General features: G+C 39.9%; 2 protein-coding genes across 5 annotated transcripts in view; one reads left to right on the top strand and one right to left on the bottom strand.

Annotated features, from left to right (window-relative positions):
* Nucleotides 1-22,136: 22,136 nt before the first annotated feature.
* On the bottom strand, nucleotides 22,137-43,774 carry PBLD (phenazine biosynthesis like protein domain containing). The gene is made up of 9 exons (XM_049645129.1): nucleotides 43,552-43,774; nucleotides 33,292-33,391; nucleotides 32,838-32,936; nucleotides 29,983-30,092; nucleotides 29,870-29,899; nucleotides 27,304-27,392; nucleotides 26,861-27,039; nucleotides 24,139-24,201; nucleotides 22,137-23,030 (listed from the first exon to the last, which is right to left on the bottom strand). Exons 1-9 carry the CDS (start codon nucleotides 43,633-43,635, stop codon nucleotides 22,918-22,920), a joined length of 867 nt encoding a protein of 288 aa, XP_049501086.1. The 5' UTR covers nucleotides 43,636-43,774; the 3' UTR covers nucleotides 22,137-22,917.
* A 24,689-nt stretch (nucleotides 43,775-68,463) lies between these two features.
* HNRNPH3 (heterogeneous nuclear ribonucleoprotein H3) overlaps nucleotides 68,464-72,089 on the top strand; it is an 11,274-nt gene continuing 7,648 nt past the window's right edge. For 2 of the 4 annotated variants that reach the window (XM_049645133.1, XM_049645135.1), the window contains exon 1: nucleotides 69,381-69,542. The gene's annotated coding sequence lies outside the window, so the exon portion shown is untranslated. Of the gene's footprint in view, nucleotides 68,671-69,380; nucleotides 69,543-72,089 lie in introns of those variants that run through there. The other 2 variants (XM_049645136.1, XM_049645138.1) reach the window with 2 other exon arrangements.

Consider the following 72,089-nt stretch of genomic DNA (forward strand, 5'->3'; position numbering starts at 1 on the left):
TCTTTGTCGAAAAACAATAAAGGCTCATGAGTCCAAACAAGGGAGGAATGAGTAACTTAAAGAATTCCCATACAACTTTAAGACTATGGACATCAATGGTAAAAATGTTATGTTCGAGATTTTAAAACCAGCACGACTCATTTGTTTCCTCCCTATTTAATGTGTCTATCTTATTCATATGTAGCTGGAATTTTCATTAGTATCTTTATTGTCATTTTTAATACCTGAGATTTATTAAAAGTGCATTATTGTACCAGGTACTATATATACTAAACCCTTTCAATATGTTATTTCCTCCTCTCAGCAGCCCCCTTTTACAGATGAGGAAAATGAGGCCCAGAGTGGTTAGAAATTTGTCCCAAGGTCCTTCTGCCGGTGAGTGGTGGAACCTCTGGCTGCAGAACATAACCTCTTAACCACTATAAAATCTGTGTCAGTCCAAAGAATACTGGCCTGCTTAACGTGGACTCAGAACATTGAACATAATGATTCAGTATTGCCACATGCAGAGGAACCCACATGTCTCCCTCAAATTGGAGACAGTGTGGTAGGCTTTGGGGGCTTACATGTATTACATGTGTGGTCAAACCTCCAGCCTTTGGATAAATAAACTTACTGAAGTCTAGCTTAGCCTGACAGCCAGGCTCCAACCCCAGCCTCTAGTAAACAAACTCTTTAATTCAATTTATCGATGGGCTGCGAAGACATCAGACTCCACTAGAACAATCCTGGGAGGCTGCTCTAAGCCCTGCCCTTCCCATTAGGGGCTGTAAGTTTGTGCAAACAACCATAAAATTAAACCCACCCAGGGAGGGACATTGATTTCCAATTGGCATAGTTCGCCAGATGCTGTTTGGTCTAAGAACTGCTTGACCTCAACTAGTGACGCCACCTGCCCTTGGCTTTACAGGGTGTGTTCCCAGCAGGGAAGGCCTCTCCACTAATGCTTGCTACTGGAACTTGGGCTGAAGGCGTGGTGGGTTCCCCATATGTTGCAGGGGAGAGGCCAGCCACACCCGGGTTTGGATTCACCCTCTTATCCAACCCTGAAACTAAAGCTGCCCCCAGGAGATTACAGATGCTCCCACCCCCAACTAATTAAATAGGTGGCCTCCTGCTGCTAAAAGGGAATGAGGGCGGAAAGACAGAGGATGCCTGATTTAACTAGGACCTGGGTAAGTAGCTCAGCGGCGGGACCCAGAAATCACTGATGCGTGCCTAAACAGTCTCTAATGGGTGAGGGTGGTTCTATGCCTGAGACCTGGAGTTCTGTTTATTCTCAGCCCACTTTGTAGTTTTCAAATCTTATAGTCCAAAACATTTATTATAGAAGCTTTGCAAATTGTTAAAAACAATATTATCTATTAATGAGTATATTTTACAATTGTTATTACACACCAATCCTTGTGTTAAAGCACTGGAATAAAAGTAACCATTCGAAGAAAAAAAAAGAAGCCTGAGGGCCCGTGTATCGTGTCAACTGCTAAGAACAAAATGTTATCTTAGATTTTTTTTTAAAAAGGGGACTATTTGAAGACACTATTTTTTCTCATGGGACAATCTGAAGATGATTCTATCAATTCATACACATGTACACACACACATACACACGCTCGTACACACATACACAAAGAGCAGGCTTCTGGATTCAAAGCTAAGTGTCTACCTAAATCACCAGTGCTGCATCTAAATGTCCTTGCAATTATAAGTTTATGTAGAAACTAAAATCATGGTTTGCGTTAAGGAAAGAAACCTTTTAGAGTTTTTCAGGAGTTCAGCCTTCAAGTGAGTTATTAGTTGCTCCATCTTCCATTCTGTTTTTGCTACAAATCACTTAAAAGGAAAGAGGACCTGAGAGGCAAAGGGGAAGACAGTTGTAATAATAGGAAATTGGACTAAATTAAAATGATACTAAGTCACATCACAACTTGGCCTCTTTGCCACCAACTTTTGACATTCTAATTAGGGTAAATGGTTATGCAAATCTAGTCTGTCACTCAGGTCCCCCCTCGCCAGAGTGCCTGTGATTGTTTAAGTGAGGACTGTTGATGGCATAATTAAAGCTCTCCTAAAAATTAATTGGGACTTGGAGGACAACCTCCAAAGATGCCCTAATTTGTGGGCAGCCCGGCACAGCTGTCCTTTTGTCCTGCGCGCCACCAGGACGCCTCGAGTTTCCCCATCAAGTGTAATAGAATGTGACACTCGAGGTGTTCTCATGCCTTGGTCCACAAGATAGAGTGGAAGACAGACCAATGGGAGTCTGCAGCACCCAGGGTCACCTCCTGGGCATATTCAGCTGAGGAAATGGGGTTTTAGGTGAATCCAAAGATGGAGCACAAAATATCTGGTTTTGGGGGCCTACATGAAACAAAACTGGTCATGAGTTGATAAATGTTGAAGCGCATGATGAGTACAGGGGTGGGGAGAGGGTGGGCTGGAAGGAGTAATTAATAATACTTATTTTGCTTTTGTGCACGTTTGAAATTTTCCATTATACAAAAAATTTAATGCATACACTACTGTTAAATTAATTAAACAAGGAGGCCACAAGGCTGAAGTGGTTCTAATGCCTTAGCCACTTATATAAGCAAACCAAGACCTAAGCCTCTAAATGCCTTAAGGTTAAGAATCAAAACCTGGGGCATTGGGTGGCTCAGGCAGTGAGCATCCGACTCTTGATTTCGTCTCAGGTCATGATCTTGCAGTTCGTGGGATGGAGCCCCACTTCGGGCTCTGTGGACCCTGCTTGGTATTCTCTCTCTCCCTTTTTCTCTGCCCCTCCCCTGCTCTTGCTCTCTCTCTTTCTCAAAATAAACTTAACAAAAAAAAAATTTTAAAGAAATCAGAACCTAAAGACAACCAATCATAAACGAATAGTTTTTCCCGAATGATGCAACTGCTTAAGCTATAGCCAATCAAATAATTTCCTTGCTCATCTTCCAAGTCTGTTCTATAAAGTTTTCTATAAAACTTTGGCCCATAACTCCTGTCGGTGGAGCATTTCTACCACTTCTAGTTTGGCACTGCCAGATTGGAATCAATTTTTGCTCCAGCTCTTAAAACATTTATATGCCTGAGTTTATCTTTTAACATTACCAAAAAATAACTACCATTACGAGGAAGTTCTTAGTAGCAAAAATCAACTTATGGTTATATTCTTAAAGGAGAAAAGACAGAGTAATCCTAAAAATGAGTATACTGTTCTAGTACTTTTTATCATACCCAACACATCTCCACATTCAGCCATGACTCTTCCTAGTTTTGCCCTAGCTGGGAATGGAGAGCAGGGACTGAGGAAAGCCTAGAATAGCAATGGGACCAGGTGACAGACGAGGGGAAACTGGCTGAGTAGGTGTCAAGAGTGAGATTCCCCCATAATCTATCCTGAGGAGAATTGAGAGTTGATTATGAGTTAACTCTATGCTATAAAAACCAATACAATCCCATTAGACTTAAGAAAGATAACATATACATTTAAAAAATAAAAAGTGCCTGATAGTCAAGGGCAAATTGCCTCAGGATTAACAAGCCTGCTTTGGCATCCATGAGTTAAGATGCAATGAGAGAAGCAGTTGGTAGTTTCAGTTCTATAGGTGGAGATTTTTGAAAGACAAGGAGCCCCTTGGCTATAGGAATTTTAGTGCAGGATAGCTGCAGGCCTTGGAGATCACCCATCTTCCCCCATGCAGAATGATGCTTTTTTCTTTATCTTTTAGAATTATCCATGTCTGGGGCGACAGTAATTAATGAGCTAGTAAAAAGCTGCCCCAGCCAGTGTTTCCTAGCTTTTTTAGAAAAACTGGAGAGAACCAGTATGGGCTAATTAATTGGTCTTCAGGTAGTAACTGAATCAAAGGTGTCTTGGGTACCCTGGGAAGCCGGAGTTTCCTCTTTCCTGAGAATCAATCAGCGCAAGATTGATGAAGGGCTACTAAGGTCAGGCTTAGAAACACAAAACCATCTGCCAACTCTCTAGGGCTGGTACCTGCAGTAGAGCAATTTTAGGAGAACAGGTGTTCATTTTTAACTTACCTCTTCTTTTCTTTTATGCTGAAATCATGATTTTAGCTAGAAAGAGCCTCCAGTTGGTTGATGAAATTCACATACTGTCTATTGTAACTTAAAATAACCTGGCCCAAAGGTATTGTGATAACCTCAGCCAGCTCTTGCACAAAGTCATAAACCACTCAGCTCTGACAGTGGCTGGTCTGGTCTCTCTAGAAGCATTTGTGAGCATCAGGAAATAGTGACTTCAAGGTATTGCCTTAAAAGGGCTGCTATAGCCTGAATATTTGTGTCTCCCCAAAATTTATATGTTGGAACTTAATCTCCAATGTGATAGTATTTGGAGGTGAGGCCTTTGGAAGGTGATTGGGCCATAAGGATAGAGCCCTCATGGATGGGATTAGTGCCCTTGTAAAAGAGACCCTAAAGATCTCCCTTGCCCCTTCCACCATGTGAGGACACACCGAGAAGACACAATGAGAAGATTGTCATCTAAAAATCAGGAAGCAGGCTCTTACCAGACATGAAATCTGCCAGCACCTTCATCTTGGACTCCAGAGCTATGAGAAATAAATGTTTATTGTTGATATGCCACCTAGTCTATGGCATTTTTGGTACAGCAGCCCAAACAAATGAAGACAAAGGGCTAAGCCAAGGAACACTGCTTCACTCTGTAAGTGCAGCACACATCCAGTCTGGACCATCCACTTTGCAGAGTATGCTTGAAAGCCCAAATGTCCTTAAAAGCAGACACGTAAATGTTTGTTTCTGGTTCCTTGAAAGTATCTTCTGGTTCTGTAGGCTAAGAACATTTTCAAAAGTCTTTGATGATGATCTATAAGTACATCCATATGTTAATTGATGATAGTCCATTGACTAGAACTGCCTTTCCTATCTATAAAAACAAATTTGTTTTTTAAGATTCAGCATATATGCCAAGTTTCCTTCTTTTAAATGAAGGTATTCCTTGTTTCTGCTAGTCATTTTTGTCCCAGTTTCCCAAGAATATGGGAAATTTTCCAAAACACCCATGTGGTAGAATGTATTTTTTCAAAGTTGGCTGCAGCCAAATATATTCCATCTCATAGGATCTTATTATAATGTGACATTAACAATCCTCCATCAAGGGGTGGAATTTGTGTTCCTGCCCCATGAACCTGAACAGACCCTTGTAAATGCCTCAACCAGTAGAATATAGTAGAAGTAAAACCATGTGACTTCCTAATATGGTCGTAAAAGGTAATACAGCTTCCATTTGGCTCTCTTGGGGGCCTTGGGGATCAACCTGACATGGAGGAAGTCCAGCTTTCCTAAACCTGCCATGCTAGAAACATCATATAGAAAGACTATATACAAAAAGATAAAGATGTCCAAGGAGCCCTAACTGTTCCAGCTCCCAGCTGTTTGTTCCCAATACAGATTCCAAATGTATGTGAATAAGTTTTTGATGGTCACAACCCTGCCTTTGACACCAAGTAGAATAGAAACAAGCCTTCCCCAACTGTGTTCTGTGCAAATTCCTGCTTCACAGAATCTGTGAGCACAACTGGTTGTTCTGTATCTCTAAATTTGAGGGTAAAATGTGATCAGGGATAGTAACCAGAACTTTCTAAGGAAATTCCTTGAAGTATAGAGAGGGCATTAGATTTGTCATCACTAGCCTGATTTTGAATCCAAATCTAACCATCCTACTAGCTGAGTAAACTTAGCCTAGTCAGAGTCCTTTCTGAGCATTGCTTTCCTCACCCATAAAATGAGCATAATAATGATTGCCCTAATATACATCAAATTTTATTTTATTTTTTTAACGTTTATTTATTTTGAGAGAGAGAGCATGAGCAAATGGGGGATGGGCAGAGAGAGAAGGAGAGAGAATCCCAAGCAGGGTCCACACTGTCAGCACATAGCACCACTCGGGGCTTGATCCTGTGAACCATGAGATCATGACCTGAGCCAAAATCAAGAGTCAGTTGCTTAACCAACTGAGCCACCAGTCGCACCTATACATCAAATTGTAAAAAGCAAGATACAGAATAGTGTGGTAAACTACCATTAGTGTGAGACATATGTATATAAACAAAGATGTGTACATACACAAAACCATATTAATATATTTGTGCTGCATAAAATAACTGGAAGAATACAAATTGGTTAACAGTGATTGTCCCTGAGGAGAGGAAAGGTAGTCTAGAGAGACTTAGTATACAGACTTAGTATATAGACTCAATATACTTTTGTATTACTTGTATCTTTTGCAAGCGTTTGTATTAACTATTTCAGAAAAAATATAAAATGAGAATAAATGAATTTGGGGAAATTATATGGCAAAATTTATATAATAAAAATTTTAATGTTTGATAAAAATAATTAAGACAGTGCAGTGTTATATTAGTTATATTAGTTTTAGGTGTACAATCTAATAATTCTCCAGTTCTATACATTACTAAGTGGTAATCATGATAAGTGTACTCCTAATCCTTCACCTAATTCACCCATCCTCCCACCCACCTCCCCTCTGGTAATCACCAGTTTGTTCTCTGTAGTTGAGTCTGGTTTCATTTTTTGTTTTTGTTTTTGTTTTTTTTGGTTTGTCTTTTTTTTCACGTGTTTTGTTTCTTAAATTCCACATATGAGTGAAATCTTATGGTATTCATATTGTTGCAAATGGCAGGATTTCATTCTTTTATGACTAATATCTGGGGTGTGTGTGTATATACATCTCTTTATCCATTCATCTGTTAATGAACACTTGGATTGCTAATAATGTGAAAAAATTTTAAAGCCCAGAAATAGAACACAGAATCTACAGAAAATTTCAATATATTACAGAAGGGGAATTTCAATTCAGTGGGAAAAGGATGGATTATTTAGTAAGTGTTACTGGCACAAGTGGCAATCTACCAAAATAAAATAAAATATCTCTATGTACAAAAATAAATGTCAGATGGAATTTTAAAAACTGAATGTAAAAATTAAAATATTAAAAATCTTGGAAGAAAATTTAGGAGACAATATATACCACCTATGATGTAGGGAAGATTTTTCTAACCAAAAGTGGAAACTCAGAAGCTATAAAAGAAGTAATACATATTTGACTACATAAATACTTCAAAATTTGTTTGATGAAAGTCACTCAGACAAAACGGGGAAAATATTTCCATACCTATGACAGGTAAAAGTCATAATATATAAAGTGTTTTTGCAAATTGATAACAAAATGCAATTGAAAATAGGGAAACTATATGAATAGCGAGTTCAGAGAAGAGAAATGGCAAGTAAATATACCAGATGTTTAATGTTCCTAATCAGGTATAGGAAAATGAAATCACAACAAGCTATCACTTGTCAGATTGGCAAAATTCTGCCAACGGGGTTGTGGTAAAAAGGATGCGGTGTTAGTGGTAACGTGAACAGCTACAGCCTTTTTTTGGAAAGCTATCTAACAATATCTACTAAAATGAAAAATACACTCTTCAAACCAGAAATCCCTCTCTCAAATCTACCCTCAAGAAATAAAAGGACCAGGACATTAAAAAATAAAATAAATTTACTCTCTATAGTACAGCTTATAATGGTAAAAATCTGGAAATAAATAAAAGGCATTCAGTAGGAGATTGAAAGGACTGATCAAATAAATTGTGAAACAGCTATTATGTGGGAAAATGTTCAACCATTAGAAAGAATAAGCTGGAGAATGAGCTAAAAGATCTAAAGCAGTTGACTGTTGCATGGAAAAAAAAGAAAGATGCAGAGGGGTATATAACATGACACTACTATATTTTAATTTTATTTTATTTTTGATAGACAGACAGAGACAGAGCACAAGTGGGGGAGGGGCAGAGAGAAAAGGAGACACAGAATCCGAAGCAGGCTCCGGGCTCCGAGCTGTCAGCACAGAGCCCGATGCGGGGCTCGAATTCACAAACTGCGAGATCACGACCTGAGCCGAAGTCGGACGCTTAACTGACTGAGCCACCCAGGCGCCCCACATGACACTACTATATTAAAACAAACATACAAAACCAAATTATATATGTGTATATAAACTGATGGCTTATATGATCATGGAAGAAAGTATGGAAGAATATAACCAGGTTATCGATAACAATTTCCTGTGGTGGGGAATAAGGTGTACTGGTTAGGGAAGGAAGGGGTGACAGTTGGAGAGAAAAGGAAGAAGACTCAGTTAGGAATGCTCACAACACTGACTCCATCTTTGGCCCTCCATCTTGGTCTCCCCTCTGGTGCACAGATGGCACCACTTTAGATAACTAGTAGAGATCCCCTCTGGATCACCATTTCAGATAACTACCCTGTGAACTTACCACCATGCCTCTCACTCCATAAAAGCTGTGGGTTAAGGTCCAGATAGCAGCAGAGAATGGGGACAGCGAATAGCTGTGGAATGCCCTCGATCTTCCATGTGCCCCCTCTATTGCCTCTTGATTTTGGCTCGGATCATGATCTCACAGTTGTAGGACCAAGTCCCCGCGTTAGGCTCTGTACTGGGCATGGAGCACAGGATTCTCTCTCTCCCTCTCCCTTTGTCCTTCCTCACACCCTCTCTCAAAATAAGTAAACAAACTCTGTCACCATTAAATAATAATTCTCCATTCTCCCCTTCCCCCAGCTCCTGGTAACCTAATCTACTTTCCGTCATTTTCCTATAGATATTTCCTATAAGAATAATACAATATTTGTCCTTTTGTGTCTGGCTTATTTCACTTAATGTAATGTTTTCAAGGTCCACCCATGTTGTATCAGACCTTAATTCCTTTTCTGTGGCTGAATGATCTTGCGTTTTCTGTACATGCCAATTTGGTTTGTCCGTTCATCTGATGCACAATTGGGTTGTTTCCACCTTTTGGTTAGGATGAACAATGCTGCTGTGAGCTCTGCTGTACAGGTATGTGTCTGAATTACTATTTTCAGTTCTTCGGGGTACATACCTAGGAATCAAATTACTGAGTCATATTGGAAAGATACTTTTTAAAAGGCATAGTTCACAAGGATCAAGAGAATAGTGAAGAGTAATAATACAATTTTGGAAGCTAAAGTGAACAAGTGGTAATCAACTAACATTTACTGAGGATCAGATTCTACACTGGTGAAAGGAAAGAACCAATTTAATTCATGTGACTGGATTCTCAAAAGGCTCAAGAATCAGCAGCTTTAAGTACCCCTGGAAGTCAGGGGTGGGAGCAGTGTGAAGAAGATAAGGTGAGAGTGCTGAAAGCACAGGACTGGTTGAAAGGAGTTTAAGAAGTGGTTATCGAGGGGCGCCCGAGTGATTCAGTCGGTTGTTGCTCTCCCTGTCTTTCTGCCCTGCCCACTCTTACATGCACACTCTCTCTTTCTCTCAAAATAAATAAACTTTAAAAAAATTGGCTATAGAATACTCAATTGGGGTCACCACAGAGCAACTGGTATCAGACTTAAACTACTGTGGTAAAAAATTAAACTCACACACACACACTTAAAACCTGGACAAAATATATGAAACAAGTATTGTAGACATTAAGCAGTGACCAATACAGGACTGTGATCATTGAGGGGAAGAAGGGCAGCACATAAGGTGAGCTCCACAGTTCACCCAAGCTTTCTCCCAGAGGATATATTCTAGGCCAGAACGTGGGACCATGGAGTAGAGAAGCAGAACAGTATCTCACTGGTTAGAGGAAGGAGACTTCAGAATTAAAGGCTCAGAGTTCAGTTCAGATTAAAGGTGCAGGGTGCTGGGAAAGTGAGGATGCTATAAAAAAGGAATCGAAGGGGCACGTGGGTAGCTCAGTCAGTTGAACATCCGACTTCTGCTCAGGTCACAATCTCACAGTTGGTGAGTTAGAGCCCCGCGTCGGGCTCAGTGCTGACAGCTCAGAACCTGGAACCTGCTTCAGATTCTGTGTCTCTCTCATGCTGCCCCTCCCCCACTCGTGCTCTGTCTCTCTCAAGTAAGAAATAAATGTTAAAAATTTTTAAAAAGGAACCTAAGAATTCTGTGTGAAAACTCTCCTCAGGTCTTGGACAATTCTTGGTCATGTCAGAGCAGTAGCTAGGAAATTGGGTACAGAAAGAGTGTGCTTGAGAGATGTACCTGAAAGGAACTGAGGAAGGCAGGATTAGGCAGAAGGAAAAACTGACTCATAATGCAGTTGCAACCTTGGCCTCAGCCATACTTTAGATCTACTAGGACCATTGAAAATTGAACCAATCTGAGGAAAGGGGAGAGGCCTTAGTGCTCCCAGCTTAGCCCCCAGGTGGGGGCTTATCTTGGGTAGGACAGTTCCCTGAGGCACTTCCCAAAGAGGGACACAGCTATGAGCTGTCAGTCAGATACTTAAGCAGCTGGAGAATGGGTGCATTAACCCTAAGAGGAGATTTAGGTTGACATTAAAGTATCCACTGGAAGTTGCACTGATGATTTCTTCCAAACATTTAAGTAATAAATAATATCAATCTTACACAAACTCTTCCAGAAAATAAGAAAGGAGGGATTACTTCTCAACTCATTTTAGAAAGTCAACATAACCTTGACACCAAAACTAATAAGGACATTATAAGAAAGGAAACGTATAGACCAATAGCTTTTATGAACAGACTCAAAATTCTAAATAAAATATAACCAAGTAGAATCCAGCAATATATAAAAATAAAACATCAGGGGGTGCCTGGGTGGTTCAATTGGTTAAGTGTCTGACTTCAGCTCACGTCATGATCTCACAGCTCATAAGTGTGAGCCCTGCATCAGGTGCACTGTGCTGACAGCTCAGATCTTGGAGCCTACTTCAGATTCTGTGTTTCTGTCTCTCTCTGCCCCACCCCCACTCATTCTTGTTTTCTCTCTCTCTCTGTCTCTCAAAAAATGATTAACATTAAAAAAATAATTTAAAAAAACATCATTACCAGTTAGGATGTATTCTAGGAATACAAGTTTGGTTTAACATTCTAAAATCAGGGTGATTATTAACAAAATAAAGGAGAAAATCCATAGATTCTGTTTCAAAAAATGGAGAAAAAGCATTTTACAAAATGCAACATTCACGCTTTAATGTTTATTTATTTTTGAGAGAGAGAGAGATCACGAGTAGGGGAGGGACAGAGAGAGAGGGAGACACAGAATCTGAAACAGGCTCCAGGCTCTGAGCTGCCAGCACAGAGCCTGACGCAGGGCTCGAACTCATGAACCATGAGATCATGACAGGCCAAAGTCAGATGCTTAACTGACTGAGCCACCTAGGTGCCCCATTCATTCAAGCTTTCAAAAAATTTTCAGCAAATAAGCATAAAAGGAAGACTTCTTAATCTGATATGAAGTATCTATCATATTCAGTGGTAGAAACATTGAACATTTTCTCCCAAGGTCAGGAACAACAGAAGGATGTTCCCTCTCACCGTTTCTATTCAATATTGTACTGGAGGTCCAAGCCAATGCAAAAAGGCATGGCAAAGAAGTAGAAGATAAAAGATTAGAAAGAAATAAAGTATCTTTATAACAAATGATATGATTGTATATGTAGAAAATCCAAAATAATTTACAAGCTATTGGAATTACTACATCTTAGTAAGATCACTGGCAAGAAGATCAATATATAAAATTCAATTTTGTGTATATATTATATACATATATGTGTATATAGATGTATAACTTACATATATAATATACGATTATATATTATGTAATATATATAATATTATACATAATTAAAGATGAACTTCTTAAATACCATTTACAAAAGCATTAAAAAAATCACAAACCCAGGAATAAATGTAATGAAAAATGTGTAAGACCTCTACGCTGAAAATTATAAAATATTGCTAAGAGGAATTGAAGAAGACTTAAATATATGGAAAAATAATCTATGTTCATTGGTTGAAAGACTCAATATTGTTAAGATATCAGCTCTCCTCAAATTGATCTATAGATTCAATGCAATCCCAATCAAGTTCTCAGCAGATTTTGAAGACATCGTCCTCAAGAGTTGGTCAACTTACATTCCAGATATTAAGGTTGACTATAAAGCTACAGTAATTGAGAGAGTATGTTGGTGCCGAGATAGGGAAATAGGCCAGTGGAACAGAATAAGAAGTCCAAAGATCCATACAGTCAGTTGATTTTAAGATAAGGGTATTATTGCAATTTAGTGGGGAAAGTGGTTCTTTTCAGTACATAGTACTAGAGCAGTTGGTTACCTGTATGGAAAAAGAATGAGCCATGGCCTCCACGTCACACCATATATAAAAATTAATTTTAGTGGATCATAGATCTATATATGAAAAGTAAAATAATAAACTGTCTAAAAGAAAACATAGGGGAAAAATCTTCATGTTCTTGAGGTTGGCAAAGATTTCTTAAACTGGACATAAAAAACACTAATCATGAAAGATAAAATTAATAAATCTGGCTTTATAAAAATTAATTTCTGTCAATAAATGACACCAAGAAAGTGAATAAGCATGCCATACACTGGGAGAAGATATTCCCAGTGCATACATCTGACAAAGGATTCATGTCAAAATATATAAAGAACTCCCCACCCTCCCCATCCCCGCCAAATCAATAAAAAAGACAACCCAGTTACAAACTGGACAAAAACTTAAACTTTTGCAAAAGTTCTCCAAATGTCCAATAAATCTATGAAGAGGTTTTCAACAACAGTTTTCACTGGGATTTGCAATTTAAATCCACAATGAGATATCACTACACACTCCTCCAGAATGGCTAAACTTTAGGGCTGACGCTATCAAGGACAGTGATGATGTAGAGCAAGTAGAACTTTCACACATTACCAGTGGAAGTGTAAATTCATCCACCTAGAATTAGAAAACCATTTAGGGGTATCTGTTAAAGTTAACCATATTACTCAGCAATTATACTTCTAGATATCCTATCCAAGGCCTATGAGTGTCTGTGTTACCAAAAGACACGTGCAAGAATGTTCACAATAGTTTTCATAATGGCCAAAAATTGATCAATAGGAGGTTTATAAACAAATTGTAGTATAATTATACAATGGAATATTATATAACAATTAAAAAGAATAAATTCGGGGTGCCTGGGTGGCTCAGTCGGTTAAGCGTCCGACTTCAGCTCAGGTCACGATCTCACTGTCCGTGAGTTCGAGCCCCGTGTCGGGCTCATGCTTACTGCTCAGAACCTGGAGCCTGTTTCAGATTCTGTGTCTCCCTCTCTCTCTGACCCTCCCCCGTTCATGTTCTGTCTCTCCCTGTCTCAAAAATAAATAAAACATTAAAAAAAATTTTTTAAAAAGAATAAATTCAACAGCAAATATAAATCTCAAAAACATCATGTTGAATGAAGCCAAAACCAAACAGTATATACTGGATGAACTGTATGATTCTGTTTATAGAAGCCCAAGAATAGGCAACTAATTTATCATGATAGGAGTAGTAATTCTATTCAAAACAGTGTTTTTATTAAGGAATGAGAGAGAATTTTTTTTTTTTTTTTTTTTTTTTTTTTTACTGAGAAGGGGAATGAGGAAATCTGGTGTAATGAAAATATTGTTTGGATTGAGACGGTAGATACACATTGCATAAATATGGTAAAATACAAGTAATATGTATGTGCCCAATTTCACATGTTGGGCAGTTTCCTCTCCTTACTCAGGGAGAAATTGGAGACTTTTTCTTTGGAGAATACAAAACAGAAGATCTCTGTATTCAGGGGCACCAACTACAGATGAGGGAGGGACGCCATACCAAAAATTGGGGGATTAAGTAATCCTATGCATGCCAAATGCTGGCTCACCCCACTCTAGGTTCTTGTCCTCACTATGTTTCCTGAACTGAAAATTTACCTTCATGTCTCATTAGCCAGAGTTGTATCATACACTCAATCATAAGCTAATAAACAAGCTAGGGAATGTGCAGGATTGTTGTGGGAAGGACTCCCAAGAAGTCAGGACAACCTTGATGGTGTCATCACCATCATCATTATCATCTTACCATACAGACTTGTCTGAATTGCCTATTGGACCAAAATTACACGAGTATTCCTACAGCCATTATCCTGAGTACCTTCTCCAAACTGACAGAATTCTAGGTTAGCTCATGGAACAGCCACTGCAGGGACCAGGGCCTCCAGCCACCTCCAACATACTGCTTCCTTTGTTCAGGATCCAAATTCCCAGAAGATTGCTTCTGATTTGGCTGAGCCTGAGTAGCATGCCAATACCCTGTTTTACAGGAGGAGGTAGCATCTGGCCACTTTGGCTTCCTTGGTGAAAATTGGGCACTACTTCCTTGACTCCTCACAATGACAATTTCCCATCCAAGGAGGATGGTGTTCAGATGCTATATAACTCCAAACAAATATTCATAACAGCAAAAAGTCATGAAATGGCTTTAACAAATCTTGAGCTAAAAATCTTATACAATTTCCCATTATTTATCCTTGAATTTCCCTGATGCCTCTTTGACTGGACAGTCTCATGTCTTTCTCTGCTCCAGTAGCACAGAGCCGTGAATCTCCTTGTGGTGATTCAATACACAGGCTGTTCCCAGTTTCTAAGAGTTCACAACCTCCCCCCACTCACCTGTCTTCTCTGGTACAAAGGACTGGTGTGTGATTTTGACTGTCTCTGCTGTAAGTTCTATCCCTTCAATCAATGGTCTCTGTTTAGCAAAGACTCAGTATAGCGGTTTGCATGTGTGTATAACAGAAAACAGGTTTGAACAGTTTTCCCCTTTAACAAAATCTCACTAGAGTACTATATGCTTTTGGATGTGGGGACCAATTCCTGCTGGAAAATATTGCAATATTAATTTGCAGTGAATGATTAACATTGCCAAGCCAACTCCTTAATATTTCATAAAACAAAGTTTGTTTTGGATCCCCCTAAAAATCGGTGTTTCTTATTCTTGCAGGTCTCAGCAGCCCAACTTGTTTTGCATATGGTTGCATGTTTAATTAGTGGCCCTTCTGTAAGTGTCTGCAATTAGCACTGTGATGATTTATAAAATAACTCCTTTAAAGCTCCATTTAGCTAGCAGAACTGCACAATCAGGCATAATTAATTCATCATTAATAAATCACGGCTGATTAACTAATCTGTTTATTACCAACACATTACTGAACAGCTCCCACCTGAGCACAGCTAATTTTTCTATGCTGAACAAAACTGGAAGCTAATAAAAATCACCACCACCACAGCCCCTCCCAGACTGCACTAAGCAGCAAGTATATTGGTATGGTCAGAGATTTTGAAGCAATATACATTTAAAAGTGATGCAATCAAGTTGTATAGGCAGTTATGGCTTTGGAGGGAAGAAAGCAGTGGCTAAATGTGGAAGTCTGAAGACCAGTGATTCTCAAACTTCAGTATACACAAGAATCACCTGGAGGGATTGTTAAAAACCAGATTTCTGGTCCCCACCTGCAAAGCTTCTGATTCAGTAGGTCTGGGATGGGGGCTGAGAATTTGCTTTTCTAACAAGTGCACCCAGGTGATGCAGATGCTGCTTGTCCAGGGAGCACACTTGGAGAACCACACTTCTACCCTTTCTCAGATTCTGGGAATGACTCACAACTGCCATAAATCTCAATTCCTTTCTATAGATTTTAATAGTTTAAAACAACAACAATAACAATAGCTTTCCATATTACTTATCTGTCCTTGTACTCACATGCTATCTCAACTGGATTGATCGTGTAAGAATTACTTTCTTTTATTTCTCTGCCCCCACAAAACCTAACAACCAAATTCTAGATGTAGAAACTCCAGACAAAATGCAGACATGCTTTGTGTATTCATCTCTGAATCTTTACTCATGCCCCCTTCTGTCTAAGCGCTGTTCTTCAGTACTCCTCTGACTATGCCATAGCACTCGGTATCTATGCCATACGAAGGCCCTAATCACAGACCAGCAAGAGTGCTCATTATCTTTTCATGAAAGGATGAGCCCGGTCTCCCCAGTTACAGTCCCTGGAGAGCTCGGTAAGCTCCCTCTCTAATCCCCTTTGCAGCTTGCCCCCCAGCTCTCTAACCCACCAGCTTCTAGCACAGTGTCTTATACACAGGAGACAGCAAATTGCTTTTTACCAGCCATGTCAGATTGCTGAACAGCAGATCTGACCTACAGGCTGCAAATTCAGATCCCAGCTGGGCATCTAACTTGCAGAATACATAGGAGCAACAGCAAGGGAGATTTCCACCCTGAAAAGAACTTGAAAAGAGGCAAATAAATAATCTACCCTCTGAGGGTTAAACCATAAAAAATATATAATAACAAAAATTTTAGAGGCAAATCATAGAAAAGAAAAATGTCAACTTAAAGCGGTGGTTCTCAGCCAGGGTGATGGATTTTGCCCCCCTGCCCCTACCTCGAGGATATTGGGCAATGTCTGACAACATTAAATAAATGGAATGGCTTTACTATAATCTGATCCAGGTGGAAAGACAGGGCTGGTCAGCGATGGAGACCCTGGGAAAGGTTGTTCGGGGAGACAACATCAGCAAGGCCCAGCCAAGTTGGATCTAGGAGAAAGGCTGAGCTGTGCTGTGAGGCAGGTAACAGTGAACTCTTATCTCAGACGTGCAGGCTAAAGTCATAGTGTCTTCCTAAAATACTGTAAAAAAAAAAAAATCATAAGACAGGAAATAGACACATTACCTGTACATTCAAAAACATTAAGTAATTTTTTTCTGTTTTTTTTTAATGCTTTAATGGTTTTCTATTGCCATGTAACTATTACCATAAATTTAGTGGCTTAAAACAACACATTTGTTGTTTCACTGTTTCTGTGGGTCAGGAGTCCAGGCATGGTTTAGCTGGGTTCTCTGCAAGGCTGATATCAAGGTGTTAGGAAGGGCTGGGTTCTCCACCTCATGGTCTCTCAACTAAGCTGAAAGATCTGCTTCCAGGCCACTCAGGTTGTTAGCAGAATTCAGCTCCTTGCTGTTGCAGGACTGAGGGCTTCACTCTGGTCCTGGCTGTTGGCTAGAGGCTGTCCTCAGCTTCTAGAGGTTTCCCCACCGTGGTACCTTGCTTCCTTCAAGCCAGCAAGGGAGAAAGAGATTCCAGCAAGACTGGCACGACAGCCTTATATAAGTAATATAACCATGGAATCATGTACATGTAATCACATATATCCCAAAGTATCTTTGTCATACTTCCTTGGTTAGAAGCAAGTCATACTCAAAGGGAAGTGATTATACAAGGGCATGAACACACGGACACAGGAATCATGGGGTCACCTTAAGAGTCTGTGTACCATAGCATTGATACTGGTATTGAAGTAACTTTTTTTTTTAGTTTTATTTATTTTTGAGAGAGAAAGAGTGGGGGAGGGGCAGAGAGAGAGGGAGACAGAGAATCTGAGGCAGGCTCCGTGCTGTCAGCACGAGATCATAACTTGAGCTGAAGTCACAGCTCAGACACTTAACCAACTGAGCCACCCAGGTCCCCCAGAAATGAGATTTAATTTTAAATATACCATTTAAACTGTGAACCCCCCCCCCAATTTTTTTTTTTAATTTACATCCAAGTTACTTAGCATATAGTGCAACAATGATTTCAGGGGTAGATTCCTTAATGCCCCTTACCCATTTAGCCCATCTCCCCTCCCACAACCCCTCCAGTAACCCTCTGTTTGTTCTCCATATTTAAGAGTCTCTTATGTTTTGTCCCCCTCCCTGTTTTTATATTATTTTTGCTTCCCTTCCCTGTGTTCATCTGTTCTGTGTCTGAAAGTCCTCATATGAGTGAAGTCATATGATATTTGTCTTTCTCTGACTAATTTCACTTAGTATAATACCCTCTAGTTCCATCCATGTAGTTGCAAATGGCAAGAGTTCGTTCTTTCTGATTGCCGAGTAATACTCCATTGTATATATATATATATCACATCTTCTTTATCCATTCATCCATCAACAGGCATTTGGGCTCTTTCCATACTTTGGCTATTGTTGATAGTGCTGCTATAAACACTGGGATGCCCCTTCAAAACAGCACACCTGTATCCCTTGGATAAATACCTAGTAGTGCAATTGCTCGGTCATAAGGTAGTTCTATTTTTAATTTTTTGAGGTACCTCCATACTCTTTTCCAAAGTGGCTGCACCAGTTTGCATTCCCACCAGCAGTGCAAAAGAGATCCTCTTTCTCCGCATCCTCGCCAACATCTGTTGTTGCCTGAGTTGTTAATGTTAGCCATTGCCATTCTGACAGGTGTGAGGTGTTATCTCATTGTGGTTTTGATTTGTACTTTCCCCTGATGATGAGTGATGTTGAGCATTTTTTCATGTGTTGGCCATCTGGATGTCTTCCTTGGAGACATTTTGCCTGTTTTGTTCATGTCTTTTGCCCATTTCTTCACTGTATTATTTGGTTTGGGGGTATTGAGTTTGCTAAGTTCTTTATAGTCTTTGGATACTAACCCTTTATCTGACATGTCATTTGCAAATATCTCCTCCAATTCCATTGGTTGCCTTTTAGTTTTGCTGATTCTTTCCTTCTCTGTGCAGAAGCTTTTTATTTTGAGGAGGTCCCAATAGTTCATTTTTGCTTTTGTTTCCCTTGCCTCCAGAGATGTGTTGAGTAAGAAGTTGCTGTGGCCAAGATGAAAGAGGTTTTTGCCTGCTTTCTCCTTGAGGATTTTGATGGCTTCCTGTCTTACATTTAGGTCTTTCATCCATTTTGAGTTTATTTTTGTGTATGGTGTAAGAAAGTGGTCCAGATTCATTTTTCTGCATGTCGCTGTCCAGTTTTCCCAGCACCACTTGCTGAAGAGACTGTCTTTATTCCACTGAATATTTTTTCCTGCTTTGTCAAAGATTAGTTGGCCATATGTTTGTGGGTCCATTTCTGGGTTCTCTATTCTGTTCCATTGATCTGAGTGTTCTTGTGCCAGTACCATACTGTCTTGATGATTACAGCTTTGTAGTACAGCTTGAAGTCTGGGATTGTGATGCCTCCTGCTTTGGTTTTCTTTTTCAAGATTGCTTTAGCTACTCAGGGTCTTTTCTGGTTTCATACAAATTTTAGGATTGTTTGCTCTAGCTCTGTGAAGAATACTGGTGTTATTTTGATAGGGAGAAGTAACTTGTTGTTTTTTAATTGAAGTATCATTGACATGATTACTTTCTTTTTTAAGAGTCCCTATATTTTAGAGCTAAATTCAGAAATATTTACCAATGAATGTATATGACGTCTGTCTGGAGTTTGCTTCAAAATAATCCAGAGGGGGAGGAGAAGTAAGTGGAGGCATAAATAATTGGCCATGAGTGGGAAATTGTTGAACCTGGGTGATAGGTTCATAGGAGCTCACTATATATTCTCTCTACTTTTCTTATATGTTTGGAATTTTTAGAATAAAATTAAAAATAAATAAATAAATAAACAGCATGTGTATCTATTGCTACAAAACTAATTACCTCACAACCTAGTAATTTAAAACAAACATTTATTATCTAAGTTTCTGTAGGTCAGAAATCTGGCACAGCTTATGCTGGTGTGTCTGGTTCAGGGTCTCACAAGGCTGCAGAACTACAGGTATCCCAGTCTTGAGGGGTTGGAGGATGTGCTTCGAAGCTCATTCGTGTGGCTGTCGATCAGCCGCTCCTTATGGCAGTTCACAAGGGGCAGCTGGCTTCCCACAGAGCAAGTGATGAGAAACACACACACACACACACACACACACACACACACACACCCCTACCAAAACAGAAAATGCAGTCTTTAATAATATAATCTCAGGAGTGATATACCATCACTTCTGAATATTCTATTCGTCACACAGACCAACCCTGGTGAAATGTGGGAGCAGACTGCACAAGGGTCTGAATAGCAGAAGGTGGGATCATTGACAGCCATTTTGGAGGCAGGCTACCATACATGGTGCATAAGGCAAAAACGGAGTGCTGTCCAAATTATTCTTGAAAATCCTGTAAATAACCTATAAAGCATAGAAGACAGATATACTGGTGCACAAGCCCAATACTGCCAGTTTTTCCTCTAGTGCTGGAACACTTCACTGTTTTGTTGAGTGCCAGATAAAGTTGTTGGCTTGAATTAGGGACCATGGGCATTCCAAAAATAAATATACTTAAACCCTAAAATCACATTTGGCCATGCCATGGGCATGTATAGTTAAATTCAAGTAAATTAAATGCATTATGATGGGATTCTAATGCATTGTTAGAGTGGAAAAGCTTTTGTCTTGGTGACATCTGCCATTTAGGTCCGTTTTGCTGACTCTCTTTGTTTCAGCTCCGCAGTAATAAAGCAGCTTTCTGGTTAAAATTTGGCTTCCCAGGGGCGCCTGGGTGGCTCAGTCCATTAGGCATCCGACTTCGGCTTAGGTCATGATCTCAAGGTTTGTGAGTTCAAGCCCCATGTCAGGCTCTGTGCTGACAGCTCAGAGCCTGGAGCCTGCTTTGGATTCTCTGTCTCCTTCTGTCTCTGCCCCTACCCCACTTGTGCTCTGTCTCTCTCTGTCTCTCAAAAATAAATAAATGTAAAAAAAATTTTTTAATAAAATTTGGCTTCCCAAACATATATGCAAATGCTGAAAAAAATGCTCTGCTCTAATCCATTCCATGATTATTACATTTCTCATTATAATATTAAAAATTGGTATTCTGGCTTTATACATCAGTCTCTATGCACTAGGTAAATGTGAGTCTGCATCTGAAAGATAGATTCACTCTTGGTACATTTACATAATAGGCTTCTGAGCCTGCACCCCGTGCCCCTGGACTATGATGAATTTACCCTAGTAATGCCACTCTAGGGGGTGCCATCTGAGTGACCTAAAAATCTTCCCCAGGTGTGGCAGCTATATTCACCATACACAGCACATATCCATGAGCTCCGCCACATTTCTGAGTTCCCTTGCTCTTAGATGGTGTATGTGACCAGTACTGGCCAATAAGCTGTGAACAGAATTGACACCTATCATTTCTGAGCCAAACATAGTGAGATTTCCATGCACTCTTTCCTCCTGCTGCAGCAACCATGGAGGCCACATGTTGAAATAGCAGAGTGCAAAATCAGACTAAAAGTACACTTATCAAGGGGCGCCTGGGTGGCCCCGTCAGGTAATCGTCCAATTCTTGATTTCGACTCAGGTCATGATCTCACAGTCCATGGAAACAAGCCCTGAGTTGGACTCTGCGCTGACAGCACGGAGCCTGCTTGGGATTCTCTCTCTCTCTCCCTCTCTCATTGCCCCTCCCCTGCTGGTGTGTGCTCGCTCTCTCTCTCTCTCTCTCTCTCTCAAAATAAATAAACATTTTTTTTAAGTACACTTATCGTGATAGGCCCTGAGTATAAAGAATTGTTGAATTGCTATATTGCATACCTGAAACTAAAACAACACTAATATAATTATACCAGAATTTTAAAGATAAATAATTTTTTAAAAAGAACTTAGCATATATTTGGGAGATAAAATTCAGACCCTTTCAACTATGCATTTATATAAAATCATTCATACAATTCAGTCCCAGGTTGAGAAAACTGTACACTCTGTGAAAACCCTCCAGTGATTCTCACCCTTGGTGTCATACTGATGAATTGTGATAAACTGTGAGATGTGTGGCTCATTAAGTTAAAACCCTAGTTACTCATTAAGTTAAAACCCTGAAGCTAGGGAATTGTTTACTTCGTTGGAAATTAGGGGAAAATCAAGATTACTGCTATAATAAATTCACTGTCACATGCCTTAACAAAAAGAAATAAAAATAGAAAACATGGTAGCAGTAAGGTGACAAAAATTGGGACACTACAGGAATTTCTAACTCATTAGCTTACAGTTTCTGAGATGGCTGAAAATTGCCATCAATGAGATCACCTGAAACAAACACTTAATGACTTGAAAAAGTCTCCATCCCAAAGTCAATTATAGGTATCCATATTATAGATGTCACTGAATTGAAATTCATGTTAAAACTAATTTTATGGGGCGCCTGGGTGGCGCAGTCGGTTAAGCGTCCGACTTCAGCCAGGTCACGATCTCGCGGTCCTTGAGTTCGAGCCCCGCGTCGGGCTCTGGGCTGATGGCTAGGAGCCTGGAGCCTGTTTCCGATTTTGTGTCTCCCTCTCTCTCTGCCCCTCCCCCGTTCATGCTCTGTCTCTCTCTGTCCCAAAAATAAATAAAAAACGTTGAAAAAAAAAAACTAATTTTATTAAAATAAGAGAATAAAGCCTTTTTAAGTTATCACTCTAAATCTATATATCAAGATAAAGATATTATATTACTTTTAGTATTTAATTTTACTACCACACTAGTACACATACATTTCTTGAAATTTCTGGGGTTTTTGGTTATTCTATGTCCTGATTTTTAGTTATTGAACATGAGTCTGTCCCAATAAGGGAGTAATTTTTTAGGTGCATTAAAATGACTCCTAATCTTACCCTCTGACACATATGAACAGCTTTTGCCTTTTTATCTTCATGACGCATATTCATCCATATAAATTCATACTATTCATAGACATAGCATAACATTGCTAACATTTTATAGTCCGCTGTAATTTCCTTTCTTAGCACTATATCATGAGATATTTTTCTATATTTCCACATAGTTATTAGGTCTTTTTAATGTCTGCAAAATATTCTATCAGATACTCACACCTAAGTTTAAATGGTTTGATCTTACTCCTCATAAATTTGTTCCTCATTCTGTGATTGGTAGTCTTAATCAAAGGTGACGACATTAGTCTTCATTACTGGTTACTTACATTTCAAATATGGGTAGAGCCGAAACTCCATTAGTTAATTAGTCAGGAAGCATTATTAAATTTCCATTAAAATGTCTTCATTTTTCTATTTCTAACATGAGGATTAATTTCTGCGTGAATTTGGTAAAAGCATCCTCTCACATTTCTTTTTACGCAGAAAATACTTAGTCATTCAAAATAGCAGCATGGAACCACAACCACCTCTAGGCTGTCAGAGTGCCCTCTAAAACAATAGCAGTGCCACCTCTAATGTCAACTCGTCCATCAGGACGCAGTGAAATCTCCAGTTCTCCTCCTCGGCAGGAACACTGAAAGGCTAAAGAAAACATAATACAAGTCACAAATTAATATTGTTTGTTTCCACCCTTTTTAATTAACATAACATAGTGAAAGACCTCTTATTATAAGCTCTAGAATCTTCCCAGCTCAGTTTAAAATAAATTCCTTCATCTGTCCAGAGTACTGCCCTGCCCTGTTCTCCTGAGCACTGAGGAATCACAAACACAACTGATCCACAAAACACACAGCTCCACATCTTTTCTTCCTGAGCCATTTCCTCTATCACTTCCTGTAATGTCCCAGATACACTCCACCTATAGCTTCCTCCCTGCTTCTATCCAGGAGTAAACAAGGAAATGTGATAAGATAGAGGCATGGACTAGAAGTCTAAGGAGATAAAGAGGGGTGATCTTGGCCCTCCTGAGAGAGCCTCATCTTCCTGGGCCTAAAGAGGACAGAGGGAGTTTGTTCACTAATTGTGCTTATCAAGCAACCACACGTCAGGCAAACAAGAGGCACAGCCTCAGTCTTCCTGGAGTTCAGTGCGTAGGGGAGTAACTAGACCACAAGCTGCCATCCCCAAATCAGAGTTACCCAACCCTAACCCTCCCACTAAGGCCTAACCCTCTCACTAAGTAAGACCTCCATCCCATAGGGTCAGGCTCCTACTTTGATTAGTGCAACTGTGTAACCTCCCTTGGCTGCAATCTATTTTTCTCTACACCCAAGCAATATATTAATCATTAGGGGACTTAATTCAAAAGCAGTTTTTTCGATTCAATCCTATGACTAGCAATGGCAGTATGGAACTTTGGTGATCATCCACTCTCAACTAACTAACCTCATTGGGCCAAAGTTACACAGCTTGTTGATTCTATTCAACAAATGCTTATTGGACACTCACTCTATTAGAAGTGTGCCTATGTGTTGGGAGGAACAGAGGTGGAAGATGTTTGGGGTGGAAGATGTTCTGAGTAGAGGATTCAGGGTGAAGGAATTTAAAATCTTTCATTTTCATGTGGGTTTTTCATGAAAAAAACTTGCATGACATTTTATTACATTTTCAAGTAAATAGTATATATGAGAAGGAATGCTAGCTTCAAGTTCACAAATGTTTTAAAAATTGGAAAAAAAACCTGCCGTACCATGCATGTCTTTCTTCCCCAGTTGCTGAGACCAGTAGCTGCTGAGAACGGCATGGGCAGACCCTTAAAAGAAGTGAAGTTATGATACAAAAACAGGAGTGACTTTGTGGTAAATTTATAAGCAATTACAAACAACTATCCAATTTGACTAAACCTTAGATGGCTTAGCCACAGCTGAGTGTGGAATTATGAATGGAGGTAGAAACGAAGATACAGAATTTATGGATAAGCTCCTCCAAATGATGTATCTCTTATGTTTTACACTTTCTGAAGGCTGAATTAAACTGCAGGGTTATTTTTATAATTTTTTAATTTGAGTATAATTGATACAAAATGTTATATTAGTTTCAGGTATACAAGATAGTGATTCAATTTCTCTATGTGTTATGGTATACTCACCACAAGTGTAGCTACTGTCCATCACCACATGCTATTACAATATCATTGACTATATTCCCTATGCTCTGCCTTTTATTCCTGTGACTTACTCATTCCATAGCTGGAAACCTGTATATCCTACTCCCTCTCACCCATTTCACCCATCCCCCACTCCTTCCCGCTGGGAACCATGAGTTTGTTCTCTGTATTTATAGGTTTGATTCTGCTTTTTATTTGTTTATTCATTTGTTTTGTCTCTTATTCCACATATAAGTGAAATAATATGGTATTTATCTTTCTCTGCCTGATTTATTTCATTTAGCATAATACCTCTATGTCCATCCACGTTGTTGCAAATGGAAAAATATCTCATTCTTTTTTATTGCTGCGTAATATTCGTGTGTGTGTGTGTGTGTGTATCACACATATCACATATACATGTATCACATCTTCTTTATCCATTCACCTATTGATGGACACTTGGGTTGCTATAAATAGCTGCTATAAACATCAAAGTGCATATATCTTTTTGAATTAAACTGCAGGTTTTAATTTTTGTCCTATCAGTTCATTGTCAGCACATGGTAGGAAGATCAAGGGCTTCACATAAATCTTTCTCTATCTTTCAAGGAAAATATCTCCTTCCCCCTAGGATGAACATGCAAAGAAAAGTGGGAACTATGACAAAAGGTTAAATTTTCCACCAAGCCAACTTTTTCAGGCTTTTGGTACCAATAGAACTTTCTTTTAGTGAGACATTTTTTTCACTGGATTGTACCCTAGTTTTATATCAATGAATAGATATTAAAATGAAGGAAAAAAATATAAAGTAATAACTGACAGGGGCACCTGGGTGGCTCAGTCAGTTAAGCGTCCAACTTCAGCTCAGATCATGATCTCGCAGTTTGTGAGTTTGAGCCCCACGTTGGGCTCTGTGCTGGCAGCTCAGATTCTGTGTCTCCCTCTCTCTCTGCCCCTCCCCTGCTTGCGCTCTGTCTCTCTCTCTCAAAAATAAATAAACTTTAAAAAATAATAAAGTAGTAACTGACAGAAAAGTCTCTGGGGGAAAAAAAGGATGGGTTTTCTTCAGGAAAACTTATCAGATGTTATGAGGGATCCACCTAGGATGACCAAACATCCCAGTTTGCCCAAGACTGTCCTGGTTTTATCACCAAAGGTCCTGTAGGCTGAGAAATGCCTCAGTCCCAAGCAAGCTGAGATGGTTGGTCATCATGTCCAAAGACCTTCCCACTTTAGAAAAGCATTATTACAGGGGAAAACACTTGCCCTCTGTACCAATTAAAACCTTTTAGAAGCAGCTGTGCGGGTGTAAATGCAGTCAAAACTTCTTTTCCATGGGGGAGCGCTGAGCTGTACTTTTTGGATGTCATTGGGCATTCTCCTGAGTCCTTAAAAGTGCTTTGCTGAGCTTTGAATTTCACGTGTTTTCTCAGAGAGTAACTAAGTCAAAGTCCTGAAACCATTCCAGCCTCTGCCTTCTGACCAGAGCAGGAGCCTCAAAGTTCCTTCCCAGCCTCCTTCTGCCCCAGCCACCATCCCATCCACCAGCCTCCTCCATCAAGCATTCCCTTCTTTTTCTCCTCAGCCCACTCTTCTCAAAGAGCATGAGAGGAGGAAGCTTCACATCCTTGCCCATCTTCGATTTCATCCCTCTGCTTCCGGCTGGCAGATCTTGAATAACCCTGTCCCCAAACCCATCCCACCCACTTTGGGGGTAGGTCTGGGAAAGCTCTTCCTGTCCCTATTTCCCACCTACAACCCAGGAGTTTATCCTTCAAAAACCAAATCTTATCTAGATGTCAGCGATCATGCAGGCTGGTCATTGAAAAAGAAACAAAAGGCTTTGGGACTGTAGTGGACATCAGCCCCTGAATTTTGCAAATGGCAGATCTGGAAGTGTTGGTTCAGGGAGCCAGTTTTATCGTTACTATTAAAATAGCTAATAGTTATTGGGCACTTATGTGACAGGTACTGTGCTAAGCACTTACCATGCATTATCTTTATATAACCCTATGAGGTAATACTCATATTTTATAGAGGAGGGAACAGAAATTTTTAAAAGTTAAGTCATTTGCTCCAGGTCAACAGCTAGGAAAGTAGGATGTAAACTCAGACTGTCTGACATAAGGCTGCTATACTGCCTGCTTAATTCTGTAGTTGTCACATGAAACTTCAGTGAAGGAATGGGGGCAGGGGAGATAAGGAAACAGAAACAACTCAAAACCCAAGCAACCTGAAAAGTCATGTGAAGGGCACTTAAACAGCTATTTGTTATCCTCCTCCTTCATTGTTGAACCATCCCCAGGACCCAGTCAAAAAGTACCTGTTACAGGGTCTTCAGCCACACCAACCCACGGTGCAAAATATCTGGAGTAAAAGTCAAATGCTTGGCTCTGCCCTCCAGGCTCTCCTTTAAGGGTGAGAATGAGTCCTTTCACCTTTCCTGTGTTTTCCACTTGCAGAAGATTCTGTGTGTTCACCTTCAGGTTCTCCAAAAATGACCTTGTTCATAAATAGGACCCATTAGGACAAACCCATCCCACAGACCACTACACAGACTCTCTAAAGCAAGATAGGGTGCAGCTTGAGCAAACAGCTCAGCAGTCAGGGAGGAAAGCAAGTTGAATATCTTGCTACCTGGGAACAAAACTCTGACTACATAAATGATGGTTTGACTGGACATAGCACAGTCAAACAAAACCAGAGCTATAAATATGGGTTCTCAGCCCTCCCCAAAGTGCTGACAAAGCCAAAAATCTTGTTTACCTCTTGTAAGTATCACTGAGCCGGACAAGGAGCTTTCGGGTATCTGGAGAATAGCGGATGTCCTGGACCAGTGTATCACCTATGGCAGTCTGTGGAGACAGACCAAAAACTCCTCAGGAGTGCCTCCTGGGTCAAATCATTGATCTTCTGTATGGGGAAAAACCTCTCATGAGCATCTCCTGTGTGCCAGGCATAGCCAACATCTCCAATCCTAAGAGTTTTAGTTCAGTTTCAGCTCTCAAGGTGTTGCCCAAGGAAGGCTAGTTTCCTGGAGACCAGAGACCTTTAAGGGGGTTGAGCTTACCCTCTGAGAGCCAAAGATAGGCATTGTTCACAAGTGCCTCCACACTCTACTCTTTCAAGTGTGCATTTTCCTCGCAAATAAAGAGGAAGACTTAGAGAGGCCCAGGGACAGGGACGGACACACACACACACACACACACACACACACACACACTCACACACCTTGACCCAGATCTGAGGGGCCCTGGAGTCAAAGCTCTGAATCTGTCTACTGTCTACTGTCTGTAGAAATGGGGGCCTCAGGCCCACCTCTTAACATTGTTGTGAAGATTAAATGAAATATATATGTGGTCTCCCTGGGTGGCTCAGTTGGTTGAGTGTCCGACTTCGGCTCAGGTAATGATCTCACGTTTGTGGGTTCAAGCCCTGCATCAGGCTCTGTGCTGACAGCTCCGAGCCTGGGGTCTGCTTCAGATTCTGTGTCTCCCTCTCTCTCTACGTCTCCCCTGCTTGCAGTCTGTCTCTCTCGGTCTCTCAAAAAAATGTTAAAAAAAAAAACCTTTTTTTTAAAAAGAAGAAAAAAAGAAAATATACATGGAGTCCCAGCATCAGCAAATAGGAGATTCTATATGGCAAGGACTCAGGGCCAGCAGTTTGAATAAAAGTGGGGACTAGACCACTCACCTTAACACTACTCTGTTTGGCAAGCACTGTTTTCACTCAGACTGTGTGCTGTGGATCAGTAACATAGCAACATTAACTAAAGATACTTTCATTCACGCTCTACCTAAGACTGCACACAATCTTGCTCATATCCTAGAACATTATTTGTGTGATTGGTTGTTGATTTGGAGTGCTGAGATTATAAGGGGGGAAAAGCCTCTCCAAGTCACCCTTTGGCACCACCACTGGCTGTAGGCAGAGCAGATGAGAATTACACAGTAGTGATCTGACCATCATTAGGTCGCTTCAGGTCCTCTAATCTTCTCTAGGGGCTGAGATGTTCCAGGTCCCAAAACCAAGACTCCATCCACTTTGGGTGATGCCTCAACTGTCTGCCCTGTTTCCACAGCTGAATAATGTCCGTCCCTCTAGAAATGGAAACTCTTGCAGCCAGATCCCATCTGCTCTTGGGGACTTTCAGTTTCTCAGAAGGATTATTCAACCCTCCTCTGCATGAATTCTTATGTCAATTTGAAAGTCTAATTCTCAGCTGAGAATCTTATTGTTAGTTTCTAGGAACATAAAATGACAATACTCGCTATAACTAACTCTTTATCATGCCCATTTTACAAATGCTGAGCCTCAGGCATAAAGATACCAGGTTAAGTTCTTTCTACCATGACCAAGGTCTATGCTGTGAATATTTTCCACTTTCTTGACAACATGCTTAAAGTAGTTCATTTATGAATTTGGCTTGTCTTCCAAAACCTGAGCCACAGGTGGGGCTGAGTGTAAAATCAGAATCTATAATCCTTACTGCTACTCTTTGAAAACAATAAACAATATAAGACACTAAACAGATTATAAATGCTTTAGTTGAAAAGTCAATGAGAAACACCCCAGTGGCACCCACAAAGGCCATTTTACAGAGTTTTTTTTTTTTTTTTTTTTTTGTCGCTGCAGCCCTTGTCCTGGTCTTGACCAGTCCCTTCCTTCTCTACAAACTAAGTACCTGGTCATCCAGAGCTGCTCTGCCCCTCTGGCATCTCCACAGGATGACCATAGTGCCTACTTCACTGGGGAACAGTGAGAATTACAGGAGATATTGCATGTGAAATGCTTATTAGCACCTGCTACTGCACAGGGAGACTCTCCAAAATGTTTATTATCATTATTGTTATTCTTGTTATTAAGACCCACCCCTATATAGACCTCCAGAGGAAGGCAGACTCTGAATCTTGCCTTCTGTCTCAATTTACCCAGACTTTCCTGCCCTTCTCCATCAAAGCACAGCTCCCTGACCTCAGCTTCATTCTCCACCACAGAAATTAGGATCGCCCTGCCAGGCAGCTTCCATTCTTCTTTCTCTCAGCCACCACACAGCAGTCTGTCCTCCCCTTACCTTCATGGAAGCTAATACTGACAATGAAGGGTCAGGGAAAATTGCTCAACCTTCTCACCAAATAACATTCAGTATTAAAATCCACACCTCAAATGCACTGCGCACTCTTCATCCGAGCTTAGACTGGAACATTTACACTGATAGAAGGCCTATCTTTGGGGGTCAAAGGCTACTGATCCTTTGTGTTCAAACAACAGATCAGACCAGATGTTCAAATGACCAGATCACATGAGCTTAAGTTTAATTCCTTTCACGAACCTTTATCAAGTCGTCCACTTCATGGAAGTCCTAGATGAGGAGAAGAGACAAGACCGTTGTAAAACAGGCAAGCTGTCAGTTGTATACAGTTCATGGCAATAATTAGAGCTTACCTGGGGGTGAGTTGGATAAAGAGGCAGATCCAGGATGATACCATCCTGTGCTCTTCTGGCCGTTAGTTCCCCACTCAGAGTGACAAAGGTTAGAGTGCTATTCACATTTTCTGGCCAAAAAAAAGAGTCTTACTTTTGTCAATTATACAGGAATTTTGAGAGAAAATCAAGAAATAGGAAAATAAACTTTGTTATATACTTACATATCTGTTTTGATCACTATTGTGTTTCCCTAGATTCTGTGGCAGTGCTGCCTTTTCCCATTAGGAGGGGTCCAAGTTTGCCTTACTGTGGTCCAGAGTAGAGAAAGGCATCCCTGGACTCTCACTTGAGAACCGAGAATATAACTGATTGGACTTGACATCATACCGCAAGCCTTCAAATGCCAGCTTCTTTTAGCTTACTAACTCTGCCTTTGAGCAAACTATTTAACCTCCTTAAGCCTCCATTTCCTCATCAATAAAATGGGGTAAAAATTAAACCTACCTCATAGGGATGCAATAGTGTTTTCTAATGCAGATTTTTAAATATACACTATAGAGTTACAAATAATACTAGTCTAAGATATGCCAAAGGGATGACAAATAGAATATACAAATTATGAACAACAGTCTAAAGGAACAAATCAAGCTTACCCTAAATAAACCAAGCTATACATAAAATTATCATTTGAAGATTGAGCCTTCATGTTACTGATACAACTTGGGCCACTTATCTGACCTCATTGTGGGTAACATTTTTAGTGAAAACAAAGATTTATGACCTAATTCTTTCCTCCCCCTTAATATTTCTGTGAAACTTAACCATATCTAAAAGGTAAGGAAATTTGGCATTGTCAATTAACTTTCACTGAATATAAAATTTATACTCTAAAACCCAAAGTTTAATTTTTCTTATTATAATTGGTGGAATACATTATTATTTACAAAGCACCTTTTCATAACTTATATAACCTTAAGACCACCCTATGGGGGATCTGAAGGTTATTATTCCAAGTCTCTGCCTCACTTCAACCAATGTGGGGTTTCAAAAGACACTCAATCCAACTTCAGTAAAATCTACTTTTCAAGACTGAGTTCCTAAACAATATTTCAGGATACTTTCCTGCCTTCAGGAAAAGGGTTCTTGTCCCCTATCCACAGAAACCAAAATTGTCTTTTTAAGACATATAATGGATTACATTGTAGAGGAGCCTTGACCTGACTCTCAATGTTATCTCCTGCCAGTCACCCCCAAGAAGCTCCAGCCACTCCTAGTATACAGGCTGCATCTCAAGGGCTTTGCATTTGCTGCTACCTCTGACTCCTTCTCACAGTCTAGCTCTTTGTACAGATGGCTTCATATTCTTCAGCCTGAAGGTCCCTTCTCTAGTGCATGCTGTTGTCCAAAATCTCACTCAACCTTCCCCTCTCAAGGCAAGGACTAGGTGAGGCAAGGAAATACAGAGGAACAAATTTAAGGAGGCATCTGCTCTCAGGTACAGCCTGAAGGCTTGATTTTCTCCCCCTTCACCCAACCCCAACCGGGTTGTGGAAGGTGTTGGTGACCGACAGCTCTCAGCTGAGTCCCACTCTGTGAATTGCCCTTGGGTGAGTAGAGCTATTTTACCCAAGGTCATGCTGCTTTTCTGGGCATTGGAGGCTGGTCAATGGAAGGTACAAAGGCCTAAACTTTTGCTTCTATTTAGAACTATACTACTTAAAGAACCTTGGCAGCTTTAGACCTCCCTGTGGATTTGGCCTAGGCCTTTCTTTGTTGCTACCACTTTGCAGTTCACCTTCTCGCTCTTGTATTCCACTTTCTTTACTCCCCTACAAACATTGATCCCAAGAATACTGCCCGCAGTTCTTCTGGCATGCAGTGTGTCTCAGAGTCCACTTCCTGGGGAAACTCGCCCTGTAACACCTTCCCTACCACCTCCATCTAAGTAACTCCCCAGAGAACCTCCTTTTCCAACTCTGCACTCACTACAGTTACCCTCTGTCATATCGTCCTGTGTATTTCCTTGTTTAACTTCCTGTTTGTTGTCTACACCTATTCATGGCTACTTCCATCTCCACTTTTAGGGCATTTCTAGGCATCTCTCCCCTACCCCTTCCCACAAAGCCCTGACCTTTATTACACTAAATGTAGCTAGGATGAAAACTGGTAGGATTGAGGTCCTGCATCATCTCTTCATAAGGTAAATGTGTATGGTCAGGGCTCATGAATCTTCAGAGTAAAGAATCTCTTGTGATGGGCGTTTGGCTGGCACAGTCTGTAGAGTATGTGACTCTTGATCTCGGGGTCCTGAGTTCAAGCCCCACATTGGGTGTACAGTTTACAGAAGAAGGAGGAGGAGGAGGAGGAGGAGGAGGAGGAGGAGGAGAAAGAAAAAGGAAAGAAAGAAAGGAAAGAAAGAAAGAAAGAAAGAAAGAAAAGAAAGGAAGGAAGAAAAAAAAGAAGAAGAAAGAAGCAGCAGCAGCAGCTGCTGCTCTTGCAAAATGAATTTCAATGTGGGTGGGGACATATTCAGAGCAAAAAGTGCCTTATGGTTCCCAGATATCACATCATGTGAGATGCCTGTTGTGTCTCACAAGCTCACCCGCTGTGTTGGTCAGAGACCAGAGAACTCCTCTTCAAAATAAAATGGCATTCTAGAGAACACTGACCATGGCTTTCCAACATGCCTGGCACATATTCAGGAAGGCCAAAGTCTCGGGGGCTGTTTTTGTTTTGGTGTACCGAATTGCATGAAATAGATTCTGTGATGTCTTTATACCAGTATCTTTGATTCATCACAAAGACTTTGTGAGAATTTTTTTAAATATTGGCTATTTGCTAAATGATGGGTTCATAAAAGAAAATCACATTACTTATTTTGTAAAACAGCACAGCTGCGGAAGCCAGGGTAGCATGGCCACAGAGAGGAACCTCAGTCGCTGGCGTAAACCACCTTAATCCAAAGCAGGAACCTTCAGAGGAAGAAAAACCAAAGAGAAATGAGATCATTCCTATACAAGTGGGTCACAAATTTTTTATTTTCTTACTCTTTTCTAGATATTTCCCTAGCATGATTAATAGCTGAAAGGAGGAATGAAGGAGGCCAGCATCGTCAGGCTCCCCAGTGCTGATCTGGAGCTGAAATGTTCAAATCACCCAACACCTGCTCCCCGAGATGAACTGAAAACTAAATCAGAATCTCCCCCTGCTCTTCTCCTATCTGCATGCAAATAGTAAATAGGCATCTCTCTTAAATATCATTCCCCACTGGAAAAGCAGCTTCTGGTATCATTCAAGAATGGCTTTAAAAAAAAAAAGCATATTTACTTTGTGTAAAGTTATCAGTTGGGTGCAGTTTTCGGATAAAAGCAGTTTCAGAGAGGTTCATTTCTCTTGCAATTTTTTGATGCATGTCTTCATCCAATTTCTAAATTAGAAACAAAAGTTTATTGAGATTCCAGAAAAACAAATCAGACTTCCTTGGACAGCAACTGCCATTAGTTAATAATATAGCTTTTTAATATTAGAAGTTACATGCTTCACAGGAAATAATTGCCAAGGAAGTCCAGATACTTTTACAAAGGTTGTTTCTCAGAAATCGATGCTTGTAGCACCCTTCATAGGTTGTAGATGCTCGGAGCTGGAACAGACTCTGGAAAACCTACTGGCCTGGCCTATCTTTCATCAGACTATTATCTAATCTGTCTGAGAGCCTATACTCTCTTCTAAATAATCTCCACAAAGAGAAACTTCACAATCTTCCTTTCTTGTTGAATAAAAAGATGTTCAAAAAAAAAAAAAAAAAAAGGGGCGCCTGGGTGGCGCAGTCGGTTAAGTGTCCGATTCGGCTCAGGTCGCGATCTCGCAGTCTGTGAGTTCGAGCCCCGCGTCAGGCTCTGAGCTGATGGCTCAGAGCCTGGAGCCTGCTTCCGATTCTGTGTCTCCTTCTCTCTCTGCCCCTCCCCCCTTCATGCTCTGTCTCTCTCTGTCTCAAAAATAAATAAACGTCAAAAAAAAAAAATTAAAAAAAAAAAAAAAAGATGTTCAGCATGTACCCTGGGTAGGCTGGCCCATTCTGCCCCCATTTATACATGCATTTCCTTTTATAAGTCAGGCCTCAGGCCAGAGCTCACCTCCTTCAGGAAGCCTTCCAGACCACTGTGTCTAAAGGCTTTGTCTCCTCCCAGTGCTTAGGCCACCTGAATTTACCCAGTGTATCCCTTCGCTGTCTGTCTCCCACCATCTGAGGGGACATTATGAAGGGATATTATGAGGGCATACAATGTGCTACCTTGCTTTGTCCTGGCTTAGAACAATGTTCTGTATTCATCCCAGAATGGTAGTAGCTCACTAAACATTTGCTGAAAGAATACATTATTCACTTCATCCTCCTTTTTATTTTGTTTTTTATGTGACCTCTATGCCCAACTTGGAGCTCGAATTCATGACTCTGATATCAATAGTCACATGCTGTACTGACTGAGCCAGCCAGGCACCCCACTTTATCTTCATTTTAAAAACCCTCAGTATAGAGGGTTGATGGGGGGTGGGAGGGAGGGCAGGGTGGGTGATGGGTATTGAGGAGGGCACCTTTTGGGATGAGCACTGGGTGTTGTATGGAAACCAATTTGACAGTAAATTTCATATATTAAAAAATAAAAAAAAAAAACCCTCAGTATAGATATTTTTATCTACTTGTATATAACGAAATCAAATACAGAGAGGTTATGTAATATCCTAAGGTCATAATATGCCTAATAAATGGTAGAGTGGTTAAGAGTGTGGACTTTGTAAGTGGTAACAAGTAGTGAATCTAGAGGAAGGGTATATGGATATTCATTGTACCATTCTCAAACTTTTCTGTAAATTTTTAATTTTTCAGAAAATGGTTAAAAAAATAATGTGAATTTGTATCCTGGGTCAGGTCCTAGTAGCAGTGCAAGAGTGGGGAAGTCACTTATCTCATGGAGCCTCAGTTTCCACACCTTTAAAAATGAGGAGAACAGGAGCACCTGGATGGCTCAGTTGGTTGAACGTCCAACTCTTGATTTCAGCTCAGGTCATGATCTCATGGTTCGGGTTTGCGGGATCGAGCACCACATTGGACTCTGTGCTGACAACACAGAGGCTGCTTGGGATTCTCTCTCCCTCTCTCTCTGCCCCTCCCCTGATCAAGCTCGTGTGTGCTCTCTCTTGCTCTCTCTCTCAAAATAAATAGACAAACTTTAAAACAGACAACAGTACTTAAGTGAAAGAGTTACTGTAGAGACACATAAAATACACACACACACACACACACACACACACACACACACATTCCTCTTAAGAAAAAAAATGGGTCAGAAATATGCGTTTTCCTTTAGAGAATGAAAATCAACTTTTTAATCAACAAATGCTCACTAGTTAGATTTAAATTCTAAAGAAGTCTCAAGACAAATGTATTTTTGCTTTGGCCAAATGTACTATTCCTGAGCCCCTGAAACCCAGAAATAAGATTTACAACTTTATACTAATAAATTCATAATTCACTTATCTGACTTATGTAAATTAAACACCCATTCTCTTTTAGTTGATGCACATTCTTTAGAAACACTTTCCACACACTCATATAAGGCACAAAATAGTGGTTATTTTTTAAACTATCAGCTAATATAAAAATCCTAGTGGACTTACTAAGCTATTCTTAAAGGAACACCGTATTCAAAACCTATAGATGCTCTGTAGTCCTATAGAAAGAGAAATTACTTAAGAAATTGATATTTATTGGGATGCCTGGGTGGCTCAGTCAGCTAAACACCTGGCTCTTGGTTTCAGCTCAGGTCATGATTTCGTGGTTCGTGACTTCAAGTCCCACATCAGATTCTGCACTAACAGGGTGGAGCCTGCTTAGAATTCTCTCTCTCTCTTTCTGCCCTTCCCCCTCTCACTCTCTCTCTCCCTCTTTCTCTTTCTCAAAATAAATAAATAAACTTAAAAAAAAAAGAAATTGGTATTTATTGCCTGAAAACCCAAACATAACACAATGGTTTTGTGTTTTAGTTAACATTTTCCTTTCAAAAGATTAAATCGAATAATGCACATAAAGTGCTCATCACAGTGCCCAACACATAGTAATTACTTGATAAGTGTTAGCTTTTATTTTGAGTGGCTCAAAGCCCATGCTTTAACCAGCCACACTTCTCTTCCTCTCCATAACAAAGACAAACTATTATTATCCCTTTAACACACTGCAAACAGGAAAAACAATGTCTATCAGATAAGATGGATTCTTGCAACATTTCTCAGGGAAGGCAGAAATCAGTCAATTACCAAGTGCTGTGCTAGGCCAGCAGCATCAGCACCACTACTGAAGAAATTTGTTAGAAATGCAGAGTCTCAGGCCCCACCCCAGACCTTCTGAATCAGAGTCCTCATATTTTTAAAGATTTTTATTTTGGGGGTGCCTGGGTGGCTCAGTTCGTAAGTGTCTGACTCTAGATTTCATTTCAGGTCATGATCTCCCAGTTTGTGAGTTCGAGCCCTGTGTTGGGCTCTGCACTGATAGCACGGAGCCTGCTTGGGATTCTCTCTCTCCCTCTGTCTCTGGCCCTCCCCTGCTCTCTCTCTCAAAAATAAATATTAAAAAAAAAAGATTTTCATTTCTAAGTAATCTCTACACCCAACATGGGGCTCAAACTCATGACCCTGAGATCAAGAGTCACATGCTCTACCAACTGAGCCAGCCAGGTGCCCCTGGAATCTCCTTTTTTTTTTTTTTTTACTAGATCTCTAAGTGACCCATGTGCACATTAAAGTTTGAGAAACCCTGGTGTATAAGATATGGACCCATGTTCAATGGGGTTAGCATCTTGCAGGGAATCAAGACAGACGCAGCAACAATGAGCAACACCAGAGAGTATATAATTGAGACACATAGATTTTGACAATAAATACTCTAGGACTTTTTAAAAAATTTTTTTAAATGTTTGTTCATTTTTGAGAGACAGACCATGAGCTGGGAAGAGGCAGAGAGAGAGGGAGACACAGAATCTGAAGCAGGCTCCAGGCACACAGCTGGATATGGGGATCAAACTCACAAACAGTGAGATCATGACCTGAGCTGAAGTCAGACGCTTAAGTGATTGAGCCACCCAGGTACCCCAATACTCTAGGACTTTAAAGATGAAGCTATGAGGTAGACTTAGGAAAAGGACAAATTTTGGTGAGTTGGACAGGAAAGTTTGTGCAAAGAGCTTTATACTGGGGATGCTTCTTGGGCAACTCACTTGACCTCACTTCTGTTCTTGTTAACTCCTTGACACTCTAGGATTCCGTGAGCCGAGGCAAGGAGAATTAGGATGGTAGTAATGAAATGGCATGAACACCTGTCACACCTGTGGGCCCAGAGAGTAAGTAGTCCCACCTGAGTGGGGGCGGGGTGAGTCTGCTGGGCATCCCAGCCAATAAGGCAACAATGTTAAGAAGCACTCCTCGCAGGGGCACCTGGGTGGTTCAGCAGGTTAAGCATCTGACTTCAGCTCAGGTCATGATCTCACGGTTCATGGGTTTGAGCCCTCTCAGGCTCTGCTGACACCTCAGAGCCTGGAGCCTGCTTCGGATTCTGTGCCCGCCCCCCCGCCCCTCCCCTACTTGCACTCTCTCAAAATAAGTAAACATTAAAAAAAATTTTTTTTTAAAAAGGAGCACTTCTTGCAGTCCACTGAATGTTCTGTGTGGAAACTGGCCCACATGTCTGTGCATACAACACCCTCGAGAAACTGGGAGCCAACTAATTCCCTAGTACAGACCTCAGTGGTGATTGAAGGCGTAATAAAGAAAAGACTGTGCTGGTCTTTCCAGATTTGCCTCTGCGGCTGCAGGAACCTGTGGTGCCTGCCAATCCTTCCTCTATCTGATCTGGCCAAACTCCTTATCCTCATCCTTCCTTTCTTTGTCTACTTCTTCCCTCTACCTTTACAACAAGAGTCTCAAAATTCATTAAAGCATCCCACATTGTAGCCAAGCTCACCATCTATTGGTAATAGATTTCTTTGCAAATGGGCTTGTTTGCACATCAGCTAGAACACACACTTCATGACTGTCAGCTCTTTAGTCCTCTCTACCTCGATGTATTGCACCAATTGCAATTTGAATTTCTGTGGCTCTAATTTCTGTCCCAGGACACTTAAAATGCACTTGTTATTTGTCTGCAGGACCAGAGACTGTAGAAAGTTTGATAGTAGCAGCTCTCAAATTCAGGCAGCTGAATTTCTACACTGGAACAAAAGGTCAAGGTAATGGTGAATCGTGAGAGGGCTAATGTTGTTTCAACTTTGAGAGCTTTAGAAGAGACTGCATTCATTCAAAAAACTGAATTTTTGTTCTAATAATTTTTTTCATTTTACCCTAAAGTTGTTTATTTTCAAATGCAGCACATCAAGGTTACACACCAACAACTGTTAATTCTCTTCCTCTAATATCCATTTCCCTTTGGCAATCTCATGAGTCAAATTTCCAACAGCAAAAACAGAGGCATGGTTGTTTTTCTGAGTTCCAGTGTACTGCATTGGGACACTAAGGTATCCTCACCATTTGGCCCACAAACATTAATGATCAGAAAATCAGAGCAAAGTTTTAAAATACTCCCATCTTGTGGCAGCTTAGAAACATGACAGTCAAAACATGATAGTCCTGCTATCGTTCCCAGTTCATTTGTCCCTCTGCTGTAGATGGATCCCAACAAAGGAAACACACTTGGATATGGAAAGTTGTAAATCATCCAGGAAGAAACAGGAGGTTCCTTATGAGGCACTTGTATTTCATATTTTGAAGTTATGTCCACACAATGCAGCACTCAAACTGTATGCCATCTTTGGTTGTTCCTGGTGGTTCTTATGGGTGCCTAGTCCCTCCAGCTCCATCATAGAACCCAAAGCTCATACTCACCTTGCATACCCCGCCCACCCCACCTCACCAATGAGAATAAGAGATCAGTAGTTGTTAGCTAGAACTCTTAGAGATTTTTGCCATAATTTAATTAATTAATAGATTTACTTTCACTCAATAGCTATTTAGTGCCTGACATGTGCTAGGCCATGTGTAATAGAACAAGTTAGAATAGGTTAAGATTTCATAGAATGTGCAGTCTAGTGAGGAAGACAGGCATTAAATGAATTTCAAGAGTGATGCATGCTACCAACTGGGAAGTAAGGGGTGCCGTGGGAGAACATGTCTACTGTGGTGATGAGTATGATGGGTTAAAAGCATGGGCCGTGCAGTCAGGCAGACCTGGGGTGGGGATCCTGAAGTCAGCCACTTAGGTAATTACTTAACCTTCCTCTGCCTCTGTCTTCGAATTTGTAAAATGGGATAATAAGACCTACTCTTAGAGTAGATGTAAGGATAAAATGAGATAACATATAAAAAGCAATTTAGCACAGTATCTGGCTGAACCTGCCTGAAGTCATTGCTTCCAAAGCTGAGGGTTATGTGCTAGAAGAGAGTGATGTAGAAATTCCCACATCAGCGTCTCCTCCCTTGCATTTCTCTCTTCCCTCAAATACTGGGCAAGAGAAAACCCTTCAATGGCCTAGAAAAATCTTCTCTGCACTCTTCATCCCTTTTCTGGCCATAAAAATGAGATATGACTTTGGAATTCCTGAGAAACCCCAGGAGCCTCTGACCCGGTAGAGGCACACAGAGCCAGTGATCCTCTAAGGAAGGGCACCAGGTTTGGAAATGGCCACTGCGTCATAAGCTTCCCCACATGAGTTAAAGCACAAACTGAACTGAACACAGTATTGCTGTATACTTGTTTTTCCTTAAATACATAACACACCAAGCTGTAAAGAAGCCTTCGTTACCCTCTAAATTTAACCAGGAAAACTGGAACAGCGAGTTGTTTAGGAACTAAAATGAAGCATTCCTCTTTAAAAGTGCAAAGCCAATCCTCCTTACTGTCCCTGGAAATGTTTGGGTTAGTGTTTAAAAGAATACACACACACACATATGTATATATGTGAATATTATATTGATTGTGGCATAGTGTCCAGCACATGGTACGTGGCCAGGAGATGCCAGCTGAATTGGAATAAATGTATATTCTAGGCACACAACAAAGCTGTTTTTATAGATAATTTTAACAGGAAAACTCAAGAATAAACCACTGTTTAGGGGTGCCTGGCTCAAATGGAAGAATGTGCGACTCTTGATCTCGGGGTCATGAGTTAAAACCCCATGTTGGGTATAGAGAATACTAAAAAAAATAAATAAAAACTTTTAAAACAAACAAAACAAATATTAAAGACTGTTTAAAAGATCCTCTGAAACAGTGGTTTTCAACTGGGGGCAATTTTTTATTGTCATGATAGGGAAAAGGGAAGACTGCTGTCATCTAGTGGGTAGAAGCCAAGGATACGGCCAACACTGCAGATGACAACCTCACCCTACAAAGAACTACCCAGTTCTGCCACTGTTGAGAAACCCCACCCTAAACATACACCCACAAACAACACCTACGTACAACAACAACAACAACAACAAAACAACTTGAGGCTTTGTTAGAATATGAAGGAGAATAATTACAGGCTCCCTACCCCTATTGATATGTTATTTTCATTAATTAACACTGTTTTACAAAAGAATAAACAGCATATCACCCCTTATCACTACCATAGCCCTCTGACCCATTCAAGTTTTTGGTCATGAATTCCTGTAGTTGTTACACAGCTATCAAAGTAAAATATCTGTTTCATTTTTTAAAATATTGTTTCTATACATTTTTATACCTGTACATGATCTTTATTGTCAAATTGATTGTCCAGCATTTGAGGACACCATCAAGTTTTTAAGGTTTTAAATATTTTTTTCAATTATCTGTTCCATATTCCATTTAGCCCTTAATCAGTTTTTATTTTCAGCTAATGTACAGCATTAAAAGTTACTCGCGTGAAAATTCTTTAAATGGACTTGTCTAGAAAGGAAAACAAAAGAAACTTTACAATATTCTAGAAGCTCTTGGAATGTTGTTAGCCAGAATTTTTTTTTTTTGCTTTCCTTCCAGAAGTCTTTTATCAAGTATTGAAACAGCTCAAAGAGCAATTACTTTGTCTTTAGTCTGCCCACCAAGTTTTTTGCGATTAGTCTCATCTCGGTCAAATTTTTAAATAATTTTAAACAAAACAAAACAAAAAAGAACATCCCTTTGAAGCCCTTCACTTAAAATCTGAAGTAGTTTCCCATCTGAAAAATCCAACATTGTTCTGTTCTCTGAGTCCCTCTTGTAGATCTTTTAGCCTTTGTGGTAACTATTGAATAATGATCAGGTTTACATGTCTGTTTTTCCCACTAGACTTTGAGCACCTCAAAGGCAGGCAAACTTACTCAACTTTGTACCTCCTGTCCCTACCCCAAAGCCTGGCTTGTGGCAGATATGGACAAATATTTGTAGAATACAGTAATGACAGGCTAAACACTGACCAAATTATGGGAAACATTACAAGGTTTAATAGTTATTTGTCTCTGATATTTTCCTAAGTTTATTTGTGTTTCAGGTGTCCACTGTGTCCAACCATGGGTAAAAGAATCCAAGGGCATAAACCACAGTTTATACTTCCACTCTAATTTTTATTGCTTATGAGTTGAGAAAAGTGCCAAGTTAGCCTCTAGGAGAACAGGATTCCCCAGACCACAGAATAGGAAACTAGCAACTATTCTTTAGATATCTATTCAGTTGTCTCTGGCAGGCCACCAAATTAGCCTGGTCCCACAGGTCCAAAGCCCGGAAATGAATTGGGAGAGCATCCCTGAATCGTGGGCTTCCTCATTTTCTTTTTCTTTCTTCCATTCTTACTGAAGCATATTGCTTTGAACTATGCTAAGTTCTCTGCTTAAATTTTTATGTCCTGGTTTTTCCAAATATATAAAAAACATGTAAAATATAATTGAAGAGCAAGAAAAAGGCTCCGGTGTGTGGTGCATGTACTGGAAGTAAAAGGAATAAATTGAAGAATATTGCTAATTCTTGTCATTTGGTGAAAATTGAGTATATAAATCACTAGAAACTATTTTCAGAACTCTTCGAGGAGATTACATGAGGACATGCGACAAATACACTAAGTCTCTTAAGCAATTTCATTCATTTCCACAATTCCTTGACATGAAGCTGTTTGCCAGATTATTTCTAAAGAAAGTTCACGATTTAGAATCTGGTTGTTAATCATTCTCTCAATAATCCTCCCAAGCTCTTGTGTTACTTGGTAAAGCCTATTAACTTAATTACTTCCTGCATTTTATGGTTGGAAGATGCCAGCTGCAAGGTTGCATAATGAATGTATCCTTAAGGACAAGATGAGGACTTTTCATCACCATTTTGCTGCTCTGCTTGAGGGAGAAAGTGTACCAAGTGTACCAAGAACTCAATCAACAGCATTCACCCATCTCAGTAAAACCCCAGCCATTCTTCATCTTGAGAGCACAATAGAATCACTTGGGGAAACTTTAAAAAACAGTGCTGCCTGGGTTCCACCCCTAGAGATTCTGGGATGCACTTGAGCATAGGAATTTTAAAGCTCCTTGGGTGATTTTAATATACAATTTGACATTCATTGCACTTAAAGTCTCCAACACACACTTGGCCCAGCTTAGTAAAACTTATTTAAGATCATCAAATGCTTACTGTGTTTTCGAAGTAATTCTCAGGCAATCTGCTCTTGCACTAACTGCTCTGAGTGGAAGGGCTCCTTGGCTTGTTTCCTAATACCCAGGTACCAACACAAAGCACTGAAGGTCAGTGAATATTTAACTATTCTGTTAATACTCATCCTAACCAAAAGCCATTTTTAAAATAAGACTTTTAGGGGGCACCTGGGTGGCTCAGTCGGTTAAGCATCCAACTTTGACTCAGGTCATGATCTCCCAGTTCATGGGTTTGAGCCCTGTATGGGGCTCTCTGCTCTCAGGGCAGAGCCTGCTTTGGATCCTCAGTCCCCGCCCCCCTCTGCCCCGCCCCCTCTTTCTGCCCCTCCCCCCACTCTCTCTCAAAAATGATTACCAAAAATGAATAAACTTTTTTTTTAAATGAGACTTTCAAGAAAAAAGTTCTCCCTACATTAGAGCTTAATTACCACTTAATTACTTAATTCCTTGCAAAATGTTTCATTTACTTGGTCCTGAAAAGAATTTCTAATTGTCTGAACTATAGCTAAGGTTAAAGATATCCAGCTAAAATCTTTTATGTTAAATATAATATCATCCATGTCTGGTCACATAAAACTCATCTAATTTCATTCACTTTCACATTTGGTGCTCACTAAATGAAAACCTGATGGCTAAAAATGAGCTCTATATCTTTTTTTTTCTTAATACGTTCTAGTTCTTCCTTATGTAAGTCTTTATTTTTCTAGACTTAAAGCATCTGGGTGTAAGCATTCTCATCATATAATTTGGTCAAAATCAACTTGCAGACATAAACATCGCTGATATCATTTGACAAAGAACACAAACCAAAGACAAACAGGTGGGTCTGATTGTTGTTGTTGTTTTTAAGAAATATTTGGTTCTACGGGAATATAGAATTTTAAGCACCGCACTTCAAAACCAAGTACTTACATTTTCCAGAAGACAAACAGCAGCAGGATTCCCGTGAAATGCTTTTGCTGTAAATGCATCTACTGTGAAAATAGGGAGCTTCATTTTCCTTGCTCTCCAAATTGCCAGTAGCCTGCTTTATTTCTTGTTGTTGCAAAAAATCAGGAAGTTAATGTTTTACTTGGTGTACAGAAGCAACCAATAATTAATTCCCAGGTACAAAGTCAACAATTTCTCTAATACACCTAAAGATAGGTGATCCCCTAGTATTTTTAAGTCTCTAAATTGAATTTGTTTTCAAATACTGGATAAATAGAATATTTTATTTTCAAATTTTGTATTGATGTTTATACTGTACGTATACTTAAGAACATAATCATTTTCTTTGTTAGAGTAGCCAAACTAGCTTAGGTTATATTTTTAATGAAGTACATGATATGTCCAAGGGGCATATATGTTGCTTATAGTCTCCCAATGAATCACAAGCCTTTTAAAACAGTGCTTTTTTTCCAATTGTAAAAAGTATCCTCATTATAAAAAACTTGGAAATTTAAAGAGTGACCCATAATCATGCAAATCAACAATAACGTTGTTGTTGTTTTTGGTTTTTTAGTTTTTGGGTTTTTTTGGATTTAACATAGTAAAGGAGTCTCAAGCTTTAATTAATTTTGTGTTATTTTGTAAACCTGTACGTGGAGACTTTTTTTTCACATGGAGACTTTTTTGAGCTCATGTGACATATTTATTAAAATAAAGCTTTTCATTATAAGAATAATACTTTCTCTTTACTGAAAATCTATAAAATACAGAAAAGCAGGGGTAAAAAATCTGTACTTCTACTCCCTAGAGATAAATTCTGTTAACATTCTGGGTGTTTCTTTTGCTTTACTACAAAGCATGGTCCTTGTCAGAGCAATGGATGGATCCCTCTCTCCCAAAGTTACAGAATTTTTTAAAAATTCCACAAATTAGGGGATGCTTTGTTTAAATTTAAAAAAAAAAATCGGCACCTGGGTGGCTTAATCAGTTAAGCATCAGACTCTTGATATCGGCTTGGGTCGTGATCTCAAGGTCCTGGTATCAAGCCCTACATTGGGTTCTGTGCTGAGTGTGGAGCCTGCTTGTGATTCTCTCTCTCTCTCCCTCTTTCTCTCTCCCCTCCCTACTTGTGCCCTCTTGCCCTCTCACTCTCTCTCTCAATAAATAAACATTTAAAATAAAAAGAGGGGCACCTGGGTGGCTCAGTTCGTTAAGCATCCAACTTCAGTTCAGGTCATGATCTCACAGTTCGTGAGTTGGAGCCCCTCATCTGGCTCACTGCTGTCAGCACAGAACCCACTTCAGATCCTCTGTCCCCATCTCTCTGTGCCCCTCTCCCGCTCATGCACCTACACTTGTTTGCTCTCTCTCTCTCTCTCAAAAATAAACATTAAAAAAAATATCCTAACATTCATTTCTTGTTCTCAAGAGAATTAAGATAAACAACATGGGAAGTGCTGCTGGCTACCCACACCTGGCTGCAGTACCCACAGCTGGCTGCAGTACCTGGGCAGCTCCCAAGCCTATGGGTTTCTTTCTTTCTTTTCTTTCTTTCTTTCTTTCTTTCTTTCTTTCTTTTTCCTTTCTTTCTTTCTTTCTACCACTATGTTGCTTAACTTTCTTGCCAAATACCAAATTTTTTAAATTGAGGTATAATGCACATGATAGTAATTTCAAGTGCACAACACAATGATTTGGTATTTGTATATATTGCAAAAAGATCACCACAGTAAGTCTAGTTAATGTCTGTTAACCATTCATAGTTATAAAATTTTTTTCTCATGTTGAGAACTTTTAAGATCTGCTCTCAGCAATTGTCAAATATGCACTAACTATAGTCACCATGCTGTACATTACATCCCCATGACATTTATTTCATAACTGCAAGTTTATACGTTTTGACCCTATTCAGTCTCTTCAGTAAGTCTGTACCTTTTGACCTATAAGCAATAACATTATTAATATTTTAGATATACAGTTTTTAATCAGAGTTTTTACTTTCTTAACAGACTAGCTTGAGTATTTTTGAGGGCACTAAATGCTTCAAAAAATGCTCAAAAACATCATTTTAATAGACTTACAATAAATAGGCTTATATGTATAAGGTATATAAATTATTTAACCATTTCCCCTTTGGTGAATATTGATTTCTAATTTTTCAATTGTATAGATAATGTAGTGATCAAACTTGTTGAGCATCATCTGCGTTTCTGATTCTTTAATTACAAGAGATTCCTAAAAGCGAAATCTCTGGGTCAAAGTATATAAGACATTTTAACTTACACATACAGTTAAATTTACCTTCAGAAAGAGAGTACCAATTTAGACAGCAAATGAGAGCATTCCACCATTGACAATGTGACAAACAAAATGTATCTTGGGTTTTTATTTGTGTTCTGGATTATTCTAACCAGACTATACAGAGCAGAGAGAACCTTTTCTTGTTTTTCATCACTCCTATGATCTCAGTTCCTGGAGCAGTGCCTGGCACACAATAAATATTTATTGAATTAATTATGTAAGTAAATAGTATGCTAAGCATACATCAAAACTGGAATTTCATACATTGCTGACAAATACTTAGGGGTTCTCAACACAGAACCTGTTAGGAAAACAAGTAAAGTTTGCCTGTTAGGAAAATAAGTAAAGTTATGCACCATAAGATGGGACTGACATAAGCTCTAGTTTCTAGCTTAGAGACTCCTTTTCCAGGTTCTTCTTCTTGCCCTGCTTGCTGTGTGCGCCAAATTAGTACTAATGCGGAATGCAGAAGTAACAGACTATAAATTCCCCCCCCCCCCATGCTTTTGCTTGGGGCTCAGACTTCTAGAGAATGATCTCCTTTGAGCCCACCGGTGTAAAATAAACCTCCTGCCTTCCAAGATCTCCGAGTGCCGCTTGGTTTTTCCTCCAGCGTTCCAACCTGGTTCCGTAGCATATTTGGTTCCCTGACCAGGAAACCCAACCGGGCTGGCCCATTGTTAGCACCGGTTTGGGAAAATGACAAGGCAGTGACAGAATGAGGAATCACAACGGAGAAGGCAAGTACTGCCTGAATTTCGGCAGTCTCTCGCTCGGTCACCTCAGGCTGGCCCCGCTCCGCCATTCCCGCCGGACACGAGGAGACTTGGCAGGTGAGGACCTGGACCTGACGTCAGAACTGGTAAGGCCAGGCCCCAGTCTAGTCAGGCCCACTCACAAGAGTGGAAGGGGGACCTGATCACTCCCCGGAGACTTCAGTGGTCTCACAGGTAGGAATTCTGGTACAGGGCCCCAATTCAGTCCAGCCCACCCTTAGAGGTGCAAGGGGGACCTGATCACTCCCCAAAGACATCATAGGTAGGAATTCTGTGGGAGGGAATGTAATAACCTCTGGTGTGTATGTGAGTGTGAACATGCGACTCGGTCTGGCTCGCCTGCCAAGTTCGATTCTGTGGCTCCACAGGTGGGCACCGTTAAGGTTCCCAAAAGCCCACAGGGTTTGTGTGGGCCCGTCTGTGATTCAGTGGTGAACGGCATACAGTCCATGGCGGCATCAGGCCAGGGAAGGTCCAGCCGCCAAAAGGGGGGAAGCCCAGAGCCCCCTTAGCAAAAGACTTACCGCAAGGAAAAGGGATACTGGAAGAATGAGTGCCTGAATCGGAAGGGACCCCCAAAGCCCAGCCGATATCAGGAGGAACCTCAAGAAGGGGACCTTATTGGTCTGGGCCGAGATAGAATCAGACCGAAGGTGACACTTACTCTCTATGTTCCTCTGCCTAATAGATGTGAGAGCTTCTCCCTCATTCATTTTCCGGGTTAACAGCTATAATTGGAGCCAAGTGTGGTTAGTCTTCCTCGGGACAAGGACTTTAAGGAATATTCCCAAGCAGTTGCTGCTTCGCCTTCCCCTCCCCCTCAGGTTTCTGCACCAACTTGGGTGTGGTCCTATACCATCCTCAGTGCCTCAGGCACCAATGGTTCCTCCTCCCACCCTCGAGGTCAAGGAGCAAAGTGCACCCCCTTGGACCACCCACTTCAGATGCCTCCACTGGTGTCCCAGGTGAAAATTGACGATGGGGAAAAATTGATTGGCTTTTAAGTGGACGCAGGCAAAACATATTCGGTGTTTAAACTAATTTAAGTTTGGGGCACCTGGGTGGCTCAGTCAGTTAAGCATCCGATTTCAGCTCAGGGCATGATCTCGTGGTCTGTGAGTTTGAGCCCCGCGTCGGACTCTGTGCTGACGGCTTGGAGCCTGGAGCCTGCTTCGGATTCTGTGTCTTCTTCTCTCTCTGCCCCTTCCCCACTTGTGCTCTGTCTTTCTCTGTCTATCAAAAATAAATAAATGTAAAAAAAAATTTGGCCAACTAATCTTTGACAAAGCAGGAAAGAATATCCAATGGAATAAAGACAGTCTCTTCAAGTGGTGCTGGGAAAACTGGACAGCAGCATGCAGAAGAATGAACCTGGACCACTTTCTTACACCATACACAAAAATAAACTCAAAATGGATGAAAGACCTTAATGTAAGACAGGAAGCCATCAAAATCCTCAAGGAGAAAGCAGGCAAAAACCTCTTTCATCTTGGCCGCAGCAACTTCTTACTCAACATGTCTCTGGAGGCAAGGGAAACAAAAGCAAAAATGAACTCTTAGGACCTCATAAAAATAAAAATCTTCTGCAGAGTGAAGGATAAACAATCAGCAAAACTAAAAGGCAACCAGAAGATATTTGCAAATGACATATCAGATAAAGGATAAGTACCCAAAATCTATGAAGAACTTCTCAAACTCAACCCCCAAAAAACAAATAATCCAGTGAAGAAATGGGCAAAAGACATGAATAGACACTTCTCCAAAGAAGACATCCAGATGGCCAACCGACACATGAAAAAATGCTCAACATCATTCATCCTCAGGGAAATACAAATCAAAACCACAATGAGATACCACCTCACACCTGTCAGAATGGCTAACATTAACAACTCAGGCAACAACAGATGTTGGTGAGGATGTGGAGAAAGAGGATCTCTTTTGCATTGTTGGTGGGAATGCAAGCTGGTGCCGCCACTCTGGAAAACAGTATGGAGGTTCCTCAAAAAACTAAAAATAGAACTACCCTATGACACAGCAATTGCACTACTCACCATTTATCCATGGGATACAGGTGTGCTGTTTCGAAGGGACACATGCACCCCCATGTTTATAACAGCACTATCAACAATATCCAGAGTATGGAAAGAGCCCAAATGTCCATTGATGGATGAATGGATAAAGATGTGGTGTGTGTGTGTGTATATGTATGTGTATATATATATATATATATATATATATATATATATATAATGGAGTATTACTCGACAATCAAAAAGAATGAAATCTTGCCATTTGCAACTACATGGATGGAACTGGAGGGTATTATGCTAAGTGAAATTAGAGAAAGACAAAAATCATATGACTTCACTCATATGAGGACTTTAAGATACAAAACAGATGAACATAAGGGAAGGGAAACAAAAACGATATAAAAACAGGGAGGGGGATAAAACAGAAGAGACTGATAAATATGGAGAACAAACTGAGGGTTACTGGAGGGGTTGTGGGAGGGGGAATGGGCTAAATGGGTAAAGGGCACTAAGGAATCTACTCCTGAAATCATTGTTGCACTATATGCTAACTAATTTGAATGTAAATTTTTAAAAATAAAAAAATTAAAAAAAAACATAATTTTTAAAAATACAAAAAAAATTTTTTGAACTAATTTAAGTTCGTTGGACCTGTGTTTAAAGTTATCAGCAAAGGTCAAATAAGCTCATGTTATCTCTGTTGCAATTTGTTAGCAAAAAGATGACTTAAAATGATAGTTAATTTTGTCTGTCTCAAAGTTTTCATGGGTAATTGTTAAGATAGCTTTTAAGGTCTTTGGTAACCTGAAACTTTCCAAATAGGATGGAGTGCTAAAGCTTTGATTACTCAACATAGGTTTGTGTTTTTAACTTCTTATTGCAGAGAAACGAAGGCTGTTTGGACCTGATGGAAAACACGCTTTGTGCTTAATTGGTTCATGAACTTACCATCTAAAAAAATTCTGGTGTAAACAAGGAAAGCAACCTTGTATGTAGGAAAGTAGGAGGTATGTAAGAAAGATATAAGGAATGGAAATACATTTTTTATTGAGAGTAAAAGAAAATAATTTTGTCCTAAATGAGACTGGTTGTTTGGAGAGAAATGGCTTTGGTACGAAGTTTGAAGGCAAAGGAAAGTTGTAGAAGGTTTGTGAAGGGAAATCTTTGGAACGGAATTTTGTGTGTGCTCAGGATGGACTAAGGTTGAGATAAATGGAATTTGAAAAGTACACTGGTATAAGGTTGAAATCCTGCCTTTCTCTGTGTTCAAAAGACAAAGTTTTCTTGGACTGTTGATCTGCTCTTGATAAGACAGTGTAAACAAAGGGTTTTTTTTTCTCTGCTGGGAAAACCAAAGCTTTAGATTTCATTTTTATGAGGTCTTTGATGAAAGAATTTCTAGAACTGAAAAGCTGCGTTCAAACTGAACAAGAATTAGAAACATAGGACTAAATGAACTGAGGAAGATTATAGTTTTGAGACTCTTGTTGGAAATATTGCTGGTTCTCTAATGTTTGCTCTTCCAGATTAAGAATACACAGAAATTCATTTGTAAACTGAAGCGTTTATCTTTTCTCTCTACCTAAACTCTCGGAAATTCAAAAACTCTCAGTATTCTTTCTTTCATAGCGATTACAGTTGTTTGCATAAGTTCAATAAGAATCTGTTCATCTTGTTACAGATCACCATTGGAAATACTGGTTATTTTACCAAGGCTTTGACTGGAATGTCATATTTGAGAATTATATGCATAGACTCAGATATGACCAGACAGCTTTAAGGAACTAAAGGTGGCTTTATGAAATACAGAGCCATAAAGCCCCTTAGAAATGTTGGCCTGATACCTTGCTTGCAGAGTTCCCAGCAGTCTCACTAGGTGAGTAAAGAAGGTCACTTCCTGGCAGGTGCAGGAACCTCAGGATATCTTGGGGACCTCATGAAGAGGAATTTGCCCAAATCTACAGGTGTTGCAGGCCTGTCTGATGGCAAGTATTTGGCTTGGCTTCTGGCCTGGAGAGGCTACTAAAAGTTCAATCTGGAGATTCCTTACAAAAGGTTCCAACAAAGCAAACTTTGTCACTATTTTTGCTGAGCTTATGTAAATAATTAGGCCAGGTTTGTTAAAACTGGATTTGTTCTACAAATGCATTGGTCTCGATTTGGCTATCTCTGGAAATGGGAGTTTTTAGAGAGAAAAACTATGTTTTAACAACACACTGTTATGAGTGTTAAATTCCAGTTCTGATTGTCTTTTAATGTTTGTTTGCCTAAACTAGACACCTTGAGGTAAACTTCAGAAAAATTGTCACAGTATTTCATGTATAGACAATCTTCTGTGGTGGTTATTCTGTGGGGATAATAATAAGACCCCATGGGTCCATCACTCCAGAATTAAGAAGGCCAACTCTAAAGAGCCCTCAACCTGGGATAGTAACTCAGACCTGGTCGACCCGCTTAAACTGACCCTCAAAAAGATGCCAGCCCCTGAGATCTTCAGCCCTGCTCCAGCCACACCCCGGAAGCTGGCTGGCCTGTGCACAGCAGAAGCTTGAGGAATCAGCGTGTGGACTAAGTCCAGGTGCTTGGATGCAACTCTGCCAACTCTTGCTCCTTACTATTGGACTATTAGAGGCTGCCCCACAAACTGGAAATCCTGGCTTCCTGCCCTGGCAGGACCCCTCCTTTCCATAATTTTACTTGTGACCATCGGCCTCTGTATCTTAAAACCCTGGTATGCTTCACTGAAAACACCATTGCTTGCCAAACTACAACACACATCTTAGCCCTCCAAGGGTACCAACCCCTAGAGCTAAAGGGTGATGCGTACTAAAAAAATATTTTTAAAAGAGGCATCAAAGGGGGAAATGTTGGGAAAATAAGTAAAGTTATGCACCATAACATGGCCTATGGGACTGACATAAGCTCTAGTTTCTCGCTTAGAGACCCCTCTTCCGGGTTCTTCTTCCTGCCCTGCTTGCCGTGTGTGCCAAATTACTACTAATGTGGAATGCGGAAGTAACAGATGGTGAATTGTCCCCCTGCTTGTGCTTGGGTCTCAGACCTCTGGAGAATGATCTCCTCTGAGCCCACCAGTGTAAAATAAACCTCCTGCCTTCCAAGATCTCCAAGTGCCACTTGGTCTTTCCGCCAGCATTCCAACCTGGTTCCATAACGTGCCAGCCAACATTTCTGTTTCAGGAGCATCACTGTTATTGTCAGTACACTGCAGTTGGTTCATGCAATTACATGGAAATTTTATTATAGATTGCCTTTCTTATTTTAGAAAATTTGAATAGAGAACAAATTAAAGTTCTGATACTAGAGCATAGTTTTCACAAATTTAACAGAATTAATACTATCATAGGTGTGCCAAAAGGAGCACATTTTTAACCTCATTGAACTTCAGCCTCATTGGTCCTAACCATCAGCTACATGTTCAATTGGATGAGAAAATATATATTGAAAAGACTGTTTAATTTTTCCATAGTGATCATGAAATACTTGTGCAAGTTTTAAAAATACAGGGGTCGTGGGGTGCCTGGGTGGCTCAGGCCATTAAGTGTCTAACTTCAGCCCAGGTCATGATCTCACAGTTCCTGAGTTCAAGCCCCACATCGGGCTCTCCAATCTCAGTGCAGAGCCCACTTCAGATCCTCTGTTTCCCTCTCTCCCTGCCCCCCCTCAGCTCACTCTCTCTCTCTCTCTCTCTCTCTCTCTATTTCTCTCTCAAAAATAAACATTTAAAAATAAATAAGTAAAAACTGTGTTTGTTTAGGGGTGCCTGGGTGACTCAGTCAGTTAAGCATCCTACTCTTGATCTTGGCTCAGGTCATGATCTCCTGGTTCTTGAGATCGAGCCACACATCAGGCTTCTGCTGACAGCTCACAGCCTGCTTGGGATTCTCTCTCTCCCCCTCTCTCTCTCTACCCCTACCCCACTCATGCACTCTCTCTCTTTCTCTCTCTCTCTCTAAAAATAAATAAACTTTTAAAATAATAATAATAAGTAATGAAAGTACAGTGTTTGTTTACTTTTTTGAAGTTTTCTTAATCTAGTTTAGAAGGATAAAATTTTGTAATTCAGTACTTTGAAGTATCTAGATATACTGCATTGCTTCTCAAATGAAAACATTTCTTTTTGTTGTTGTTTATTTTGAGAGAGCATGCGAGCATGCATGCGTGGGAGAAGGGTAGAGAGAAGAGGGAAAGAGAGAATCCCAAGCAGGCTCTTCACTCTTTGTGTGGAGCTTGATGCTGACCTTGAACTCACTAACCCTGAGATCATGACCTGAGTGGAAATTAAGAGACCACCACTTAAACAGAATCCTAACTGCTTTACAGATTTCTAAGAATAATAATAGATAATACTTATTGAGTATTTTTTATGTGCTAGACATGGTTCTGAGAACATTTACTCCTCAGAGCACCCCCATGAGATAAATGCTATTATAATCTCCATCTTTATTTTACAAATAAGTAAATGGAGGCTCAGAAAATTTAAGTAACTTGCCCAAGTCCTACATTTAGGTAATACCTAAGGTTGAACCTAATTAACAGTCGAATCCTAGAGTCCATGTTCTTAACCACTATGCTTTAGAATATATGCAAGGACCAGAATTTGAGAAACTCTCACTTAAGGAACTAAAATCTTAGTTCCATGAAATTGTAAACACTGAAAATGAGAAATTTTGTCTTAAGTGCAAAATAATTTTTCAGATCACTGAAATGAAAACTCAGAACTTTGGAGCACCTGAGTGGCTCAGTCAGTTAAGCATCTGACTCTTGATTTCCATTCAGGTCATGATCTCACAGTTTGTGGGTTCAAGCCCTACATCAGGCTCCACACTGAGAGTGTGGAATCTGCTTGGGATTCCCTCTCTCTCTCTCTCCTCTCTCTCTCTCTCTCTCCCCCTCCCTGCCTCTTCCTCCCCTCTCTGTCCTTCCCTTCTCTCTTTCTCTCTCTGCCCTTTCCCCTCTCGCTCTCTCTTCTCTCTCAAAGTAATTAAATAAACTTAAAAAAATCAGAACTTTAAAATTCTCTTACAATTTACAGACACTCAAAAATACAAAGGAATTTGGTATAAGAAACATTAGAATTTAATTCCAGTATACACAGTGTTATATTAGTTGCAGGTGTACACTATAGTGATTCACCAATTCTATACATTATTCAGTGCTCATCACGTTGAGTGTACTCCTAATCCCCTTCACCTATTTCACCATTCTGCCCCCCCCCCCCCCCTTCCCTCTGGTAGCCATCAGTTTGTTCTCTATAGTTAAGAGTCTGTTTTTCAGTTTGTCTCTTATTTTCCTTTGTTCATTTGTTTGTTTCTTAAAATCTACATGTGAGTGAAATCATATGGTATTTATCGTTCTCAGATTGATTTATCTCACTTAGCATTACGCCCCCTAGATCCATCCATGTTGTTGCAAATGGAAAAATTTCATTCTTTTTATGGCTGAATAATATTCCATTGTCTATATATACCACATCTTCTTTATCCATTCATCTATTGATGCACACTTGGGCTGCTTCCATAATTTGGCTATTGTAAATAATGCTTCAATAAATATTGGGGTGCACATATCCTTTCAAATTAGTGTTTTCTTGTTCTTCAAGTAAATATCCAGCTGTGTTATTACTGGGATATATGGTCATTCTATTTTAAAAATCTTGAGGAACCATCCTTCACAGTGGCTATACCAGTTTACATTCCTACCACCAGTGCCCCAGGATTCCTCTTTCTCCACATCATCACCAACACTTCTTGTTTGTTTTTTGTTTGTTTGTTTTTTATTTTAGCCATTCTGACATGTGTGAGGTGATATCTCATTGGGGTTTGATTTGTATCTCTCTGATGATAAGTGATGTAGAGCATATTTTCATGTGTGTTGGCCATCTGTGTCTTTCTTGGAGAAATGTTTGTTCATGTCTTCTGCCCATTTTTTATGTTATTTGTGGGGGTTTTTTGATGTTGAGTTATATATGTTCATTATGTATTTTGCATACTAACCCTCTATTAGAGATGTCATTTGCAAATATCTTCTCCCATCCAGTATGTTGTCTTTTAGTTTTGTTGATTGTTTTTTTCCACTGTCCAGAAGCTTTTTATTTTTATATAGTCCCAATCATTTATTTTTGCTTTTGTTTCCCTTGCTTCAGGAGACATACATAGAAAAACATTGTTATGACCAATGTCAGTGAAATTACTGCCTGTGCTCTCTTCTAGGGTTTTTGTGGTTTCAGATCTCACAGTTAGGTCCTTAATACATTTGAGTTTACTTTTGTGTATTATGTAAGAGAGTGATCCAGTTTCATTCTTTTGTATGTAGCTGTCCAGTTATCCCAGCACCATTTGTTGAAGAGACTGTCTTTTTCCCATTGCAAATTCTTGCTTCCTTTGTTGAAGATTAATTATCATATAATCATGGGTTTATTTCTAGGCTCTATTCTGTTTCATTGATCTATAAGTCTATTTTTGCACCAGTTATACATTTTGATTACTACAGCTTTGTAGTAATCTGGGATTGTGTCACCTCCAATTTTGTTCTTTTTCAGATCGCTTTGGTTAATCAGGATCTTTTGTGGTGCCATACAAATTTTAGGATCATTTGTTCCAGTTCAGTCAAAAATGCTGTTGGTATTTTGATAGGGATTGCATTACATCTGTAGATTGCTTTGGGTAGTATGAACATTTTAATATTTGTTCTTCCAATCCATGAGCATGGAATATCTTTCCATTTGCTTGTGTCATTTTCAATTTCTCTCATCAATGTTTTATACTCCTCAGAGTACAGGTTTTTCACCTCCTTGGTTAAGTTTATTCCTAGATATTTTATTATTTTTGGTGCAATTGTAAATGGGATTATTTTCTTAATTTCTATGAAACACTAGAATTTGAAAGCAAATGTATCATTTTATCATTTATGAAAAATGTGTGAAATTCCAAACAAAATTAAAAGAAATACTAGAAAACTGTATTGTCTTAAGCACGCAAGATTTATTTCTGATTACATAAAAATAGTTGTTGACCAAGTGTAAGGGTTTTTTTGTTTTGTTTTGTTTTTTAAGAGAGAATGAGATTACAAGCAGGGAAGAAGGGCAGAGGGAGAGAGAGAAAGGAGAGGGAAAGAGAGAGAGAGAGAGAGAGAGAGAGAGAGAGAGCGCGTGCCTGATGCAGAGATCAATCCCATGACCCTGGGATCATGGCCTGAGCTAAAACCAAGAATCAGACGTTAAACCAACTGAGCCACCCAGAAGCCTCAATTCTGCTGCATTCTAAAATCTGAGAAACATTGTTCTAGAACAAATAAAAATGCTTAAGAAACTTACACTTGGTCAGGGCATCTGGGCAGCTCAGTCACGTAAGCGTCCAACTCTTCATTTCAGCTCAGGTCATGATCTCACAGTTTGTGATATCAAGCCCTGAGTTGGGCTCTGCACTGACAACATGGAGTCTGCTTGGGATTCTCTCCCTCTTTCTCTCTCTGTTTCTTGCCAGCTCAAGCTCGCTTTCTCTCTCTCTCTCTCTCTCTCTCTCTCTCTCTCTTTCTCTCTCATCTCTTTCTCTCTCAAATAAACTGTTAAAAATTAAAAAAAAAGTGCATCAGAATCATCTTTGGGGGATTTGTTAAAATACAGATTACTGAACTTCATGCCCAGAATTTCTGATTTCATAAGTCTGGGATGAGGCACAAGCATTTACATTTCTAACAGGTTTCCAAGTGATGCTGATGCTATACTTGAAGAATCATATAGAAAATGCATGATGTTTCTAATGCCTTAAATCATAAAAATATTTATCTAAAATGTTATATAATTTGATTTTAACTTTTATTCTTGGTCAAAAAGTAGAGAAAGGAAGAGTTTTTTTTTTTTTAATTTAATGTAATCAATTGATAGCCCTGTTGTGCCCTATGGTGACAGATTATGCTTAAGGTAAAATTCACATTAACAATTTATTTTTTATTTTTATTTTTTTTTAATTTTTTTTCAACGTTTTTTATTTATTTTTGGGACAGAGAGAGACAGAGCATGAACGGGGGAGGGGCAGAGAGAGAGGGAGACACAGAATCGGAAACAGGCTCCAGGCTCCGAGCCATCAGCCCAGAGCCTGACGCGGGGCTCGAACTCACAGACCGCGAGATCGTGACCTGGCTGAAGTCGGACGCTTAACCGACTGCGCCACCCAGGCGCCCCAACAATTTATTTTTTAAACATTACTTTGTATTTCCTAAATGCCAGGCACATGCCAGACTTTGGGGATAAAAAGATAAATAAGTCACTAGCTCTCTTTCAAAGAATTCTCAACCAGTGGGGAACCCAACATAAAAATTGTAATATGAAAGAAATTACATAAGATGCTTAGGAACATGATGCTAGGGCAATAACTGCCCAGGAGACAGTCAGAGGGAGCTTCAGAGATGAGGTGGCATTTAAGTTGGTCCAAAAACATACACAAAAAAGTGTCTGGCTGTTCCAAAAGTAGGAATAGGTATCTTAGGCAGAGTGCATGGATTGATGACAGGGCAAGCAAATTGGATATAGAAATAGAGGAGCGAAGAGGATAGGAGAGAGCAGAGGTGAGGCTTTAAAGATCTGCTGGAGCCGTTGTCTACAATTTGATCTTCATCTTTGTAGATTTGGAAATCCAAACTTCAGTTCAACAGTGACTGTGTGTCAGGCTCCAATGCCAGGTACCCTGGGAGAGGAGAGACATCAGTGAGTGAGCTATACTTCTCAATCTCAAGGCTCTTCTAATCTTTATTACTGAATATGTCTCTGTTTTTTTTTTCTCTCTCTCCCCTTAAAATAAATTGTGATTTCATTTCTGCAAGGAAAAAGCAGCATAACCTCCCACTGAATTGCTGAGAAAATTTGAGGCAGGTAAAGTTTAAGCAGCTTGCCTTTCTTCACCCAGTAAGTAGGCTTGCACAAATTCTGGCATCCTGGTTAGCCTAAGGTGGTCCTGAGGTGCAGATACCAGGCAGGGTGTTTTTCAAATGACCCAAATTATTTAATTTAATTATTTATTCTTCTCTAGTTTTAATCACATTCCATTTGGACCCCTAGAGTGGCTTTATATGCCCTTCAAAAATGCCAAATAAATATGCTGTTTAAAGAGGAATCAATTACCCCGAGAGGGTACAAGTTCATAAATCTACATTTATATGATTATTTCTCAATTATTCGTATCTCTTTTTTAACTTTTTTTAAAGTTTTTAATCATCAATTTAGTATATTAATATAATCTCCTTATAAACAATAAGATAGTACACAAAAAACTAAAATCCGATTTGACAATTCCATCCTACTACCTCCCCCAGAGATCCATCAGGTTTGTTTTTGAGAACTGTGTGGACACTTTCCTGAATTCTTTTTTGATTTGAAAGAGACAGCGTGTGCAGGAGAGAAGGGCAGAATGAGAGAGAGAGAGAGAGAAGAAAGAAAGGGAGAGAGAAAATCTCAAGCAGGCTTCACAGCACAGAACTGAACATGGGGCTGATCCCACGACCCTAGGATCATGACCTGAGTCGGACACTCAACTGACTGAGCTACCCAGGCACCCTGACACTTTCCTGAATTCTAATCTACCAAGTAAATGTAGAGAAATCATAAGCCTCACATTCAAATAGCTTAGTCATTAAACCTGCCCATGGGTGTGCCTGGGAACACTAATGCTTATTTGTCCCTCTGTAATACTCTTAGTTTGTTTACAGTCTCCTGGGACTACAGACAACAGAAAGTTGATTCCTGTTATTCCCTAGCTCTTAGCACAAAAGAACCCACTTAGCTTTTGCTTATGACTGCTGCCTCAAAACTAGGTTACTCATTAGTAAATACCAGTTTACTTCCTTGAAAATGTAAAATCCTTAAGAATAGAGTACTGGCATTCAAAATGTACATAAACACTGTCTATGTTACTAGCTGGTAAAAAGAAAATAACTATAAAAAATAATTATAAGTAAAATAAGTTTTAAATCAAAATCTGGAAAAAAATTTATGTTTGAATTTATGTTTGAATTAGTTTCATCTAGCAGTGAAGATTATATATATATATATGTGTGTGTGTGTGTGTGTGTGTATGTACATGGCACTCTATTACTTTGTGTTTACTATTATGCATATTTCCTAGACTTAATAGAGCTCTGGAACACTGCCTTTGCTAAAATATTAGCCTGGTTTTGTTAAAATAATAACCTGGTTTTGAATTCCTCACCTATGTTTATGTTCAAACACCCACTGTTTTGGAATTTTTCACATTTCTGTTGAAGTTTACCATTCTCATCATTATGACATACTATTTATCAACCAAATTAAAAAAATTTTATGTTTATTTTTGAAGGAGAGAGACAGGGCATGAGTGGGGGAGAGGCAGAGAGAGAGGGAGACACAGAATCCTAAATGGGCTCAAGGCTCTGAGCTGTCAGCAGAGCCCGACGTGGGGCTCGAACTCACAAACCCCAAGATCATCACCTGAGCCAAAGTCGGATGCTTAACTGACTGAGCCACCCAGGCACCCCTCAACCAAATTTTTAAAAAATACTTTGACTACTTGAAAATAAGACCCACATTCTTGCCCCCTAAAAAGTCCAAGGAGTTAGAGTGAACTGAAGAAAATAGGTTATAAACTGATGTTATGATTCTTTCTAAGAAAAACATGATTCAGCACTTTGTTTGCAGTAGTAAAACTTTGAACATAGGCCAAAAATTGTTTAGGCTCTTTCTACTGCAATATAGTAGGTATATTTGACTATCCAACTATACTGCATATTTGTATTTTGAATTCTGAATCTCTGGATAGTCTCACAGTTAAAAGACATCAATCTTTTTGTAAAGCACTGTGAAATTTTGCTCCATCTTGAAATTAATGGGGAAAAGTGGATCTACAGAGTCTCTAGAGAAAAATGCTATCTCTCTACAACATACTATTTGGATTTAACTTTAGCAATGGTGGGAAATAGTGGGCTTTTTAATATTATGGATCTTATTACAATCTTATGAATAAGTAAACAAAATAATAACTCTTAAAAACTTTTAGCCTTCTCTATTTATGTATATCCTTCTGTTTTCTTTATGTACACTTACAAATGCATTCTTACAGAAATATACATATATTCTTTTTTTTTAATTTTTTTTTCAACGTTTTTTATTTATTTTTGGGACAGAGAGAGACAGAGCATGAACAGGGGAGGGGCAGAGAGAGAGGGAGACACAGAATCGGAAACAGGCTCCAGGCTCCGAGCCATCAGCCCAGAGCCTGACGCGGGGCTCGAACTCACAGACTACGAGATCGTGACCTGGATGAAGTCGGACGCTTAACCGACTGCGCCACCCAGGCGCCCCTATACATATATTCTTCAAAAATATTCATATATATGATATATAGAGATATAAAATATATATCATATATATGCAAAGTTATATATAGATATAAAATATGTAGTTAACACAAAAGAAAGCAGTAGTGGAGGAATAGAGAAACAAAGACATAAGACATGTAGAAAATAAATAGCAAATGACAAACTTATACCATAACTTATCAGTAGCTATACCAAATGTAAATGGAATAAACTCTCTAATCAAAAGGCAGATGTCAGCAGAATTAATTTTTTTAACTAATCTAACTATGCTTTCTATAAGAGACACACTTTTTTTAATTTTTAAATTTTATTCATTCAAAAAAAATTTTTAACATTTATTTATTTTTGAGAGACAGTGCGAGACAGAGCATGAGCAGGGGTGGTGCAAAGGGGGGTGGGGGGGTGGGACACAGAATCAACACAGGCTCCAAGCTCTGAGCTGTCAGCACAGAGCCCAACACAGGGCTTGAACCCACGGAATGTGAGATCATGACCTGAGCCGAAGTCAAACACTTAACCCAGGTGCCCCTAAATTTTATTTAAATCCAAGTTAGTTAACATGTAGTGTAATAATGATTTCAGGAGTAGAATTTAGTGATTTATCACTTACATACAACACCAGTGCTCATCCCAACAAGTGCCCTCCTTAATGCACATCACCCATTTAAACCATCCTTGGACACAACACCCCTCCAGCAACCCTCAGTTTGTTCTCTGTATTTAAGAGTCTCACACGGTTTGCATCCATCTCTCTTTTTATCTTATTTTTCCCTCCATTCTCCTATGTTCATCTGTTTTGTTTCTTAAATTCCACATGAGTGAAATCATATGATATTTATCTTTCTCTGACTGACTTATTTTGCTTAGCAAAATACACTCTAGTTCCATCCATGTTGTTGCAAATGGCAAGATTTCATTCTTTTTCATAGCCGAGTAATATTCCATTGTGTGTGTGTGTGTGTGTGTGTGTGTGTGATTCTTTATTCACTCATCAGTCAATGGACATTTGGGCTCTTTCCATAATTTGGCTATTGTTGATAGTGTTGCTATAAACATTAGGGTGCATGTACCCCTTCAAATAAGAATTTTTATATCCTTCAGATAAATACCTAGTAGTGCAATTGTTGGGTCGTAGGGTAGTTCTATTTTTAATTTTTTGAGGAACGTCCATACTGTTTTCCAGAGTAGCTGCACCAGCTTGCATTCCCACTAGCAGTGCAAAAGGGTTCCCCTTTCACTATGTCCTTGCCAACATCTGTTATTTCCTGAGTTGTTAATTTTAGCCATTCTGACAGGTGTGATGTGGTATCTCATTGAGAGACATGCTTTAAATTCATAGACACAAATAGGTTGAAAGTAAAAGAATGGGAAAAAATTATGCCATACAAAGAGTAACCAAAAGAGTTTAAATAACTATACTAATATCAGACAAAATAGACTTTAAAACAAAAGTTGTTACTGGAGACAAAGACATTTTATAACGATAAAAGGATCAATTCATTAGGAAGATGTAACAATTATAAACACATACGCACCTAACAACAGAACCCCAAAACACGTGAAGAAAAAACTGGCATAATTGGAGAAATAGACAACTAATAATAGTTGGAGATTTCAAAGTCTACTTTCAGTAATAGAACAAGGAGACAGAAGATCAGGAAGGAAGCAGAAGACTTTAATAACACTATAAACCTAACACTACAGACCAAACAGACATCTATACAACATCCCCCACTAATAGTAAATAACACATTTTTCTCAAGTGCACATGGAACATTCTCCAAAATAGATTATATGTTAGGCCATAAATAAGTCTCTTAATTTTCTTTTAAGTTTATTAATTCCCAGGGGCACCTGGGTGGCTCAGTCGGTTAAGCATCCATCTCTTGATTTCGGCTCAGGTAATGATCTCATGGTTTCATGAGTTCAAGCCCCAAGTCAGGCTCTGTTGACAGTACAGATCCTGCTTGGGATTCTCTCTCTCTCTCTCTCTCTCTCTCTCTCTCTCTCTCCCTCTCAGTCCCTCCCCCACCTTTCTCTCTCTCAAAATAAATAAATAAACATTTGAAAATAAATATTTCTTGAAGACATCCTCTTATATATCTATCCTTACTGTTCTAGTTTAAGGCCTCATCATCTCTGCTGAGCCTTCTCCTAGTCTTCTCTCTTCTCCTCTCGACATCCACCCTCCGTACTTCAGCCAGAAGTATATAATCTGAGGTTGATCTCAATCTAAAAACAAAAGCCAAGCTCTACAAGGTAGCATAAAAACTCCCCCAAGATCTGGTTACTACCTATACCCTTCCTTTATTTTGCAGTGCTCCAGCTGCTTAGAATTCCCACTTCTATCAAATTATTTCCTGTCTCCATGCCTTGGATCCTACTGTGTCCTCAGCCTTGAATGCCTTTTCTAGGTAAATTTTACTTATTATCCAGTTTTTAGCTCAGGAGTTATCTCCGGTTATGCTAATGGTCTTACTCTATGTTCCTCAAACACTCTATGCTTACCTTATTTGAGTACTTTCTATAGTTTAATATATTTATTTAATGGAGTACCTATATGCTCCTCAATTTCCATTGTATCAACAGCAACCATGTCTGCCTATATTAGAAAAACAACAATACATTACATGTGACATATTACTTATTCTGTCCAGAGGTGATACTTGGTATTCATATGAGTTCACGGATTTCCTTGGAATAATTTGCTGCCCTGCAACACAGTGCTTAGAACACCATATTTAATAAAAATTCAACAAGAATGAGCCAAATTTATTAACAATGATGGGACACACATGAAAAAGGATATGACTAGAATTATTTGCTACTAATCTCTATCCTATATAACAACCTAATAACCTACTTTAGAGATTGAAAACTGAGGTTCAGAAAAGTTAAATGCCTCAGAATCAAGCAGCTGGTAGGGAAGTGTCAAAGCTGAGATTGGAACCAAAGCCTCGATTATGAAGACCATTCTAAGTTTTGCCATTGAATTTCTTTGTAAAATTTGAAGCATTAATTTATCTCTTGGTTCTTCTATTTTTTGGCCCATAAAATAATAACTTGCTAGCCTGTACTGAAAACTAGTTACTTAAAGTGCTCTACCCCCAATATAATCATCATTGTATATGGAGAGACATAGGTACATATATAATGAAAATTATATTTTCATTTACCACTCAGAAACTGAAAATCATGTGTATGGGGAAACAGTCTGCTACTGTATTATCTGTGCTATTTCTAAGTTATTAATGTGTTTATGACACATTAAAAGCTGTACAATAATTTGATTTAAATTCCTACGTAGCTAACTTTTGTAGCTGTTGTCTCTATTCTTCACAATAATCCACTAGAACAGAAAGAATGTTCAATACTTCTAATTATTTCCAAAAAATAGAAAAAGGGTGTGTTTGGTGCTTTCTTCCTTTTCAGTTTCCATTTGTTTACTTAGTGTATAATTGAAATTGGATGAAATCTTTTGGTTTCCCTAGTCCCAGAATGAACAGTTAAAAGTGACTTAAAGAAACAAAAAGTATCAAGAATGTAAACTATGTAATGAAACATTGTCTTGAGAAATAATTTTGAATCATGACAAGGAAGATCACTGCTTTCCGAAGACACTAGATAAGTATGATATAAATCAAAGAACAAGCATTTTACAAAACCTTAGTAAGACAGATTTAGTGTTCAAAGGCATCAACTACTTTATAAACACACTCCTAGAAACTTATTTGTGGGTTTTGCTACTTTTTTTTTTAGTTTATTTGCTTTTCATAATGGCAAAAAGATTATGGTAAAATCCAGTTTTTATGTTATTTTAGAATGCTATTGGAGGTATGTGAACAATTATCTTAACTAATTTTTAGTGAATGTGTCTTCCCTCTCCCAGCAGGGTGCAATCTCTTTCAGTTTCTCTTTCTTTTTGTTTCTCTGGGCTCTGCATGGAATTTTCCTCTCCCCTTCATCCTGATGGTGTAATACATGATTACATATTTGTTGTCTTGTTTTCCTCTGGGGAGTGTGGATACTTCCATTTCCTCTCCTTTTTCATTTTTCTCTCATTATGGCCTCCAACAAGATCCTCTCCGGAGTTCCTCTGATCTCTGTACTAATAGAAAAGTACTGTAATGACCGAAAGGAAGACAAAGAGAAAACAAAATCTCAAAAGCAGCTCGGAGCCCTTAGTTCTAACCATCTCTATGGAAACAATTCCACAGAGATCAATCTGGAAACAATCTGTAGGGATCACTGGAGCAGTGATGAACCAATCCACCAAGACTTACAGGATTCAATTTGCCAATGGGAATAGTAGATAGACTTTTTTTTTTTTTTCTTTTGAGAAAAATAGTAAAATAGGAAGCCAAATAAAAATTAGGTTTGCCTCTAGGGCACCTGTCTGGCTCAGTTGGTGGAGCATGCAACTCTTGATCTCAGGGTGTGGGTTCAAGCCCCACACTGGGTGTAGAGATTACTTAAAAATAATAATAATAATAAAAAGAAAATCTTTTTTAAAATTACATTTGCCCCAAAATTAGTGTCCTTTTTTTTAAATGCTTATTTTTTATTTTTGAGAGAGAGAGAGCACAAGCGAGAGAGGGGCAGAGAGAGGGGGGGACAGAGGGTACAAAGTAGACTCCACACTGACAGCCCCCTGATGCGGGGCCTGAACTCACACACCTGAACTCACACACCGTGAGATCATGATCGGAAATCGGATGCTCAACCAACTGAGCCATTCAGGTGCCCCTAGTGTACTTTTTTTTAATTCAAAACTTCCTACTTGCTGTAATAAAAAAGCAAAAGGAATACATGTACTAATTTCAAGTCCTTCCTAAGAATTTACACTGGCAAACAACAAAGTGCCCAATATACAGGAATTGTGGCCAAAACACAAAGAAAACATTGCAGTTCAGTGGTGAAAAGCCATTAGAATGATTTAAGGATTGTGGCCCAGAACCATACAAATTAAGTATGTGGAAAGAATGCCAAACTCAGTCAGGCACTAAATGTATTATTTGAATTCAGGCAAGAGGTAAAAGGGATTACAGCATTCCATCTGCCAAATCAAGTTGAAAGACTGAAAAGGTAAAGTAGTGATGTAACTCGAACCCAGGAAGAACTCCATCTGAAGTGTGGGAGCTTGGAGTCTAACATAGCAATTTTTTTTTTGAGGAGAGGGGCTGAAGGTGTCAGTGACACCAGTACATCAAGTTTCAGGCCTCTTCAAACATCTCTAGCCAGGAGCATAATGGTGGCTCAGTTGGTTAAGTGACAAACTTCAGCTCAGGTCACGGATCTCACGGTTCAGGAGTTTGAGCCCCACGTTGGGCTCTGTGCTGCCGGCTTGGAGCCTGGCGCCTGCTTCAAATTCTGTGTGTGTGTCTCTCTGCCCCTCTTCTCTCTCTCTCTCTCTCTCTCTCTCTCTCTCTCTCTCTCTCTCAATAAATAAATAAATAAATAAATAAATAAATAAAACATTTTTAAAAAAAGTCTCCAGCCAATGAACTGTCTCCTGAGATGGTAATGTTTGTTAAGTAACTTCAATTCGCCTAAAATGATGCTTGTTCCCTTAATGCATAGGGTTAGGTTATTTGCAACCCCAGGAAGGTCTAGAATGCTTTAAGACCCTAGCCCCTACAGTAAAACCATTTTGATTCAAATCCTAGCTTCCATTACTAGGTGTATGACCTTCAGCAACTTTTTGTACTCTCTTTTTTTTTAATTTTTTAATTTTTTTTAAATATTTTTTTTTTTTAACATTCATTCTTGAGAGACAGAGAGACAGATCATGAGTGGGGAAGGGGCAGAGAGAGAGGGAGACACAGAATCTGAAACAGGCTCCAGGATCCAAGCTTTCAGCACAGAGCCCAACACGGGGCTCAAACCCACGAACTGTAAGATCATGACCTGAGCCAAAGTTGGACACCCAACTGACTCAGCCACCCAGGCGCCCCCCTCTTTTTTTTTTAATGTTCATTTATTTTGAGAGAGAGAGAGGGAGAGAGAGAGAGCACAAGCAGGGGAGGGACAGAGAGAGACGGGGAGAGAGAATCCCAAGCAGGCTTCGTGCTGTCAGTACAGAGTCCAACTTGGGGCTCAAACCCATGAACCATTAAGATTATGATCTGAGCAGAAGTCAAGAATCAGACACTTAACCCACTGAGCCATCCAGGTGCCCCAACTTTTGTACTTCTAAACTCACGCATCTGATCTGTAAAATGGGGACAATAATTATCCTTTAGATTGTAAGGAGTCAGTGAATTAAGCACAGCACTAGCTCAAGCAAGCTCTTAATAAATATGAATCATAATGTTATGTTATCCAGGTTTTGTTTTTCTGTGTCTTGTAATAATGACCACACTGTCCCATCGCCCTTTCTCCAAGAGGTATTTTGAGGGAGTGGGCTCAAGAAAATTAGGGCATTATGACCTAGCCAATTCTTACTGTCCCACATTTGTCTTAAGCAGGTTTGAGGCTGAATTAAACCATAAATGGAGATTTCCATTATATGCAGGTAACTGGTCTCCGGCCTACACCTTACACATTGCAGATCTCATGGGGTAAAAAATTATTCAAGCTTCTCCACTGCTAACACCCCTTATATCCCTTCAAGGTCTTCCCAACTTCTATAGTAGAACGTACAAAGTCTTTGACTGAATATTAAAGGTCTGCAACCTAGTATTGTTGGGGTTTTAGGGTGATGGTGGGGTTCAGAGCTGACGGCCAAGAAAGAATTCTTGAAGACATCTTTGGTGCAAAAAGGTGATTTTATTAAAGCACAGGACAAGATCCGTGGGCAGAGAAAGAGATGCACTAGGGTTGTGCAGAGTGACTGCTTATATACTGTGGAGTTGGGGGAGCTGAAGTCAAAAGAAAGTTTCTTAAAGGGATTTCCATATACTAAAGAGGATTTACAGATTACTGGAAGCCTAGGTGTTGCCAAACTAAGGTTGTTTTTTACCTCTAGCAAAGCATTATCATTAAGATAGTAGGGAGTTCCCGGAGATTATGCTATTGATGAGATATCTGTAAACTGATGGAAACTATCAGTTTAACCATTTGATTTCCATCCTTTCCTTTGTTTTTGGGCAGCCGGGGTACCTGAGGAATATCACACATATCCCACCTGAGGGTGGGGGGGATTGTGCTAGTTTGTGCTTAGCCCTCAGCTTGCCTTAGTATCCCTCATCAGCATTGTCCACATTTCCAACTACAGGAACATCCCTGTGTTCAAATTCATTTCTTTCCCTCTCTTGCACTTCATGTACAGTTCCTATGTTTGCACTTGCACTGATCTCTTTACCAGGACTGGCCTGCACCCATTCAACAGAAATTTGGCTTGAAATTTTTTTTAATTAAAAAAAAGAAAAAAAAAAAAAGCCATAACGTGTCCCTAAGGACTTTGGTGGCGTAGGACAGCACAACCAAAAAATACTAGGTCGGTGTCACTTGCACTGCAATTTTCAAGAACGCAAAGCCCTGTTTATAAAACAACCCTAAGGTGTCAGTCCTCAGCACCTGATCCATGCCCCAGGTTATAAAGTGGGAGAGATGAAACTAACAAAAAATAACAAATGGACTCCTCAAAAGGGAGAACAAACTGGTGGTTGCCAGAGGGGAGGTGGGTGAGGGGATGGGTGAAATAGATAAAGGGGATTAAGAGGTACAGTGCTTCCTGGTAAGCACTGAGTAGTATGTATATACATAATTACCAAATCATTGTTGTATACCTGAAACTAATACAACACTGCATATTAATTATACGTCAATATAGACAAGTGGAGAGATGAACTTTCTCCTGGGACTAGTGGGGGGGAAGGGGTTTATCAAGAAGCCCCTCAGGGAGGAGGCCCGCCTGCGTGTGGGTAGGGGGCTGGGCCCGGTGCCCTAGCGCCACTACAGGGAAGGAGGAGCCCCAGATTAGAGGCGGAATGGGGGCCTGGTACCCACTATGGTGTCTTCGCAGCGGGGAAACAATATTTTTACCGCATAACGCAAACCTGACAAGAAAATCCCTCTCCGCATTTGGCCTCCGTATCACGTGGCATCCTTTCCCTGCAGGTGAGGAGGGTGGGGGGGGGGGTTAGGGTGGGGACTCTATCGAATTTGGTTTTGGTGGGGACAGAGTTTTGGAAAACTTTTCCAAACTGCGACACCATGGTTCCTTCAACACACACTGGCTGCAACTGCCACTTCACATCCTCCCCGAATGGGCAGAAAGGTGAGCTCTGAGCATTTAACAGTTTTACCGTAACCCGCGCGTCTAACTAGACTTCCTCTCCCACTCTCCCCACCTCCTCCTCAAACAAATTGGTCGGCCCACCAGCGCGCATGCGCACTTCTTGCCGCCAGCGCCAAGGCGGGAGCGACTCCCAGGTCTCGCGAGAGCGGGGAGCTGGTCTTCGTTGCTCTCGCCCCACCCCCTCCTTCTCGCTCGCTCTCTCCCATCCCCCCAAGCCAGTCGCTCTGCTGCGCAGCTCCCTTAGCGGTTGCCACCGCCTGAGACGGTTGGAAGAACCGTTGTGGCGAGCGCTACACGAGGCGAGCGACTTCTTCCTCTTCACGACCGACCCCTCGAGCGCCAGAATCGGCGTTACTGTCGCCCGACAGGGTATCTGAAGTAAAAGGGGGTAGGTTGGGCTGGTGGTTTCGAGAGCGGAGTCGGGAGAAGGACGAAAGAGAGACTGAGAGGGGGTGGGGGGGGGGGAAGTGTGGAGGTCGCTGCTCGGAGGCGGTCACACTGCGCCTCCCAGGCGATCTCCCACTTCAAGGAGGGCGGCCTGCGGTGGGGGAGAACTTGGCTCAGGTGAAATTCAGTGGACGAAACTGAGGCCCGAAGTGGGGGTCATCCAGCATTTCCCCGCTTTCCCTGCTGGTTTGGCCTCCGCCATTTTGGGTACGGTGGCGCGGCCACTTCGGCTTCCCGCCCTTCCCCCTCTTTCTACTTTTTTGCCCCTAAGCTTCCTAAAACTGATTTAGAAGGCCGGGGGGAGGTCACAGCGCCCCCGGAAGGGGAGCGAAGCGAGCAGGGAAAGGTTGGGCACTTGGTGGGGCGGGTGGGGGGGTGGGGGTCTGGGCTGGCGGGCGCGCTCCCGATGGAAATGGCGCCGGATGGGCCTGGCCTCCCACCGCGGCCTCCCTACCTCCGCAGTCTCGGCTGGGCTACCCTGGGCTGGCGGGACTGCGAGTGACTTCTGACGCAGATTCCCAAGATGAGAGAGGCTGGAGCTGGGGGAGGAAAGCCAATGGCGACGAAGGCGCTCAACTCCCAAATCCAGGACAAAGGAGGCAGACGGCCTCCTTTGTAATTCCGCCGCCCGGTGGCGACGGTTTCTAAGCCAGGCTTGGCTGCCGGACGGAAAGATGGGGGGGGCGGGGGGGAAGGGGCGTACTCTCCTTAGCTCTCCGGTCTCTAGGGCAGCTAGATAAACGAAAAGTCTCCGGGGAGGAATAAAGGACGCTTAGCCGGCCCTTATATTCCAGATTTGGAACTTCGAAAAGAGTACGTACTGATTTTCCAGAGGGTTTTATTTTTCTCACATTTCTCTTAAACGTAAAGACTTTGTGGGTGATTGTTTTTGTAAGCAGAAAAGCGGCTGACTTCGAATAGGAATGTGAAATGGGCAATTTAAATAATCGTTCGGGTCCAGTGAACTCTGATAACAGCCTTTTGAACTTTGGGGCAGGGGTGGGTGGTTTAGCAGTGGGTTTTGTGTAGTTTGGCACTACACTGAGTAATAATGTAAGTAGGAGTTTTACCTTTGGGAAGCAGTTAAAACAGTGATGGCATAAATTTGTGTAGGAATTTAATTACTTTCAATATTAAGTCTCCAAGAGTTGTATGTTGTGCAGAGAGGCTGTAGAAGTAAAATACATCAAAATACAGTTAGCATTTATTTTCTTTTGGCAGCTAAGCATGTTTTTTATTTAGTATAGGACAGTGGTGATATTTTGGCCAAGAAAAAAAGCCTACTCAACAACAAAACAAACCGAAAGCCCAGTCACGTGGTGGTGTGATTGGCGGGGGGGGCGGGGGTGCCTTAGAACACAGGGAAGCTAGGTCCGTAATTTTCACTGAGTACCTGAAAAAGTGAGTCAGGGCCTGAGAATTTTATAAAGAGTTCCCGATAATGAATAGGAGTCCTTACAAGAACTCTTATTACCTACTTTTTTCAGCTTTAAAAACAAATAAACCTTCCTATTGTTGAAGATGGTCTGATTTTAGTAGCCTTTGAAAAAGCCTAGAGTTTTCTGTAAAGTAGTACATGATATAATGGCTTTCCTAATTGGATTACCCTAGAAACCTTTTTTTGTGTCCTTTAACCTGCATAATCTGGAAATCCATCTGATTACTAATTACCTTTTATATTTTTAATAACCATGTTCTTTTTTTGATGTTCTTATTTTGGTATACAAGTGGCTGAGCTGCAATAGGTGATGGTAAACTTTGTTTTAAAAAAGAACTCCTTTGTAATTTTAGGGACTTAACATCTCCTTTAGGTATTAGTGGTGTGTCTACCTTTTCTACTGATAATTAAGGAGCAAACACATTGGCAAGGGGAAATGATGTAAGATGTTCAGTTTAATTATCACTTTATTGCCAAAATTTGAAGTTCATTCTCATTTTTTAAGACTAGTGAGCTACCATTTATAAAGTTATTTATTGTTACATCAAACCCTAACTTCATTATATTTCAGAAGATAGTATATGCCTCTGTGTATTAAAGGAATTTTATATTTCATTTTACCTCTTAGATGCTTAGCAACTTGGAGATAGAATTCACATACCATAAACTTCACCTATTTAAAATCATGTGGACTTTTGTGACTGGCTTCTTTCACTTAATATCATGTTTAGGAAATTAAAGTCTCACTCAAAAGTGACTTCAGTTATACTAGTTCAGCTGCTGGTATTTTTAATTGGTGCTAACACTTGGAAGTCTTAAAGCAGAATTGGGATTAGTCGTGAAACTTGCAAAGAAAGGTCGAGATGGATTATCCTGAATAATTGGTAGACTCTAGGTAGTGTCTGAGACCGCTTTATTAATGTATTAGAGGAAATTGTCTTTTTGTATGCTTTCAGAGTTTGTCTTGGTTTTGTTTTGTAAGTAGAATTCTAGACTCAAATTTTGAGTTTTGAAGGAATAATCAAGTGTGGCTTTTAAAATTGTGTAGTCTTCATACATGTAGAGTGGAGAAGAGTCATCCTGTGAAATAGTTTGTCTTCTGAATCTGGTTAACTTTTTCTCCACTTACAATTGTGTTAAGTTTATTATTGTGTTTTTTACAGACTTAATGTTTTGTTAGTTTTGTATAGGTCTTTTTAGTATAGACTGATCCAAAAATCAAAACTAGTGTGCTTGCTTGTGTTTCTTAGAAAGGGCTAAAGTTTATAGTGAAGATAAGTCAGTTACCATCTTTTTGTTTGTTCCCAAAACAAAGTATCTTTACTTTGAAGAAAGAAACGTTCTAAATAATAAAAAGCGTCACACCAAGGTCTTTTTACAACACATTAAATTGATTTTGCAAAGTACTTACATGTTTTATAAGAAGTAACATTTGATGTTACATCCTTTAATTTTTCTTTTTTCTATTGAGTCATCTTTTATAGGAATTTTTTTTTTAAGTTGATGCCATTTTTTAAAGTCTTTTGGGGTTTTTTTAAGAAAATGGTAGAGATCTTCAAAATGTCGTAACTTTTTCTCAAACTGACTCAGGGTCTACTTTTTTCAGGACTACTCTGCTTTTTATCTAATAGGTGCTATAGAAAACATTTCCAAAAAGCCCTCCTTTTTCCTCTGCCTTGGACATAATCCTTCCTTAGGAAGCTTGAAAGCTTAAGCCTATGTTGACTATGGAAAAGACTTTAACTATCTGTATTTCAAGACTCAGGATAGTTTTCTGTCCTTTAATTAAGGTTTCTTTATTTTGTTTGTGGTATAATTCAGTAGTTATACAGGGCCCTTTAAAACCCAGTGACTACCATTGAATGATTAGCCATGCTACGGACCAAGCTTTATAAACGAGTCTTAAAAGTAACAGTCCGGTG

This window comes from Panthera uncia, chromosome D2 (genome assembly GCF_023721935.1).
Source record: "Panthera uncia isolate 11264 chromosome D2, Puncia_PCG_1.0, whole genome shotgun sequence".
Lineage (NCBI taxonomy): Eukaryota > Metazoa > Chordata > Mammalia > Carnivora > Felidae > Panthera > Panthera uncia.

What these genes read in the sequence shown, in the direction of transcription:
- PBLD (XM_049645129.1), bottom strand. Translation starts at nt 43,635, where the DNA reads ATGAAGCTCCCTATTTTCACAGTAGATGCATTTACAGCAAAAGCATTT. An exon ending in CTGTTTGTCTTCTGGAAAAT is followed by an intron (nt 33,392 to 43,551) that starts GTAAGTACTTGG and finishes TTTCTAATTTAG; the next exon opens with AAATTGGATGAAGACATGCA. An exon ending in GGCTGAAGACCCTGTAACAG is followed by an intron (nt 24,202 to 26,860) that starts GTACTTTTTGAC and finishes ACTTCTTTTAAG; the next exon opens with GGTCTGCCCATGCCGTTCTC.